Source organism: Ambystoma mexicanum, chromosome 2p (genome assembly GCF_040938575.1).
Source record: "Ambystoma mexicanum isolate Mex_15411 chromosome 2p, UKY_AmexF1_1, whole genome shotgun sequence".
Taxonomy (NCBI): Eukaryota; Metazoa; Chordata; class Amphibia; order Caudata; family Ambystomatidae; genus Ambystoma; species Ambystoma mexicanum.
The window spans coordinates 763,428,261-763,500,349 of record NC_090923.1 but is presented as its reverse complement, the minus strand read 5'-3'; positions in this window follow the sequence as shown (position 1 = coordinate 763,500,349).

The window sequence follows — 72,089 nt, the reverse complement described above, 5'->3', positions numbered from 1 at the left end:
TTCCATTAACTGTGTCTTCGACATGTTATTAAAACTTTAATTTATAACCATCATCACCACCATTCTCTCATTCAAATCAGGCGTATCAAAGCTCATGATATCCTCTGAATATGCAACTCGTTTTGCTTCATCGTCTGCGGCTTCGTTTCTGCGTGAAATAAAATCTGTTCCCTTGGTGTGCGTTGCACACTTAACTATTTCGATGGCTACTGGGAGCTGTAGTGCTTTAATAAGTCTGTCCAATAAGGCGGCATGTTGCACCGTTGTGCCGTCCGCTCAGAGGTAGCCCCTCCTTTTTCCAACGTGCTAACTGTGCATGCACTGTTGACGTAACATAGGCAGAGTCACTGTACACGGTCACTTCCTAGTCTGCATTATTTTCAAGCACGAAAACTCAGCGCCACTATCTCTGCAGCCTGCGCTGAAAAGTGGGACCGTAGTAAAGCACTTATCAATACTTCAAGTTCCCCATTAGGCAAGTGCCTTACCACAGCGGCATCTGTATATCTTTGCCCATTAGTTTGATCGATTTTTGAAGAGACAAACAATAAAGAGAATCTCGCTAGCTGCTAGAGCATTTTCTTTCAGCCTCAGAATCTCGTCATAGAACTCTCATAGTTGGAGCAATCATGTGCCTGTTCGTCATCTGCCAGTGGTTCGGCTACCATCGTGGCAGAATACACTGTTTTACATCTGACTATTTTAATCGCTGGATTCAATATGAACACCTCATAAGCAGAAGCTCTTTGAGACATCAAAGTACCCTTATGTTTTTGCAAAACATCAAATAATGCATGTTCAACAAACATCGTCCTGGAACACCCCAATACTAAACTAGCAGCTTTTTCAATTGCAAATGCGGCGGCTGCCAAAGATTGTTTGCAGGGGAAGTGACTCCTCATTACTGGATCCAAAATCCCACTGTAATATGCTAAAGGCTTATACCCCAATGTAGTTCTTTGCATGAGTACTGCCGTCATAAATGTTCCATTCGTTTGCAAATATTAAAAGAATTTCTCCGAATAATTAGGAATCGCTAAAACTGGAGCCATGCAAATTGCCTTTTTCAATTCGCCAAACCCTTCCTCAATGTCCTCAGTCCATACAATCTTTTCCTGACTTGCTTGAACCTTTTTCAGGGCTTGCAACAATGGCTTTGTGTACAAACTATAATCAAATACCCATGCTGTCACATAATTGCACAGTCCCAAAAAGTGCTGCATGTGCTTTATGGCGTCCGGTTTCGCTGTTTTCAAAATGGCCTCAGCCCTTTCAGGTGTAACTTTCTTTCCTTCATTCGAAATGAACTGTCCTATGTATAACACCTCTTCTTGACAAACTGTTGTTTCTCTTTGTCTACCTTATATCGCTTCTCGGCTAAAATAATCTTTAGCTGAACTGAGTCACATCTACACTCTTCTTCTGATGTGCTGCCGACCAAATATCATCTATTTATTGCAACACAACACTTGGCAAAGAAATGTTGCTTAAGTCCATCTGTAGGACTCTAATAAAAATTGATGGAGATTCACAGTACCCCTGAGGTTATCTCGTGATTTTTAACTTAGTCTGTCTGAACATAAGTTACATCAGATCCTGAAAATCTTTAAGCAACGGGATGGAGAAAAATGCATTTTTCAAATCAATCACAGTGAAATATTGCACCTCAACAGGGAGACTAGATAAGATCATCAGCGGGTTAGGAACTAGAGGAAACTCAGACTCTACAATCTGGTTAATTGGGTGCATGTCTTGCACTAAACGCGATAACCCCCCCTTCGATTTTTCACAGGATACACTGCAGTATTACAAGGTGACTCTGACGTCATTAAAATGCCTTGATCCATCATGGTGGATATTGTCTTAAAAATACCTTCGGCTGCCTCTCGAGACATAGGATACTGTTGTGCTCGAGGTAACATTGCCCTGGCTTCAGTTTAATCTTAACTTCTCCAACCCCCTTTAATAGGCATATGTCAAAAGGGCCTGTAGTCCATAAAGAAACTGGCACTCGCCATGTCTTCATCAGAAAATGCAGGACGCTGTCTCTCTATCATCATCCTTTGTGGAATCTTGCATTTTTCTGCTCTAACCCAATATGTAATGGTCATCTCGAACACTACTTTGTCATAAGATGGGTCATCCTTAAACATGTCCTCACCAGTGACATCAGTTAATGTGTAACCTTCTCCGATATCAATTACTGTGCTCCATGTTCTGCCCTTGTCATCAAATCCTAAAAGCATAGGCAAGACTCGTACTACAGCTGCTTGCAGCTCTAAGGGAAAAATCTGTCCCCCCTCTTTGTCCATGGGAATCTCGGGTCTAAAGAGAAACTCATCAGGTATTCTCATAATATTACCTACTAAACCAGGCAGCCATGTTAACAAAATGCACACCCCATAATGAAACACCTCTGGTTCTAACGGTACCCCTTTTATGGCTATTTGCCCTGTAAATGCCAAAATGAATTCACTAACATTTAAGTAATGTATACCTGGTGTTGAACACACCATGCCTTCATCAGTATGAAAAATGGTCATATTCAACTTTGTCATCAAATCTCTACCCACTATATGAACTGGTTTCTGCCTTGAATACAACAATGGCACAGACATATCATATTCTACTATAGAGACTGGCACTTCTTCAGTAAAAAGAAATGTACTTGTAGCTCCTGTGAAACTGTTGAGGAGAATTTTCATAAATGGTTGATTTCCCTTACCTACTCAGCAGCTTTGCTGGATTTCTAGGATGCATTTTTTTCACCTGGTAAGAGTGTGAGTCTTTTTTCCGACTCTTAAATGTGTTTTGCTATGTGTATTTCTATGTTTTGTGTGATCTTTGTCACTGGAGCCTCACCTACTCCATGGCATCATATTCTTCCATGTGTGTGACACAGCACCTTCAGTGCAGTGACACGGAGTTGTCTTTTAGACTTCCACCAACTCCATTTTCTGGGGTCGACTACTGTCCCCCAGAAAAGATAAAGTTTCCATTAACTTTATTTAGTCACTTTTCCCACAGACCCAGTACACCCCATCTTCCATAGAGTATTGGAAAGGGTTAATTCTTTCCCCCTTTTGTCTGTCACTTGGAGCATTGTTTTGCTCCTTTACATTAAGACTTGGCTGGTGGCATTGGTATCTACCCTAACTTTTCTACCGCAATTATCTTATATAAACGTGGTAATGTTTTAGGCTATTATATTAGCCTCAAACATAAACCCGCTTGACCATATATATTTTATTTTGGCTACAGCTGGGCTTATTCACCATTTCTTTTTGTTAAAGTCTTTCTCGTGTTTTACTCTGCGCACCAAACCAGGTTTGGTCCCTTTGTTCATTGCCTTTTTGCAGGCTTCCACACAGAAGCCCTCCTTTAGGTGCCTGAGAGTCTGGGTAGGCAGGATGTGAGGGAGGGGTTTTAGGACCCCTGCCATGGTTTCCCTTGGTAACCCAAGTCGCACTCCTGTCTGATTGGCTAAGGGGACTGACCTTTCCAGGCCAGCCACCCTGCTGTGTTATTGACAGCCAGGCTGTATGAATAGGGGAAAACTGCATAAAAAGCAGGTCTCTGGGACTGGAAGAGCAGAGTCACCACTGGAACGAAAGAACCAATGAGGAACTGGAAGAAGAGGACCCCTACAACGACTGAACTGCCCAGTGAAGCCCTGCTGCATGTCCAAATCTCCAGAATCCGACAACAGAGAAGATCCTCCAGGAAACTTCTTCTCTTGAGCTGGTGGGACCAACCAGTTCACCCAAACTTCAAGCCAGGACCCCTCCTCTGGTTGAAATCACTGTACAGAGCTACAGTGGGCCGGATAGCCAGGAAGGCCAGACTGTGCTTGGGTTTTAAGGAGCGCACCTTTTATTTGTTGCTTTGCTCTGCTGCTGGTTTCTTCCCTGGGTAGTGCAGGACCCTCTAGTCTTCCTACTTCTGATCAGACCGACAGTTGCTTCAGGAACCATGAGCCTGCAGGAACTACCAGGAACGTCTGCCTCAGCTACAGCTCCCTCTCCGTTTTAAGGTACTGTGCAAATCTGGTAGTGTTTGAAATCTTTCTCCAATCCGAGGGCTTGTCCTTCTCTTCTCTTTAAACTAACTTTTCTACCAATCAATCTCGTCCGGAAACCGTGCCATGAACTTTACTGCAAATTACACTGAGCTGTATTATCTTGAGAAAAAGACTTTTTAACCATTGACTTTGGCCCTAAGCCTTTTCTATCTGATTTTATCATTGCAGCCTCTCTTGTTTGCTTGCCCTGAGTACTTACCTGTTGGGGTGGATTCATGTCTGTTACCTTCTGTCTTTCCCTCCCTTTTAAATTGATGGAGTGCCATTGTGCTCACACTTCATTTTTTGAGCTTAACTTGTCTGGAATTTAAGGGAAGTGGTGTGTGTATTAAGAGTGTGATTTTTAGACTGCTTATAATAGTGTAATGTTATACAACTGAAGAGTGAAATAAATGTAAATTCTTTTACTTGAAAACCTTGAGTCAGTGTTTGCCTGAATCATAATAATTGCTGTCCTTTGTGTAACTATTTGATACTGCAACTTACTCTTGAGATAAGTCTGGCTGCTCTGCTACTGCTACCACTTTAACTGTGTAGTACAGGCTTGTACCACAGGTGGAATTGTACTGTCACTTGTAGTCTTAATTGTGTGTGGTGTTCCCAGAGGGTACTGCATATAATTCTGCCTAACACTTGTGTACAGTGTTGAGGATCAAAGTATAGTAATTGCACTTAGAGTGCTGCTATTACCTTGGATCAACTAACCACAAGGCTAACATCACTAAAAAGCAATATTAATCATGTCTGATATGGAAAGCCGCAGTCAGGAGACCCTTCTGAGTTACACTGCTGATTATTTAAGAAACATGTGTAAAGAAAGGAAACTCTCTGCCAAAGTCAAAAAGTCTGAATTGATTGAAAAATTGTTCAAGAGTCCAAGTCTAGGGAGTGCGTCTGAAATGCTTGACTCCTTAGCAACTGTGGAAAGTATTGAGGATGATAATGTATCTGTTACTGATGAATTGGAAAAAGTATATGTGTCTCCTAATGTAGGTCTCTCTGCTCCCTTATCCACTAAGACCCCCACAGGTCCTACACTCATTCCTGAATTCATTGCTCTAGAGAAAATGAGGCTTGAACTGGAATTCAAACGTTTAAATGCTCAAACTGAACAAAAACATGAAGAACTGAAACTCAGAGAAATGGAGTTGAATTATGAACTATGAACTAGAAATGAAAAGATTGTCTCTTGAAAATGCTTCTGTCCCATAGTCCTCTAGGTCTTCCAGTCCTAAGAGATCCTGTATGCCTAAAGAAAGTATGGATATGTATGAGGTTAAGCTTGATATTTTGGATTGGTTGGCGATGTTTGAATATAACCATAGTATTCAAGGTCTTACAGGGAATCAGTTGCTTCCCTGGCTCTTCTCTAGGCTACCCACTGTTGCATCTGATGTTGCGATGGAGTTGGGGGAGGTGGATAGGATGGATTATGAGTGTGTGAAGCTAGCTTTAATTGCTAGATTTGGGAAGACCCCTTCCCAGTACCTTAAGAGGTTTAGGGCCCTCAAAAAGCATGATGGTACCCATTGGGTTACCTGGTTATGTGACTGTTTGAAAAACTTAGATGGTTGGATTAAAGGTTCCAGAGTAAACACTTATGAAGCAATGAGAAATCTTGTAATGTTGGAGTCTATTTTTGATGTCTGCTCTCCTGAGCTCAGACAGCACTTGACTGATTCTAAGGCGATAGATCCCAAGAAACGAGCTAAGGCTGCCGACTTGTGTGTTGCCAACAGGGTTACTCACAAGGATTCTGGGTCTACTCAGAAAAAGGATGAGGGGAAACAACCAAAGAAAGACAACAAAGAGAATTCTAATACCTCCAATCCAAAGGAGGGCCACAAACAACAACATAAGGGTAAACCACAAGGAAACCAAATCAGGCTTGTACACCATCTGGACCCAAACCAGATGGAGGTCAGAACAAACAGCCATTCATTAAGACATTTGGGAATGTTATGTTTGTGGGTCAACTGACCATCTGAAAGGGGATCACAGATGCAAGGGTAAACCTTCAGGGGTCCACACTGTCTCCTCAGCCTTCTCCCAGAGGAAGAATTCCCTATGGCAAGTGGAAACATTCACCTACTGGCTGATGAACCCATGAGAGTCTCAGCTAGTGTTTCTTTAGTGTCCCTGGGCTTGTGGGAACAACAGAATTTAGATGCCTATAAATCTATCCCAGATAATACTAAAGAGTATTATAAAGATAGGGTTCTTGTAAATGGTCAGGAGACTTGTGCCATCAGAGACACTGAAGCCAGCATAACTGTGGTGGATGAATCGTTTTTCAAGGTGGAGGATGTTGCTTAGGCACCCAAACATCTCACCAAGTTAGCTGGAGGCTCTGGGCAAATGCTTCCCCAGTTACCAGCTATCATCCAGTGTAATGATATGATTGTAAAAATACCTGTTAGTGTGCAGAGTGAAGTACCTGGGAGAGTCCTGTTGGGTAATGACTGGAAAATTCTTAGAGTTGTGTCAAGCACCCCCAGGCCTCCCAGTAAGAGGAGACAGGAGCTCACTAGGTCTGCAAGGGAGAGAACCTTGAGAGGCTCTCCAGAGGAGATGATCGAGGAAACTATCACTCCCACTCCACAGGAGTTGCTCACTGCTATTTCTAGAAATAATGAGGCAAAGGGGAAACCCAAGACCACCAGGAAAAAGACAGACAGCACCTCTGTGCTACCAACAAGGACATCACCGAGATTGTCCAAGATCACACCTGTGATCCCTCCACCTGCTGAGGCAGATTGTGAGATGCAACCTTGTGTGGTTGAGCCAGTTTCTGAAGAGTCAGATCTGGAAGAAGACACTGTCTTAATTGGGGATCTTGACCCTGTTGACCATCCTGAGCTGCAGTCTTTACTGGCAGAAGGTGGACCCAACAGGGCAATCTTCAGTAAAGGACAGAGTGTCCTACTCTTGAAGGTCTTCGACAACAGGCTGCTAACCAACTTGATGGGCAAGAAGTTGGGAAGCACAGGTTAAGCTGGGAAGATGGCCTCTTCTACAGTGAACCAACTGAGTCTACCCCTTGGGACTGCAAATGGCTTGTAGTGCCCCTTGCCAACAGACTCCAGTTCCTACAGTTATCCCACGAGATACTTTTGGCTGGTCACTTGAGTTTTAAGAAGACCAAGGAAAGGCTCTCTCTCTCTCTACTTCTACTGGCCTAAGATGGGTTCAGAAGTTGACAAATTCTGTAGGAGCTGTCACACTTGCCAAATCTCTAGTTACCCACCACTGACACTAGGTGAACAATTGCAGTATGCCGAAAAGTAAACCATCTAGGCTGCTGGTGGCAGGAGAATCTGGGGAGTGAGAGCCTGCTGGGAGCGAAAGTAAAAACAGTTTATTTTGCACTGCGCTCACTATGGAGTATTTTACCCTATATTCCAATGGAAGACAGGGCGGCTATGGTGGGGGCAATGACCAACCCCCACCTGGACTACTGCAACAGTTTGCTAGCAGGAATCCCCAAAAAAGAAATGGACCGACTGCAGAGAGCACAGAATGCAGCAATTAGAGTAATTGGGAATCTTAGAAAAAGGGATCATGTTTCATCACTACGAAGATCCATCCACTGGTTGATGGTGGAGGATAGAGTTAAATTCAAGATGGCATGTCTAGTTTTCAAATGTTTGAAGGGACTAGCACCCGTGTATTTGGCTGATAAGATCACACAATATCATCCCAAAAGGAACCTACATTCAGAGGATAAACTCCTCATTTGTAGTCTACGAACTAAGTTTGTATCTAGAGGAGACAGAAGCTTTGGAACCTTTGGCCCCAGAATTTGGAATTAACTCCCATTGGAAATTAGAATGTGTGAGACTATTGACATCTTTAGGAAGAAATTGAAAATGTTCCTATTCAAATAAAGAAGGAAATTGACTGAATTAGAATTCCAATCTGTTTGTTTCTTTGGCTGTTCAATTCTAAGTCTAGTTGTCATCTGCGCCCGAATATGGTTTACTCCGTCTGGTGCACATTTAAAAATGTATCAAAATCAAAATCCAAATCAAGAGTGGAGCCAAGAATGTGGCACCTCTCCCAGTGGTGGGAGTTCCTTTTGAGGGGGTGGCATTGACATTGCCGGTTCCCTTGACCCTCCCACATCTTCAGGGAACAGGTTTATCCTGGTTGTAGTAGACCATGCTACAAGATGCCCTCAAGCCATACCTATGAGAACTGTTACGGCTCAGACTGTAGCTCAGGCTCTACTTGGTATTTTTACCAGAGTAGGATTTCCTAAGGAAGTGATATCCGACAGGGAATCCAATTTTATGTCCCACTACAATCAAGCCATGTGAAAAAACTGTGGTGTCACTTACACGTTCTCTACAGCCTACCACCCTTAGACAAATGGACTAGTAGAGAGATTTAATCATACTATGACGAGCATGATAGGTGCTTTAGAGGAACCTCTTAAGAAAAAGTGGGACCTTCTACTGCCATGCCTTCTCTTTGCAAATAGAGACGTCCTTCAAGAGGGAGTTGGTTAAAGTCCCTTTGAACTTCTCTATGGCCATCAAGTCAGAGGTCCATTTGCCCTGATCAAGGAGGGATTGGAGAGTGCTCCTTCCCCCAAGCCAGTCAGAGTGACTGAATATGTGATAGGTCTCTGAAGGAGAATGTCACACATGATGGCAGAAGCAAGCAGTAACTTAAAAGCAGGTCAGGCTCTGGTTAAACATTGGCATGACCAGAAGGCCAGCATGGTTGAGTTCTCTCAAGACCAGCTTGTATTAGTTATGGTGCCAACAAGGCAGAGGGCCTTGCAGGACAAATTGATAGGACCCTTCAAGGTTGTGGGCAAACTTGGAGAGGTGAACTATCTGGTTGACTTAGGCAGACCTAAGGAGGCTACCAGAGTCGTTCACACCAACCATTTAAAGGCTTATGTCTTAAGACCAGAAGTAGGAGCTTTGCTTATAGCTTCAGCTCAAGAGTAAGAGGAGAGTGAACCTCTACCTGATCTCCTCAGAGGCCAACCTTTGGATGAAAACATAGAAGGAGTTAATCTCTCTTCTCAGCTGACTTCTGAACAACAGGAGGAGTGCAAAGTTCTGTTAAATCACTTTTCCTCCCTGTTTTCACTATCACCAGACTTAACACCTTGGGGCCAGCATGATATTCTCACTGGTGACTGTTTACCTGTGAAAAGCAGGGGTTACAGAATGTCAGAACATGTGAGATACCACATCAAAGGAGAGGTCAACAAGATGCTTGATCTCGGGGTTATAGAGCCCTCTACAAGTCCATGGTCTAGTCCAGTTGTTCTAGCACCAAAGGCAGGATGCAAGGAGTTGAGATTCTGTGTGGACTATAGAGCTCTAAATGCAGTCACTAAAACTGATGCCCATCCTTTGCAAATGACAGATGGACTGGTGGATAGACTTGGTTCAGCCAAGTACCTCAGTACATTTGACCTAAACTCAGGCTATTGGCAAATAGCCCTGACAGACCATGCCAAGGAGGAAACTGCATTTTCCACCCCAGCAGGCCTCTACCAGTTTAAGGTTATGTCTTTTGGACTAAAAAATGCACCTGCTACATTTCAAAGGATGGTTAATCAAGTTCTGAATGGGATGGAGGACTTCTGCGTGGCATACTTGGATGACATTGCAGTGTTCAGCCCTACATAGAAATAACATATTGACCACCTGGGATACGTTTTGCAGGCTCTTGAGCAGGCCCATCTGACCATATAGACAAGCAAATGTCAAATTGGTCAGAGTAAAGTGGTCTACCTCGTTCATGAGGTAGGAGGAGGTGAGATAAGGCCATTGCCCAGCAAAGTACAAGCTGTGCAAAACTGGGCCACCTCTACTACTCAAACCCAAGTGAGAGCTTTTCTAGGTCTCACTGGGTACTACAGGAATTTCATAGAGAACTATGGGACCATAGCTTCTCCCTTGAATTTAGCATCCTCTCCAAAATTCCCTAAAAAGTTAGATGGAATGAGGAGTGCACTCAAGCCTTTGAAACCCTGAAGAAAGCCCTTTGTCAAGCTCCAGTCCTAAGAGCTCCTGATTACCTCCAACCCTTCATTGTACAGACAGATGCCTCCAATATAGGTATAGGTGCAGTCCTTAGTCAACTGGATGAGAAACGTAGGGAACACCCCATTTGCTTCATCAGTAGGAAATTGAAGGAACCAGAGTCAAGGTGAGCAACCATAGAGTGTGAATGATTTGCCATTGTGTTTGAAGAAGTTTAGACCATACTTGTATGGATCTACTTTTGTGATTCAAACTGGCCACCAACCCTTGAGATGGTTAATGCAAATGAAAGGAGAAAACCCAAAACTTCTAGGATGGTCAATCTGCCTGCAAGGGTTTGATTTTACCATTGAGCACAGAGCAGGATGTCACCACCAAAATGCTGATGGTCTCTCTAGGATGTTTTTAACCGACTAGGGGTAGAGATTTATCCAGGAGTGTATTAAATCTTCCTGTCCCTTAGTCTGGGGGTGGGGGGCAGTATTAGGGAGAATTCTCATAAATGGTTGATTTCCCTTACCTACTGAGTCCCTCAGCAGCTTTGCTGGATTTCTAGGATTTATTTTTTTCACCTGGTAAGAGTGTGAGCCTTTTTTCCCACTCTTACATGTGTTTTGCTATGTGTAATTCTACCTTTTGTGTGATCTTGGGCACTGGAGCCTCACCTACTCCATGGCACCGTATTCTTCCATGTGTGTTACACAGCACCTTCAGTACAGTGACACAGGGTTGTCTTTTAGACTTCCCACCGACTCAATTTTCTGGGGCTGACTACTGTCCCCCAGAAAAGATAAAGTTACCATTAACTTTATTTAGTCACTTTTCCCACAGACCCAGTACACCCCATCTTCCATGGAGTATTGGAAAGGGTTAATTCTTATCCCTTTTTGTCTGTATCTCTTGGAGCATTATTTCGCTCCCTTTACATTAAGACTTGGCTGGTGGCAGTGGTATCTACCCTAACTTTTCTACTGCGATTATCTTATATAAATGTGGTAATGTTTTAGGCTATTATATTAGACTCAAACATAAACCCGCTTGACCATATATATTTTATTTTGGCTCCGGCTGGGTTTATTCACCATTTCTTTTTGTTAAAGTCTTTCTCGTGTTTTACTCTGCGTGCCAAACCAGGTTTGGTACCTTTGTTCATCGCCTTTTCGCGGGCTTCCACACAGAAGCCCTCCTTTAGGTGCCTAAGAGTCTGGGTAGGCAGGATGTGAGGGAGGGGCTTTAGGAACCCTACCATGGGTTCCCTTGGTAACCCCAGTCGCACTCCTGTCTGATTGACTAAGGGGACTGGCCTTGCCGCCCAGCCACCCTGCTGTGTGATTGACAGCCAGGATGTATGAATGGGGGAAAACTGGATAAAAAGCAGGTCTCTGGGACTGGAAGAGCAAAGCCGCCACTGGAACGAAAGAACCAATGTGGAACTGGAAGAAGAGGACACCTCCAATGACTGAACCGCTCGGTGAAGCCCTGCTGCAGGTCTGAGTCTCCAGAATCCAATGACAGAGAAGATCCTCCAGGAAACGTCTTCCTTTGAGCTGGTGGGACCAACCAGTTCACCCAAACTACAAGCCAGGACCCCTCCCATGGTCGAATTCGCTGTACAGAGGTACAGTGTGCCGGATAGCCAGGAAGGTCTGACCCTGCTTGGGTTTTAAGGAGTGCACCTTTTATTTGTTGGTTTGCTCTGCTGCTGGTTTCTTCCCTGGGTAGTGCAGGACCCTCAAGTCTTTCTACTTCTGAACCGTCCGACAGTCGCTTCAGGCACCGTGAGCCTGCAGGAACTACCAGGAACGTCTCAGCTACAGCTCCCTCACCGTTTTAAGGTACTGTGCAAATCCGGTTGTGCGTTTCGTTCAGCCGCGGTGAAAGTGTTTGAAATCTTTCTCTAATCCGAGGGCTTGTCCTTCTCTTCTCTTTAAACTAACTTTTCTACCAACCAACCTGGTCCGGAAACCGTGCCACAAACGTTACAGCAAACTACACCGAACTGTATTATCTTGAGCAAAAGACATTTGAACCATTGACTTTGGCCCTAAGCCTTTTCTGTCTGATTTTATCATAGTAGCCTCTCTTGTTTGCTTGCCCTGAGTACTTACCTGTTGGTATGGATTCATTTCTGTTAACATCTGTCTTTCCCTCCCTTTTAAATTGCTGGAGTGCCATTTTGCTCCCACTTCATTTTGTGGGCTTAACTTGTCTGGAATTTAAGGGAAGTGGTGTGGTTTATTAAGAGTGTGATTTTTAGACTGCCTATAATGGTGTAATGTTATACAACTGAAGAGTGAAATAAATGTATATTCTTTTACTTGAAAACCTTGAGTCAGTGTTTGCCTGAATCATAGTAATTTCTGTCCTTTGTGTAACTATCTGATACTGCTCACTTACTCTTGAGATACGTCTGGCTGCTCTGCTACTGCTACCACTTTAACTGTGTAGTACAGTCTTGTACCAAAGGTGAAATTGTACTGTCACTTGTAGTCTTAATTGTGTGCGGTGTTCCCAAAGGGTATTGCATATAATTCTGCCTAACAGAAACCTTGATCATTCATAGCATTATCCGAGAGTAAACATTTTCCCTCCCGCATACATGAGCGTGTCGGACCCGTGTCTACTAAAAAAGAAAAGGATTTGCTCCTATCTTGATGTCAACCCTTGGTTCCTCTTGAGGATTTGGCATTACGGATAGTACTGAACATATCAAGTCACCCAGTGAGCTGTCCTATGGTGGGTACATGCTTATTCCTGAGCACGAGAAAGGATTTAATTCCTCGATAGTGACACCCCCTATCCTAGGAGTCAGTAACTGTCCCCCGTGTTTGCATTCTGCTGTATTCACATGGGAGCATGCTGTGACTGTCCTTGTGGTGGACTCAATGGTGCTTGCTGTGGTTGCAAGGCCTGTTGTGTTCTCGGCGTTTGTGCTTGATGCACTGCTTGATCTTGAGCAAACCCATCCCTATTTTGTGTGCCATATGCAGGTGAAAAAGCGGCGCCCCCTCATGATAACTTCCCATTCTGTACATACCCTTGACTCCCAGATGCTCACGCTATATGTCCTGTCATTCCACATGTCCAACATACAGGAGGAGGTCTCTGAATCTGCCCTCCCTGCATGCCCTGATTATCACTCTGTATAGGCTGAAACCCACCTTGGTTATTCTGAAAGTTCTCTTGATTATTCTGAAATTCTCCTCTTCCGTTGAAGTTTCCCCTTCCTCATGATGCAAATCCTTTCCCTCCTTGATCGACCTGAATTTGGTTATTCACCTGTGGCATTCGCATTGTCTGCTGTGCTCCCTGCCCTTCTCCACTAGTTAACATCCCCCCTTCTATAGCATACTTTGATAGATTTTTCTGCACCAACTTAGCCTCCTCGAGCTTCCTACCTTCTTCTGTCTTTTGGCTTTTCTCTTGTAACAAACAGCAATGATGCGCTATTTTCAACTGTATCTCTGGCCAAGGTTTTCCCTCCATACCCACCAGCTTCTTGAGCTGTCTCTATACCTTGTCTGGTAGCCCTTGTCATAATATATGATAGAATACAGGTATAGATTTTCCCCACAGCTCGCATGTTTCCAAGCTCCATTGCTTATGGAAATTCTGAATATAAATTGACGGATCCTCTCCTTCCTGCATCTTTTGTGCCATCATAGCTCCCATATCTGACGTATCTGGAGACTGTACTCAAAGTGCTTTACAGACCGCCGCTCTACAATTATTGAATGGTGCTCCATCATGAGCAGTATTCTGAGCAGTGACACCTGCGTATCCTGCTCTTGACCAAATGTCATCAGCTCTTTCCCCAAGTATAGTTGCTAGAAGACCCCAATGTCCCCTACAGCTAATGTGTTTCCTCCTATCATTATCTTGAATTCATAAATCCATTTTCCGGCCCCCGACCTTAAGCTCAGGAGTTTGCACCTTAAATTATCCTTATCCATCTGGGGTCACAGTATATACTGTGGTCTGACCCCTCCTTTCTCTAACAATGGGAATTGCAAAAACCCAAAATCACATTCATCCCCCATAGTTTTCCTTTCCATAACAGGGACAATGTTTCCACAATGTCTTCTTCTCGGTAATGACCTTAGTCTACTCACATAAGGTGGCGAGTCCCCTCTCACACCATGGGATCGTCCTTTAGGCCGATTTAGCCACACCAGAAACTCTGACACCTTAGATTTAGCTAGGTCTAAATCTGACCATCTTACTTCTTTGTCTGTAGGCAACACCCTTCAGAACCATATGTATTGGCATCCTCCTCCCCACGGAAGGTTTGTCTATTTTCTTCTGACATATCCTGTCCCCAGCTTGTGTGACTCTCTTCTTTCTCGTTCCTATTCAGATTCAGCCTGTCCAAACACAAATCTCTATGCTCGAGGCTAACAACTTCCCTCTTTGCCTTGCAAATGCGTACTTTCAAATCGATCATTTCTCCCTTCCCTTTTGATTCATTCTTGGTCTTCATGTCTTGATAAACCTTATTAATTGTATCCCCAATGCTTTTGATAGAGAAATAATCTTCTAGATTACCTCTAGATGGACCCGGTGTTGGCTAATGTGTCAGGAAGAATTCTTCTATGTCTTCCCATGCTACTACTGGATTAGGTTCAATTAATTCTTTCTCTATGCAATCAATCTCGCATGCCCTTTGCCTCCTCTTCCGTTCCATTTCTTCATCGACTTCCCTTAATTTCTTAGATTCTTCTACAACCCTTTCCTGTCTTTTCACCTCTCTTTTCTCGTTTGCTCTATGCATTTCTTCATCTCTTTGTCTTGTCTGTCCTTTCTTTAGCCTCTTCCTCTTTCAATCATTTTTCTCATTCCTTGTCTTTTACATCTTGTTCATCCTGATCTTCTTCTTGCCTAACTTCCCCAATGCTCCTTCCATCAAGTTTGAGCAATATCTGACCGTCCGTCCATTCGTTCTGTATGAGTGCCACCTCGTCAGCTTTATCTTTCTCTCCCTTCCATCTATTTATTTCTCTCTCTCTCTATGTCTAGAGACATGCCTGGTTGGTCACTTCTTTCCTTGTCTCGTGGGACTTTAGGAATCACATTTCTTTCTAGAGTCTTTTTGGGACTCTCGTCGCTGCAACATACAGGTGACTTATACGTTGAATTACTATACCCTGTCTCTGCCTTGAGTTCTCTTAAGGGATATAGTCCTTCATCTTTCACACTATCGCCATTTACTTCAGGCACAGAAAGGGGAGCAGAAGGCTCTTCACCCCCCTTTATACTGGTTAAGCATCCAGTCATCAGGAGGCGGGTCTTCACGTTCCTCCTGCTACATCTTCCAGAGCTCTAAGCTCACTAACCTTTTTTCTAACTTCTTTCCCGTATATGCTGCATGCAAGTATGCTGTCATATGTTGTAGGACTGTTTTAGACAAAGATCCCCCTTGTGGCCATGGCATGAACATTTTATCTGTCGTACCCTTTAACCATTCTACACTATGTTGCTTAAGCTTGGGTACGTGTTTTGGCAGCTGTCTGCACAAATGTATGAGCAGGGTAATATCCTCGATCATGACTTAGTCACAATTGACTATCACCATTATGTCACAAAAATAAATGCTTTCCAGAAAAATAATACAATATGAGCGTGCACCAATCGTCACAGCTTCAAGCATCTGTATCACATTTTCTCCAGTCTACCTACTCATTGAACATTATCAGTTTAACTAATAAAAAAAATCAGATTTCTTCAAATCTCATCACTTCCACCAACAGTCTATTTTTTCCTTATTTCTCAATTTTTCATTTCCTTACCACATATATCTCATGCAACATATAAACAGATAAACAATACTGACAAACTGGCTGGCACACATGTACTTTAGTCCACACTCCTCGTGACTACTTCTGCCCCTAAAAATGACTCCTGTGGAGTATGAGCTGTCCTCCTCAACAACACCTTGGTCTAGGGTAGCCTAGATATCCACTTGGATTTTAGCACAAGCTCCTTCTAAAAGTCCTTGATGTAGGTTAACAGGCTTCCTATACAGATCACTCTTTGTCTATATACCTTATACTGTGATGCTCATCGTCTCACACTTAAGGATGCTCAATGTCTCAAAAAAATAAATAATAAAATACCCCAACCAACCCTCCGTTACTCTATCCTCGTTATCACTCTTCCCCTCTCGATACTCATTCAGTTTGCCACCTCACTCAACCTACTCACCATTCGTGTCTTCGACTTCCAACCCTCGGGATCGTCTCCTCCTCAAACCAGCCGCTTCAGCCTTCAGTCCGCTCAGCTTCCTGTAGGTGTCGGGAGGGAATTCCACCTGAAAACGAGGGACCCGTCCCACCATTAGTTGCAAGATTTTTAAACTAACCGCCGCCATCTACAGGGAGCCTTATGTTCTTCCAGTTAAATGGCGGAGGACATCTGATATTACCGAGGACCCCAAAACTTACTAGATCAATGGGTTTTTAACGATCAGCTCTGCTACCACGTGAACTGGGGCATCTGACCCAGTTCTTTAAGACGAGGTAGCAATACTTATAGATAGATGGAGATGCAGAATATTACTCAAACATCAATAATCAAAACTGACTCAGGAAGTTGGCAAAGTGAGACTGATTTAATATCAATTATCTAAAATAGGGAGTTACAATGAACATCAACGCGTTCACTCGGTCTTCACACTCAATTCAACATATAAAAAAAGCAGGTTATATACTGAAAACTCGTCACTATTGCCATTAATCTACGTTACAAAAACCTATTTGTAATGGTGATAGTCTTACAAGTAACATCTAGGTATACGTTCCATACTGGTCAGGCAAAGTGTTTGGGTCTCTAACATCAGGTGGGGCAACTAAGCCCTCCTCTAGTGCAGGTCACTACGAACATCATCAAATACACAACGTCCCATTGGTTGCACAAACTATAGGGCTCTCTATTACGTGTCCCTCTATAATTGGTTGGTACCCTTGTTCCCCTCTGTATTACTCCACATGCGTAAGCAGCATGCAGGCTGGCATCAAGGTGCCAGTTGGCTGATCACAATCATAGCTTCCCATCAATTAGCCCTGGCATCTATCATCAAACTTGCAGCCTACTAGTCAATTAAGGCTTTGAACTCGGCCTTGGAAATGTTCTCTTTGCTGGAGAATAAGACGGAGTATATCATACTTCTTCTGTCTTCTTGGATTCGATACAGCTTATTATAGTGTCTATTTTCATCTGACCACGTGACTGTAGACCACGATTTCGAGTCTTACTGCATTTAAAATACTACTATTTGATGAACCTCTGACGTCTTCAATGTTCTCGCCCCTCACTAGAGACTAGAGCTCTGTTCTTTCACACAATCTCTAATTGTTTGTATGCACATCCAGGCCCAAGGCAGCCTTGACTTCGTGGTGTTGATCCAACCAAACCTTTCTTTGATCCACCTCCATGGTTGAGTTTTCGATTTCTAACTGCAACATACTAAAAACATTTTTCTGCTCTCGGAATCCAGCTCTGCTAAAGAGCATTTTGGAATCATCCATAATCCTTACATTTCCTATGTATATATGTTGGCGCATCGCTGCAATCTATTCACTACATAGCCAACCTTAAAGAATACTTTGTCTACTTGTGTTGCTGCTTCTGTACAATTGTGAAACGTCTTAATATCTTCTTTTTTTATTCTGTAGCATGAGCAGCTTCATCTCGAGCCCGAAATGTTGCTCATCTTTATGCAAATTTGAATTTAGAGTTTATAGAATATTTATGTTCTCTCGTCTCTGCATCTCTTCTGGGTCCGTTGATTCTGCTTTTCATGACGTTACCAGTCAGCTTTCTCGCGTGCTTTTCCCATTTCCTACGGGATTTCATTCAAATGGCCATCAGATTGTTGTGTATGCATGTACAGCTTTCTCAATGGAAATCTTATTTCCAGGATTCTCTTTGGTATAGGTATTCTAACTGGCAATGCACAGGTTTCACCTTCTGGCTCCCCACATATAGGCATCACGGGGGAGGAGCTGTGGTTGGGGGTACTTGGCTCCACCTCTACAACCACATTACTCAGGTATTTTTGTAAAGGTGGGTCTTTGTTCTGTGAACTTAATGTGTTGTCATGATACAATCTCCTGGGGCTTTTAAACTATCCCAACCCATTTGATCCTGTAAAACACAGGAAATTAGCTTGTAAGAGGTTTCAGTGGAGATCTAACGAAACACGCCTTTACCACATCCATATTAAAAAACCTTTGATTTCTTATGCATTTAAAGAGCAATATATGCCCAATTTTAAAGTTGTGCATGTACAAATCATTGTTTAATCACAATGTGCCTCATTTTCGAGTTCCCCGTAACATGACGGTCGGATCCCGTTTCATGAACACTTTCACGTACATGGGTCCCTGCTTCCAAATTTTCCACATTTGCATGGCAGAGTGCAAAAAGGTGTCTGACATGCCTGTACACCGCCCTTTTGGACTCTGCTGTGCAAATTAAGGAAACACGGCTTGCTGTGTAGACATGGCAAGCAGCGTTTACAATGGATTCAAATGGAGTTCGCCTGCTTTCGCTGGTGCAAAAAGCTGGCAGACTCAATAGGAATCCCCAACATTTGCGTCAGCATGAACATACATTCTGCATTCTGCAAATGCTGCAGTATTTGTTTGGTGGAGAGGAAGGGAGTGGCAGAACGTACGTTACGCCGCTCCCCTCTGCCATAGAAATTAATGGTGTGGCGTGAAATGCATGTCTAAAACCTATGCAACATTTTATGCATGCATTTCACGCTATGCCTTGAGCAAAATGAGCTCCAATATTTTTCTTCAATCATTTATAAAGATATCACTTTTATGTGCCAAATATATATATTCTTGAAGGAATAATGCATGGTTACAATTGATGTTGGAAAACGAAATAGAATGGAACATTTGTGAGACACTTGGGCCTTTTCCCATTTTTACATATGCAGTTCCATGATTTATAGTGAATGATTTCGTTATTGAAGAAATCTGCTGCTCTGCATGCACTTCATCTACATTTCCTGTTTGTAGATTCCGGTAATGTACCTTGTTTCAGTGCAGCAAGAGCACCGTTGTTCATGACTGCAGGCAGTTCCCTTTTGAACTAGGGCTTTCACCATTTCCTAATGTTAATTTAAAGTGTTTAAACTCCAGGCTCTTGCCCTGTTCAAATGAATGTTCCTGGTTTGTGGGAAACTGTGTTCCATGTGTAGGGTGCTGTAGGGTGCTTTTTGTCAGAGGAGCATGTACCTACCTGCATCCCATAGGTGCACCCTTTTTTGGTAGATGGTGTGAAGCACAACTCATGAATTAAGTGATGTGTTATGTTGGCGTTTCTTCACCTGAAATTGAGGCAGTCTCCGTGTCTCATAACTTGTCCTAAAACTCCTCATAAGAAATCACTTAGAACAAGTATGGAAGTCCTGAATCAGCCTTACAGAGCATAGTCCAATGCATTTGGGGCAATGTGAGATACCCCATATCTTCTTCCAGGCATGGCCCTTTTACATTAGAAGAAATGGCAGTAGTAAACTGTGCATCTCACCTTCCTTCACTGGGCCGGGAGGACAGCTCAAGGGCAGCATGATATGATATTTTATTTGTATCACGTTCATTTACAAGTGTTTAAGAGCACAACGAGGCAGGGGAAGGTAACAAGGGAGAACAAAACAATGATCTAACTAGGCCCAGTGGCATTGAGAACACAGAAGTGCAGGGGAGAGGGAAGGGGGAAGTGCAGGGTGAGGGATTGAAAGTGCTGAGCAAAGGATAAAAAACAACAAGTGGTTGTGCAGCAGCCAGCGAGTGGCAAGTGCTAGGTTTAAGGCACAGACAGGGGGTCAGGGGCGTTGCTAGGGGGGTGCTAAGGGGGCTATAGCCCCGGATATTTTGGTTGTAGCCCCGGATAGAATCTCAAGAGCTACAGCCAAAAGACCAGCTAGCCCCCAGTCCCAACAGTTCTGACATCAGCGTAGCCCCGGGTCTTTTCCAGACCTAGCAACTCCCCTGCAGGGGGTGTCTGGTTAGTGCAGAAAAAGGGGGGAGTCTCTAGGGTTACAGATACAGACCCACGTGTAAGAGTTGCCAGGAGGCAGTGCAGGTGTGTGGCAGGGTGGGCAAGTACCTGGGCCTGAAATCAGAGGGTAACTGGTGCATGATACCAAGCAGAACAGATCAGCAGGGGAGAGGAGGAGAGAAGGCAGAAGCAAAAAAGAAGGTCTTGAGGTACTTCCGGAACCAGAGATGGTTCTCCTCAAGTTTCAGAGTGGCAGGGAGGCTGTTCCAGAGGGAGGCCCAGCCGAAGACAGAGATCTACCCCCAGCTTGTTTCTTTGAGAGACGACTGACCCTGAGGGAGTTAGAGGTGGGGGAGCAAAGAGCTAGAGAGAGAAGGTATTTACGGAGGGAGAGTTGAAGGTATTTTGGACCCAGGCACCAGAAAGCCGTGTGGCCAATGCAAAGGGTCTTGAGTTTAATCCTTGCAGCCACTGGGAGCCAATGAAGAGATTCCAGGGCTAGAGAGATATGATCCCAGGGCTTGAGGCCAAAGACAAGTCTTGCAGTCTGTTCTGGATGAGTTGCAAAGGACAGATAGTAGAACAGATAGATTTAGAAGGAGGCTGTTGCAGTAAACCAACCTAGAGAGAACCAGGGCTCTAGAGACAGTGAGCTACTGGGGGAAGGAGAGGAAAGACAGAATAACTCTGAGGAGGTGCAGTTGGAAGTTTATATTTTTAGAAACATCAGAGATGTGGGCATAAAAGGAAAGCGTGGAGTCGAAGATGACTCAGAGGTTCTTAGCCTCGCAGGTGGGGGTCGGAGGAGGGCCAAGGGAGGCCAGCTAGAGAGTGACAGGAAAGGAAGGTGAAGGTGTACTGATGAGGATGAAGAGAAGGTCCCATCACCATCTCTGGGCTTTGGCACCCCTGGAGCAGGAAAGTCATTCTTGAGACCAAGTATGAAAGCAGGCAAAGACTCATGATGGATTTCAAAAGACATCTTTATTCTTCCAGGGTACAGCAAGGCAGGCAGCATACAGCACACAGCAGAAAACTCAGAAACTCCCAACTCCCTCCTGATTTCAGTCCTTTATATAAAGTCTTAAAAAGTGAGGTAATTTTGTATTTAACATAAAACATCCTGATTGCCCTTGGTACTTCAAGACAACCCCTTTTCCAATCCCTGGTTGGTTGCCTTAACTGCCACTCAGAACTAGTCTAAACAGGTTTCACCTAAATCATTCTAGACCTGTGGACTCTTCATGAACTTCTGTGAAAATATTATCCACCAACATCATCATGACTATCAAAAGTCCACCAACTTAGAAATTGCCTGACTATTATCACAAAATGGTGGACCAACCTATTCTTGATCAGAATGTGGTACCTGCTCAGATTTGAATCTAGATTTTTAGTAACTATGGTAAGCATGTGCTACTTGACATACTCTATTGCGCAAGACATTCTGACCCCAAAAAATACACGTCACCTTTAAAATGATTTTCTTGCCCTTTTAGGCTCTACAAGTCTAATTTTTGCACACTCAGAACTATTGATCATCCTGTGAAGTTATCTGCATTCGGTTTGAGGGGGATGGAGTCTATCTCCTATACATTCAGTAAGAGGGGGGATAAGCTCTGTACAAGGATAATCTCTGTCTTGCTGACATTAAGGCAGAGTTCGTTGGTGTCACACCACTCCTGAATAGCAGACAATCCGATATGAGAGAAGGAGAAGAGGTGGCGAGGGAAGCCTGAAAATGAGTTGAGTGTCATCCGCATAGCACTGGAAATTGGAGCAGAGAGCGGCAATGGAATGGGCAAGAGTTGCCAGGTACTGGATGAAGAGCCAGGGTGAGAGGTTAGACCCCTGGGGCACACCACAGTTAGAGAGAGATAGAGGAAAGGAAGGAACCAATTTGGACCAGGGAGGGTCGATCAGAGAGCAAAGAAGTCAGCCAGGCCAGAACCTGATCTGTGATACCCATGTTGTCACATAGATGGTTGAGCATGATGGTATGGTTGACTTTGTCGAAGGCAGAAGAGAGATCGAGTAGGATGAGGACAGAAGGGATGTTAGCTCTAAAGCCCAACTGATGGTCATGGAAACAACCAATAGAATAGGTGTGAGGGTTAAGCTGTGAGATGGCCAGCTTTTCCAGGAGTTTGCCCAGGAAAGGAGTGATGAGATTGGTCGATAGTTAGCTGGGCAAGAAGGGTCAGCTGCGGGTTTCTTGAGAAGAGGGTGCACAAGAGAGTGCTTCAGAGGGGAGAGGAAGGCTCCTGAGGCGAAGGAGAGGTTGCAGACGTCAGCCAGGGCAGGAGCAAGGGTGTCATTGTGGTCCTTGATGGTTTTGGAAGAACAGGGAAGAATCTGTTTTGATGAGACTTTCATAGATTGGACTTGTCTAGAAACCTCGTCAGGGGAGAAAAGAGGAAAGGAAGAGAAAGAGGATGGGGGTGGCTGCAGGACAGCCAGAGTTAAAAGAAGGAGAAGAGGAAGGAGGCACAGGGGACAAGCGGGTGGACAGGATGTCCTGGGTTTTTGAGATGAAGTGAGATGCAAGGGCCGTGCAGATGGCCTGGGAGGCGACAGGTGGGGTAGAGACTGAAGCAGGTATGGCCAGCTCCTTGCAGATTTTGAAGAGTTCGGCCGAGTTGTTAGATGCCGCAGAGACTCAGGCTTGGATGTGGGCTCTTTTCTTCGAATGGTCAAGGAGCCGGTATTGCCTTTAGAGCCAGTTTGTCAGAGGATGAACAAGAATCCCTCCATTTCCTCTCAGCCACCCAGCACTTAAGTTTAAGGGTAGCTAGGTCAGAGTCGTACCAAGAGTTGCACTTGGCTTTGGGCTTCAAGCGGATGCTCATGACAGGGGCAAGAGCATAAAGAGTATCAGAGATAGAATATTAAAGCATGGAAAGGGCTGTGTCAGGATGTGAGTCAGCCCGAGGGGAGGGAGAGGAGAGAAGGTTGCGGCGAAAGCCTCAACTGACACACGCTTCATGGGACGGATGTCCGAGAAGGTAGGTGGCAGTGTTGGGATTGGCTTGGCCTGAGGGGTAGAGAGGGAGAGATGGGAGGAAAGGCAAGGAAAGACATGTTTGTCTTGGAAGCAAGACAACGCATTGCAACACAGGTTCGAATCCTGAGCTCGTTCTTAGAGACCAGCTCCAGTATTAAGTGTGTTATAAAAGAGAAATTATAATTAAATGTATCAGTGCCTGTGTTTGTGTGGTGAGGCCATCGAGTATGTGTGATGCTGTGTTGGAATGCTTTCCTACCATTGTAGAGTTCTATTAGTGACAGTGGGACCATCTACTGAAGAACGAATGTTAATATATGTAACTGGCCAAATAAATACAGTACTTATTCGAGATTTACATGATGGCACCAGCATATTTACTGTGAACCAGGAAACTTCAATTGGTGTTGGTCTCCAAGCGGCCAGGAGACACAGCAGACCAAAAGCAGGGCTGTTGTGGTGGGGGATGGCACAACCCCCTCGGGTACTTAGTTGCCACCAAGGAAACTTTGAGGAGACAAGCCCAGGTAGATGAAATGTGTCTTGCAGCATAGCACTGTGTGGAAGAGCAACTAGAAGTGAAAGCCCAGGAGCACTGAGCTACAGGAGGAACTGGTTGTGAAGGTTGTCGTTTCTTATTAAAAGGACGGTCACAGCCACCACATTCCACGTCGACATTGTCTATTTTCTGACAATAGCCACATAGTATGTGTTTAATTAAATTTAATGGCGTTTATGCTCTTGCATTTATTGTATGTATTTTACTTTCCGTTCATTTGCATAGACCCACTGCGTTGCCCCCAGTTGGGTCTGTCTTTCACCATCTTCGTGACAAGGTGCTTACGGCATGAACAAAGGTCAGATGGGAGAATCTGATATTGCACTATGTATACTTGCATCCCAATGCATTTCAGTATCTATTGCTCTGCGCTGTAAAAAGGTGCATATGGGCCTAGTCGTTACTGCAGCTATGGTAAGAATGTTGATATGAGGTGCAGCATGACAGGATCATGCACAGGACACACTGTAGGTATGCATTCATGGCATGCACTATTCAAGGCTGCCACCTCAAGTCCCCTTGCCTTTATGTAGTTGCCATAGTCATTTCACTGTGTCTTTCCCTAGATACTTGATATACAGGCACAGTGTGCTTTGTGTTTCCATGTATCTTGGCAGGGTGCTGCTTCTTTGCGCCATGTGCTGACCCTGGGAGGCAGGCACTACATTGGGTCACTAGAAGTCTGTATGAAATATGAGCTGACTGTTCATTACGCCGTCTCCACCTTTTGCCTGGTGGGTTTCTTTGGTGCTGGCGATGTGACAGCCTCTGCGGGTCAATATACAGCATCTGGCTCTGGATGTCAAACGGTTCAGCACCTACCGAATGCATGGTGGTTTGGGGAAGGTGTGGCCCTTGTATACTCTTTTGTAGGCAATTAAGTGCTTCTGGGGTTTCATTTTCATCACCTGCAGACTTTTACCTACAGCACTGACTTGGTGGTAACTACACTGTTGTTTGGCGGAAATAGCGGCAGTTTTTGGCAGTATTTCAGTGGTATTTCTAAGTGTAATACTGTGGAATTCCCATGTAGGTATTCTTCAATGGGTTGGTCCTACAGAGGTAGTAGCGCAATTTATTTTGCCATAACTCCTTACAATCTGGAATTACAGAGTGAATTTTTAGACCCACTTTTTCATTTCTCCTAATTTGGCAAGGGGGCAGAAGCGCTGGTTATTCTGTTGACAAAATGTTTTCCTTCTACCCCCAAACTCTATATGTGTGCTGAGAACAGGTGCGAAAAGAGCGAGTCAACTGGAGGATTCTAGCATTCTAAAAATACAAATAGGACCCACATTATGCACACCCCCATAGAAAAATGAGGGTAAACAATTCTACAGTATAGAGCGGCACAGCATAGTACATTGACCTTGGATTGGGCTCCCAGAAGCCCTTCTTTGCGAAACAAACTACCAAAGTAGACCCATCCTTCTCCAAAGGCTACAAGCAATTGCTACCTGCAAAGAAAGAAAACACTGAATCATGGAGTACACATTATTGTGGTTTTGGCAAAAAAGAGGATGTGGCATCACAGGGAGAAGGGCAAGAGAACATGTAGAAAGAACTGTGCACTGAGATTAAGTTCTCTCAGGTGCGGGTTGGTTTAATGGAATATGTAGATCCAGGTAGATTTAGTAAACACACGTTATGATGTATAATAACTAATGTGAATGTGAACATAATAATATATGTGCAAAAATGCAGTAGTGAAATCCGGTGCAGAGCACCGCATTTAAACAACTGGGTACAATATCCACCCACTCCTCTCTGCACACCCTTTTATAGCCCTCCGAAGGACGCAGGATTAGCCAGGCGGGCATTACAAACTTAAGTGCCAGCTTTCATGGCATCAGACACAACCAAATGCAGCAAGAGAAGAGAAGAGGCGCTGTGGAGGTGGGCTGAGAGCTGTAATGCAGCACCATCCAGAAACGCGTGAACAGCAGAAGAGCTGCTAGCAAAGCCCCCTGCATTGCACAGCAGAACTGTTCAAAGTGAGTATAATGTATGACCTATGAAAGGGCTACATGACTAAACTGTCTGGGTCCAAACAGAAGACACTGAGTATCGAATGAAACCATTTGACACCGGTCAATCAAAACATTTTTGTTACTTACAAACATTTAGAAAGGTTTGACTAGCTAGTGAAAGAAGGGTGTTAAGGTGTGCTGCGTTTCCAGGTGGTCTTCCTTGCTTGTCTCTACATGCAGCAGCTCCCATGATCCTCCCCGGCTCATGGGACTACCTCGTTAGAAATGGGATCCTCTGCCAAAGGATTCCATGGCAGCTGTTAAACACAGTGGCCCTCATTACGACCCAGGCGGTAAGGGGTTTACGCCGGCGTAAACTTCGCCGACCCTTACCGCCTGAGTACGAGTTCCCGTAGCGCCATGGTGATTTTTACGCCTGCTTTTTGCAGGCGGTAAAAACCATGGCGCTAAGGGACTTGTTGTTAATTACGCCACCGTGATTTACGGTGGCGTAATTAACGCCTTCCCCACTCCCATTATGCCCTATGGGGCAAACATGGGAATGGGGAAGGGTAAATGGGGATTGGGGACTTACCGCCCCGCCAAGGTCGGAATGGGGCGGTAAGTCCGCCAACCACCATGGCGGAGTTGGCAACTTAGCGCCATGGACCATGGTGCTAATTGCACCATGGTTCTCCGCCAAGGTCGTAATGAGGGCCAGTGAAACAAAGCAGCGCCAGTGGTCAGGCCGGAGGGCTAGAGATCTCGTCTTGACGTCGCAGCTGCCGCCTTCCCTTGCACACACACACAACTGAAGCATGAACGGCTAATATGACAGAAAGGAAGCGCTTGGAAGAGCAACGTAAGCGCCTCTGTTGGAAGATAATATCTACCTGGTTTCGGACAGTAGCAAGCATTGTCATTAAAATTGGGTCTGATTCAGGTGCCGGTTCCAGGACCCACGTCTACAACCAAAGCCCCGGGATGTTGTCGCACCATGAACACAGGACCAGCGACTTTGAAGGACTCCCTCCAGGCAACCCATGAAGAGAAGGGCATGACAGTCGATGCAAGAGTGCATGCATGTGACCCTTTAAGGAAGGTCATGGGGGCTCTGGCGAGTAGAACGAGAAAAACCCCATAAGGAGGAGCAGCTGAAGAGGTTGAAGGCAGGATGCCATTCAGCGGCAGGTATAGTAGCTGCAAGCCACTTGTGTTCCAGCCAGGCAGCAAGGACTTCCTATTCAGGTCCAGCAAGTATCACAGGTCCGGGTAGCTTCGGGGGAGACGCAGAAGGCTGAGGGCCTGGATGCTGCAGCAGCGAATACTGAATAGAAGGTGAGAAAGAGCTTGAAGTAAGATTCCAAAGCACAGAGAGGCAGAGGTCAGGAGGATTAGGAATGTTCAGTTGACTCAATGATCCACAAGGATGCCCCATTGCTCTGCAACATCCAGGAAGGTTTCAGTGTACAAATCTGAAGAATAGACATGGGTCGCCCACGATTTACAGACACAGGGGCAGGGAGTTAAAAATTCCCACCAATCGACAGACATGCACCTTCCAAAGATCTTGTAGAGATCTGATTACGGATTGGCACTTTGAGCGTATCTTGAGGCCCAAACAAAGGAAAGACCACAAAGAATTACAGGAGTGTAGGACTTTCACTATTCTTTACTAGTTACCTGCCACTATCTAGGGACGAGTTTGTACCAATGTGATGAAAAGGCTGCAGAGTGGTAAAACCAAAGGTAAATTCAATATTTATAACCAGTCTATTCCCCAGCACACCTTCCTGGTGGGAGAACTCAACTGGGGACAAAAGGGGATATTCTGGGTGCACCTATTTCCAAGAATCCATATAGAAAGGGTAGCAGTCAAAATATACGTTGCAGCCTTGCACTGACCTTTACAGAAGTCTCTCTGACAGCAAAAAGAAAGCCTAGAAAACGAGAAAAGCTAAAATGAATTTTAGGGGGCTACTCAATTTAGCAATAGTAACCCCATTAAAGGAATTCTCACCAAATAATCTCTTCATCCATTTATTACGAGGATTTACGGGCTCGTTACGAGTATGACGGTGTGGGAAAAAATTAGCAGTAATTGAATTACTGACACTTTTCCTGCACCGCCATACTACTAGCATTATGCTGGAGGTAAATCCTCCTACTGTCCGCTGAAAAATTGGCAAAATCATTGCAATTACTGCAGCGGTAATTCTGCCAAAAAAGCTGCACTCCATTCTATTACTAACTCACTTCTGTCATCTCGTTATGCCAAACATTCCTCTCTCTCCTGATACTTCTACATCTCACTTCAGCCTTTGAAACTGTCAACCATTCTCTTCTACTCGCATCACTTGCTTCTCTTGGTTTAAAAAACTCTGTTCTTTACTGGTTCCAGTCTTATCTCTGTATTGACACCTATCTCTTGGGTTGGAGGCACTTCCTCTTTCTTCCCCCTTCAACGTGGCATACCTCAGGGTTCTGTCTTGGGACCCCTTTTCTTTTCTATGTATGCGTTTCCCCTTGCTTTTATTATCACCTCATTTGGTCTATCCCACGACTTCTACGCTGATGACACACAACTTTTTATTTCTTTTTTGTCTTTCACACCTGCTATTCACAAGACTATCTCATCCTGCCTCCTTGCCATCCAGTCCTGGATGACTAACCATTTCCTGTATCTTAACACTTTGAAAACTGAGGTTCCCTTCTTTCCTGTTTCCTCTGTTCCTCCTTCTCCGCCTCCTAATTTCATCTCTTTCCCTCTGGACTCTCTTCCTATTTCACCATCTGCTCACAATCCTGGTCTATATATTGATTCTTCCCTTACCTTTTCTGCTCACATCTCTACACTTTCTCGTACATGTCGATTTCATCTTTTCAATCTCTAGAAAGATAGAACTTTTACCTCTTTTTTTGCTACAAACCTACTTGTCTCTGCTCTTGTTTTTTCTCCCCTCTTCTACTACTCCATTCTTCTTCTTTGCATCCCAACTTCCCCTTTTGCTCCTCTCACTCCATCTACAACTCTTCCATCTGTCTTCTCTTCTCTCTCCCATCTACAGAATCTATTTGCCCTGCTCTTGCATCACTTCACTGGCTTCCTTTCCACTCTCGCCTGGTCTTTTTGTATTATCTTTAAATTCCTTCACAATCTTGCCCCTCCGTATCTCTCCTCACTCATTCCCTCTCACTCGCTTTGCTCCAAATATCTTTTTCTTTCATTGCGCCTCTCCTTTGGAACATGCTTCCCCTTTCACTCTATTCTCTCTTGTCCTACTCCCTGTTATGCTCTTGCCTCAAAGTTCACCTTCTTTTGTCATAATACTCTTTCTTTTAAGTTTTTTCATTAACATATTTTTGTACCATAATTAGTTTGTGAAACGCTTTGGCATAAAACGCGACATAAATGCAAATTAAATATAAATACAATACAAATACTTAATCCGCCTCTTTCATTAGCACATTAAGAACTCTTTCATATGTGCCTTGCGAAATAGAAATGTGCTCAATCAAGGGCATACAAATGTTTGATTATACTGAGGTCCACTTTCTCAAGCACTATCTCGCTAAACTATTGTTTTTGCGCAGGTTTATCTCATCAGCCAAGGAAAGTTTATTATGCCACTTCAAGATGGCCACCAACATTAGTCATTCTACTTCCTATGGAAACATCAGCATTCTGAGAGAACAGTCTTTTTAACTACTCCGAGTGTATCACTTTGTGTATTTTACACTGAATGAGATACAAACTGCTATTGAATCACAAAAATTAGATAAAACACTGGGGCCAGGTGGGGTGCCAATTGATCTTTTGAGAGGCAAAATTGATGTCTGGAGGTCTTACCTGACAGTTGTTTCATCTCAAGATGTGCCCTGTGAAAAATTCCACTTTTCATGGAAGACATCAGAAATAGTGCCAATTTACAAAAAGGGCAGAACAGAAAAGCCTAGGAATTACCAATATATCTCCCTATTGAATACTATCTGGAACATTTTTGGGAAAGTGACTAGCATGTTTGGAAAATTGGTTAGAAGGAAAATAAAATGATTTCACACTCACTATCGGGATTCCAGAAGGTGTAATCACTGTAGATCAGGGTTTTAGGCTGTTTCTTTTAATACAGAAATAAGTGTTACTAAAAAATACAAACATTTATTTATCTTTTTTGGATTTGAAAACAACCTTTGATGGAGTTCCTGGATCAGAGCTAAAACACACTTTGATTAGGCAAAAACTTTCACAAACCATGATCTTGGCTTTTTTCTATTATCTACTGATAATTTGACCACTGTTTAAGGTCCATAGTTTCCATAGTAAGGTCACCATTGTTACCTTATTAAGTTAATCTAAATGTGCCACCATTCCATATGTATATTACTTTATTAATGTGTATTTTATATTTGCGTATTACTCGTTCACAGATGACTCCAGTTTGTTTTCCAAAGCCATAAGTGGTTTAATAAAACAAATGAACAGATTCATTGAACTCTTTACCCAACACTGTTAGATCTTAACAATGTCAAAACAATGATTTGTGCAATGGACAAAAACAGTAGATATAGGATACATGTGAGTGTGAAGGGTAAACTAATAGAGAAGGCAACTTCTTTTGATTATCTTAGCATTCACTTTTCTTATTCATTGGGGGCTGGCCTCCACAAATAGCAAAATCAAATTATACATTAACTCCCCAATTGTATAAACTGCAAGCCAGATGGGCTGCATAATACTGCGTTGTGGAGTTAATCATTCTGTCTTCTTCAGCAAGTTTATAAAACTGCTCCTTAAGGTGCATTGCTTGTTTACCCAAATCCGCCTCTAACTCAGCTACTCACCTGAAGCTCAACTGGATAAGCATTGATGAGTTATTAAAGTTGAAACTTTTACATTACTGGCTACGTTTGTGCTCACCACCTGAGCTCGTGAAATACAAAGCTACGACAATGTAGGTAGTAAACTTACCAAATGGTCAATCATTACCGTGGGTCAGACACTGTCAAAAACATGCGTCTTTTGCTCGAAGTGGCACATCTGTTGGTCACTCTGCAACTAATTCACTACACTTCAAAAATAATGGTAAAGGGACTATTTGAAAACTGAGCAGTCACCTAGCTTCTTATCTATCCATCCAGGAATCGGTAAGTATGACACGTATCTCGATTGGATTGCTATACTATACACAAGTAGCTGGTTTGTTAAATTTGGACTTGGCATTCTACCTCTGTAAAGGCTAACTGGAGCATGAAAACGTGGACTGTCGGTGATGTGCCCTTTCTGTCGCTGTTTCAAAAAGAGCATTCCACATTTCTTGTTTGACTGCCCTTGATATCTAAATATAAGACACATGTGTTAAGAATCTACGTGCAGCAGAAATCTTCTGTAAAAGTAGAATTCATAAAGATGTCACTTTTGCCATTTTACATTATGTAGGTGAAGCTTGGAGTAGTAGCACAAACTTTTTAAGTGCATCAGTTTTAGGCAGATAGATTATATATAGAGCTGCCTTACGGTTTTTGATTGGATGATACTGACCCAATTGACGGTAGGTTGAACTTTATCACAATGAATTAGTCCATGCTGACTGTGAGCAATCAACTTCCGGGGCACCAGTCATCCAGGGATGAATGTCGGTTTCTAAACCATCAATCAACCCCAGACCTCTAGTACACCAGAATGGGATCCAAACAGATTGGAATACAAGTAAATTATAAGACCTCCTTGTCCAATTTTGGTAACGTGGACGGAAATGCAGGCTTATCTCTTCAAGGTTGTGGATCGTTGGTTAGTGGCAACACAGCGAAAATATAATTATTACCCAATGATGAAAGGGACTGTCCAGTCAAGGTTGTAGAAACATATCTACTTTATCATTACTACAACAGACAGTGCTAGCACAGTACAATTACAACCCACAATGTAAAAGAACACAGAGGACAGACAGTTTCACGAAGGAAAGGGATGCACTCTGGATACTGACAGGAGGGTAGTTGGTAAACTAATCAGTATATTTCAAGATTATTTGGTTTCAACACCCAAGGGGCAAAGGGTTGTAACTGATTCTAGGGCCTTCAGAGAAGGACCAGGGGGGCCAAAGCACAAAGTACCTGGTGCTGAAGACGTTCTTGGTGCTCGACAGTGTTGAGGTGTTTCCAGGGCGCTTTGCAGCCCGTGAGACAGAGTAAGTGGTGGGAGACAGTCTGGAAAGCGATACTGGATGGACGACTTCAGGCTGTCCAGAGTGGCGGCTCGGGCCAAGAATCGTTGTGTCTGTGCTGGTTGGTAGATCTGGAATGCTGGTCGAGGCGTCTCGGATGGCTCTGGCGACTGCAGCACGACGACCGGCAGTGGTGCACCCTGATGCAGTTCGAGGACTCGACTGTCTCAAAATTGTCCTTAAAGGATAGATGCTGGATGATGCTTGTTTGGCACTCCTCTTCGCTTCTTCGGAGATCTCGTGTCCTTTCGTACGGGCCAAAACTCAGGAGGGTGTTAGCAGACAATGGCCTTGTCCTTTGACCAGAGACTATGCAGCACTTCCCACCTAGGAAGCTTGCTGTCAGAACCTACCAGGGCACATTGTGTGCTGGCTGGCTACTGGTTCTGGAGCTGCTGGACGAGTCTGGTATCTCCCTCTGTTCCCTGGGAGTTGTTTAGGGGAGGGATCTTGCTTGCCTCTTGGAACTCCTGGCCTTCCTTCACTGGAAGAAGATGTAAGGTAAACTGTAGCTTCAGCTCAGGTCCAACTGAGTCCGTCTTACTGCTAGCAAAGTCTTCAGATAATCTGCTAAGTGAGTGGTTCAGCCCTCTTTTAAAGCCAAATGGGCCACAGTGATTGGTGTAGGCTAAGCCCACCTTAATGAACCAATCCTGGGTCCCCACCAACATTCTTCAGTGATGCTACAGGTCAGAGCCAGGGCACTTGGCAACAGACAGGGGAAGGATGACAACATATACTTTTAAACTTTAGTGCAGTGCAAGACATACATCCACGGAAACACATGTACACAACAGTATATTACCATCAACTTTGAGCATAATTGTATACATATATTCAGACCTTGTTAGGCTTAACATATATTGGGCCTCATTACGACCCAGGCGGTAACCATGGCGTTAGTAGAGCCATGGTTGCCGCCGGTATTTTACCAACTCCGCCATGGTGAATGGCGGAATTACCACCCCATTCCAAGGTTGGCGGGGCGGTAATTCCCCATTCACCATCGGCCCTTCCCCATTCCCATTTTTGCCCCCATAGGACTCAATGGAAATGGGGAATGCGGTAGTTACGGTACCACAAATTGCGGTATCGTAATTACCTCGAAGGTCCCTTTGCGGGTCCAATCCTTAACGGCTGGTAAAACCAGCCGTTAAGGTAGGGACCTGCAAAGGGACCTTGTAATTAGGCGGCAAGGGTTTAATGGCGCCGACACCTTTTACTGCGCCGTTAACCCCTTACCGCCTGGGTCGTAATGAGGCGCATTGTTTTTAACATCAAGTCATGACCCTGTACTGTGCTGATCTCTGCTGACATCATATAATTCTAAGTCCCACCCATCTTCTTGTCTGCTGTACATCAAGGTGTCTCCCTAATTAACTGAACCCTCTGCAGCGCTTGACCACAACATGGCCCTCCTTTGAAGTAGGGCGTTGCAGGCAGACTTTCGTCTCCTTCAATACACATGCTTCTCTGCTCTGAAAGGGGTGTTAGTACCAAGTTGACACATTGCATTACAAATACGTGTCTGGTCTCCATGGTCACTTCCTGCACCCAGGCCTTCCCTGAGGCCTGCTAATTAACATTCTTTAGTATTTGCCACCACCAGCAAGGTGTAACAATGGAGATGCACATCCATGGGGCCTTGAAATTCTAATAAGGCTGCCCATGGCCAAAGGGTTTTGATGTACCCACTGCTGTCAGGTGTCGCCTACACATGACAGGGGAGGGCGGCACTGGTAAGCGCTGTCCTCCCAGAGTACATGACTATTTTTCTGCTGTGTAGTGAGTGTGGAAAATGTGCACAGGAATGGTTCCATCATTCATTCTTTTTAAAATAAACAAAATAAGTCCCGATGAGTGCACTTTTCCCATGCGGATGGTCGAATTCCTCACACTAACCCTTCTAGAATCAGTGGTGCAGCGAAAGATTAAATTGTTCTCTTGCATGGTTATGGTCCTGCAGCAAGGTAAGGTGATGGGGGTGAATTGGTGTGATCACGTAGGTTTGGGGGCTCGATGGACCGGTATGGGATGTTGAGGATGCATGTTTGGCAAGGGGGTACTTAAAATAGATATGGGGTTGAACCACAGGCTTGGTAGAGGACTAAAGAAAGGACTGAGGTAGAGTGAAGATGGGCACACTGGACCCAATGTTCACTTCATCAGATTAAAACAAGTACATATTTACCAGACCTCCCACAGTATATCTTCCTGAGAATAGTGGAGTGGGCCTATGGCTTTAAATTCACAAGCTTTGGGGAAGTGCTTTTTTTCCAGCTGATCTTTTTCCTGATCCAGGGTGTGTCAGTGACTTTGGGGTAGTGGTGCAGGGTTTGGAATAGTGGATGGGTGAGGGGCTGGGCCAGGGTGGAATGTGGGGGAATGGAGTGTGGGTTTTGCAGTGATGGGGCTGGTACATGGTCTGCTTGATGAAGGGGATGACTGCTGTGGCGTTCATTGACTGCAGCAGGAGTACAGAAGCTAGCTAGGATATCTATTGAGGAAAACGTCTTCCATTTTGGTTCATTGCTTGATGGTATATGCATGCAAATCAAGAACACAACCTTCACTTGTAGTTCGTACAGCAGCGTCTGCAGTGAACTCATCCTTCAACCAAAGAGGTCTGTCGGTAGACATGTGGGGTAGATTGCAGTTCACTTTGTCCACAAATGTTGCAGCAGCACAGTGGGGGCAAGGCCCTTTCCTGCCTCGCCAGCCCCTGCAGATGCAAGTAGCTACTTTGCATGTTGCTGCTTTACGAATGTACAGCTTGGAAAGTTCCCACTTCCCAGACTCCGACAGTTGCAGATCCTTCTGTGATACTAAACATTCAGGGAAGACGCAGGTCCAGCTTGTAGAAGTGGGGCTGGCACTTTGAATTGATATTTCCTGCAAGAGTTGCAAATGTGAGAAGCGTGCGAGGTGGAGGCTCTGCCAGTTGCCACTCTGTAAGGTTGCAATTTGTGCAGGCCCTTCAAAACGTTTGCGAGTAAATGAAGGCAAAGGCGGCTGCAGGCAGATCAGGACGAGCTGTGGTGGAATGGGAACATCAAAGAGCTACTGCTAAGGGGCATGGTGGCGCAAGGTTATCAATTTATGGTGTATACGGTTACGGCTGTAGATGGGTCGTCGGGGCTGGGCTTGGTCAGGGCAGGGGCAGCCTGGGCTGTGCCAGGCCCTGGCTAGGGAAGGCTGAAGCCCTCTCACTTTGAGGCAGAAGTCAGCACTCTGCTAAGCACCCACCCCAGGCTCCTATAACAAACGCCGTGACAGCAGCAGCCTGTCAAATTTCTCTGCGTGGAGCATTTATTTAAGTTTAGACATTAATGTGGCAGCAGCAAAAGTACCAAGGCAGAGGACAAAATCCTGCCCAGGCCACATCAGTATATCCACTGTGATGAAGCCAAGGGCTTAACTGTTGGACTCAGCTTTTAGATGGGCCACACCTGCAATGATTAGCAAAGCTTTGTGAAAATGAATAGCCAATGAATTGGGATTCAAGATGCATCTATTGGACTAAAGGAAGGAGTAATAGCTATTCAACCTCCTGGAGTCATAAAAGTCACCCACCCCCTCAACATTTTGAGGCTGGCTCCAACCCTGGTGGGCAGGGCTGTGATGCTATCACAGGAGCCCAGGACAGATCTTCTGGGACTTTGTGGGGTATATATAGGGGAATCCCTAACTGATTTGTCATCCCCTACATACATTGTGTAACAAAAGAGTGTATGTACCTGCACAGCAGCTGCACTGCCTAGGCATTCCTTTGATGGGAGATGGGGCACTTTCAGTGGTTTACTGAGTGGGGGGCAATGTGGTGGGTGGCATGACCCCTAGTGGCTCTTTTAAGAGCCAGACTGGGACAATGAGGGTGCCGAGCAGGAGCACAGTGTTCCTGCTCAGCACCCTCATTGTTCTGGCAGTAGGACACCTTTCCCATTTGACAGTTCGAACTTCGGGCAGCAGGGCAGCTCCCAGAGGGAACTGCCACGCTGCGGTGTGTCAACAGAGCATTATAATGGGAGCCATTAGGCACAGATGGGTGGGGGGGACAATTTTTAACAGGGACTTTTGTCCCTCCAGAAATGTGAATTGGGGTGATCAGAATTGAAAAGGGTGCATAATGCTACATGCTTTTTTTTTTAAAATAATGACTATGGCTTTAAAACCCAAGGGTTAGTCTCACATTAATCTGCATGATACTATTATGCCCTTGCATGCAGGATGGTGAGAATAAAACTAAAGCCATAGTCGTATTGCTCAACATATTTCTATGACAATGTGTACAGTGCATAGTTTATTATGAAAGGCTAGTTTATTATGTAATGTGTAGTAGGGATTGGGTTCTAGAACCTGAATGCTCCTGTGCTGGGCTCTGCATAGTCATAGTTCTGTCTCTGGTATCTCTTTGCAAGGTCACAGGGAGGAAGGGGCAAACCCAATGCCCCTTGTGGAAATTTCATACAAAAAGGTCCTGGTTACCTTGCAGTAAATCAAGATATATTCGACCCTTGTAAATAAAAGGATCTCACGCAGGTTGCTTTGTCTTCACATGTGGTTTCTTATTGTCTCAAATGTGGACATGTGGTAAAGGATAAGTGATCAGCCGGCACGTGTTTCAACCCCAACAGGTCTTTATCAAGGCAATTGTAGTATGTCTGGGGGAGTTTGTCCCAGGTTGTTCAGGCTGCCGGTTGGCAAAGTTTCTGCTCAATCTTGCATAATCCGTAAGGCTGTTGCCGATTGAAGTGCGGGTCGCTTCTTCTGTTATTATGTAATGTGGATTGCTTCCAAGACATTGCAACAAATAAAGTATTAAGCATACAAAATGCTAAGCAAACCTTCATATACATCTTTCAACTCAACCTGTGAAGATGTTTTCAGTTGCTTAAATTGTCCACATCCAGATTTCATCATTTAGCCAAAATGTTTAATCCCGGGCAAATCATTTAATGGCACTTTGTCTTATCTGCAGCTCGATAAGTGATTCACTTCATAGCGTATGTTATATCCTGATATTATAAAAATAGACTAATGACTATAGAGTCGCTCCATATAACATAATAATGTAATTTAGGTATTGTGCACCACAAAGTTATTTGCCACTTGGCTTGCTTATGGCAACTTATTCTAAAGTCACTTCCATGGTGCCTCCAAGTATCAAAGACTGATGATGCTCCTTGCAATGTCCTTTTCTGTGAAGTCACTTCTGTAGGTGCAATCCATATGCAAATAAGGAGGTTTGAATGTATGGTATGTGTTATTACTTGTCTACACTGGCATTTGGGGGCAGGCAGTCTAACCCTTTCTTACTTTGGCATGCCTCTTTTTCTTGGCATCCTGTCCGGGACAGCAGTGTTTCTGTGTTCATGATTGGCATGGCTCCCTGTAGAGCAGTGCATGAACAGCAGTGTGGCCATATGCTCCTGCTCTGCAACCTCCATGCACAAAGGGGGGGCATAGCAGGAACACATGCTGTGTACCACTCCAGACCGTTGACTGCACTCCAGGCCCAATTTATTTTAATTTTATTTTATTGGATATTTATCAGGTGCCTATACAACAGAACAGTGTTTCAAGGAGCCACAATGCAAAAGGGAAGGGAATAAGGGGTAAAGTAAAACAATGATTACGACAATGAAAAAATGTAGAAGCTTTCGTGACATTCGGATCGTGCAAGTGCAGTGAAAGTGGTGGGGGGGTGGATGGTGGGGATAAGTGCTGGAGGGGTCCCCCGGGTGGAGGAAGTGCGAGAGGTGCCTATGGGGGAGGCAACAGGTAAGTGCAAGGGTGGAGATGTCCCACGAGGAGGGGGCTTTGCCACCCGGCAGGTAAGTGCAAGGGCAGGGATGATCGAAAGTGGCGGATGCCTACCGCTCGGCAGTCAGGTGTCGGCCCAGTGGGCCGTGCAGGATGTGGTGCTGGTGGTGACTGTGCAGATGGCCTGGACCCTGTTGGATGCAGGAGGGGCCAGTCCGCCAGTCTCAGTGGGAGTGAGGGGAATTAACAAGGGAGGGAGAGAGGGAAGGAGTTGGAGCAAAGAAAGGTCTTGAGTTATTTGCGGTACTTCAGGTGGTCTGGTTCAAGACAGAGAGAGGAAGGGAGACTATTCCAGATGAGGGATTCAGCTGAAGAGAGAGATCTGCTTCCAGCTCTCTGCGTGGAGAAACATTTTATCAGAAGAGAGTTGGAGCTAGCAGATTGAAGGGATCTGTAAGGAGAGTATTTAGCGAGAGAAAGCTGCAGATAGCGTGGTCCCAGGTCGCAGAAACCCTTGTGGATGATGCAGAGTGTCTTTAGTTTGATCCTTGCAACTACCAGGAGCCAGTGGAGAGATTTTAGAGCTGGAGAGATATGGACCCTGAGCTTGAGGCCATGGATAAGCAGTAGTCCAGCCTGGAGAGGATCAGAGCTCTAGAGGGAGAATGCCTCTTAGGCGGTGAAGTTGAAAGTGGGCCCTCTTGGCGAGATCCAAGATGTGAGGAGTAAAGGAGAGAGAGGAGTCAAAGATGGCCCAAAAGTTTATGGCCTCAGTGGAAGGAGAAGGAGGAGAGCCCATTGAGAGTGGCCAGAGTGCTGGAGGGAAGCGGGGAGTAGGTGTCCTGATATCCTGATAGGAAGAATCTCTGTCTTATTGCAATTAAGACACAGATGATTAGAAGCACACCAATACTGAATAGCAGACAGATAGTTGGGGATGATGGAGGAGGAAGAGGAAGAGTGAAGCTTGAAGACGAGTTGTGCGTCATCCGCGTAACACTGGAAATGGGGAGAGAAGGCGGAGATCAGGTGAGCGAGAGGTACAAGGTAGAAGTTGAAAAGCCAAGGCGAGAGTATAGAACCCTGGGGTGCACCACATGTAGAGAGAGTGGTGGGGGGGTGAGAAGGAATCCAGGTGCACCCAGGAAGGATGGTCAGTGAGGAAGGAGGTCAGCCAATCCAGTGCCCGATCAGAGATACCAAGGGTGTCTTCGAGTCATTTTAAGAAGATAGAGTGGTTGACTGTGTCAAAGGCAGAAGAGAGGTCAAGGAGAATGAGAACAGCAGGAGAGCTGGAATGGAGATTTGCAAACAATTCTTCATGGGTGTTCAGGAGAGCAGTTCCTGTGCTTCTGGATGCTCAAAATCCAGATTGATGTTCATGAAGACAACCAAAGAGTTCAGTGTGATGGGTCAGTTGGGGGAAGAGCAACTTCTCCAATATTTTCCTCAGAAAGGGGGTATTACAGATAGGGCGCTAGTTGGCCAGACAGGAGGGGTCGGCTGAAGGCTGTTTTAGGAGGGGGTGCACAAGGAAGTGCTTGAGAGAGGGAGGGAATGAGCAAGAGGCTAAGGAGTTGTTAGAGAAATCAGCTACCGGTGGAGCGAGAGAGGAGATGTTGTCCTTAATGGTTCTGGAAGAACAAGGAGAGACATGTTTGGGTGAGACCTTCATAGAGCGGTCCACTATCGTGACCTCATCTGATGTGATAGGTGAAAAGGAGGAGAGAGTGGGTGGAGGAGGAAGAGAAGACAAGGGAGTCTGGGGGGAGGGAGTGGAATGGAGGAGGGGGAAGAAGAGAGAGAGGTCAAGATGGCCTGATTTTTAGAGGTGAAATGATATGATATCATATGGCATTTATAATGCACCTATACACAAGTGTCTCAATGGGTAGCCAGTGCAGTGCAGAGGGCCTGAGAAGGAAGAGGCAAGGTAGAGACTTCAGAAGGATTGGCTAGATCCTTGCAGATTTTCAAAAGTTTGGCAGTGTTGCTAGTGGCTCCAGAGATGCGGGCATGGATATGGGCCCTCTTCTTGTAGCAGATAGAGAGATGTTATAGATGGTATTGCCTTTGGCACAGGCGACAGGCCAGTTTATCAGAGGATGAGCCTGAGATCTGCCTCTTCCCTTCAGCGACTCTGCACTTGCATTTTAGAGAGGCTAGATCGGAGTCATGCCAGCTGTTACGCTTGAAGGCCACTTTCAGGCGGATCCTCATGACAGGGGCAAGAATGTCACGAGTGTTGGAGATAGCAAGGTGAAGGTTGGCAAGGACAGTCAGGGGGAGAGTCAACAAGGGGCTAGGAGGGGAAATGAAGGTGGAGGCAAAGGCCGCAATTGACACTCATTTCATCGGCCGGATGACCACAAAGGCAGTTGGCAGTGCTTGGGGTGGCTCAGTCAGAGGCCTGAAAGGTCCCAGGTTGGAGGAGAGGAGGGAGTGGTCAGACCAGGAGAGAGCTGAGAGGGTTGGAGATAGGCAGATCACAGGCGATGAAGGCGTCAAGAGTGTGTCTGGCAGAGGGGGTAAGGTCGGAAGGGAAAATAGTGAGGGAAAGAGTCGTATAGAGATCACAGAAGAGTGAGGAAGTGGAGATAGTGGAGTCAAGGTGGATGTTGAAGTCTCCAAGGAGGATCAGTAATCAGGAGAGAGGAGGTGAAATCAGCCATTCCGAGAGGAAGAGAGGGGCGGGCCAGGTGGCCTGTAAATAGTGGCAAGGGTGAGAGAGAGAGAGTAGGAGAGCCACCAAGTTTGCAGACAAGTCTTTCGAAGGAGGAATAGGGTTAAGTGGGTATGATAGAAGCAGGGACCCACTCAGGAAAGATCACGGCTACTCCACCACCAGATCAGTTTGGCCGACGTTTGGAGAGGATATTGTAGCCATCAGGGAGTCAAAAGCAGTGACAGAGCTGGCATTGTACCACATCTCAGTAAGAGTGTGGACGTCTGGCTCTGACCCAATAAGAGGCAGAGCCAGATGAACAGCAGGAGCATACATATCCATGTCCCACTCTTGCCTGAAAGTTGTAAGGAAAGGGTATGGAGTCAAGTCATCATATGGGTGGCAGTAACGATTGTGTGTCGGTTTAGCATTCATTTTCCAAGGTGCATTTGAGGGGGAAAGTAGCAGGACTTTTTTGTGGCTCGCTCCCACTCTTGTAACTCTGTATACTCCCCTGCACACTTTGTCAGACCTGTATCATGCTAGTTCTACTAGATATGGTATTATTGGGAGTGGTTTAAGAGGGCAGACCATCAGTCCTACATTAACTTAATAAAGGACAGCGTAGCTTCCCAACTCTCAAGATGGCTACAGCACTAGCACTTAGAAACAAGGCTGAAATAATTGTTGTGTTGCACTTCCATGGTTAACACCTGCCTGATCCTTTTGCTCTGTCCCAGGGCTCAGCTCTTCCAGCCGTCTCCACAGGCCACTGCAGATATTCTAGCAAACCCTACTGAAAGGTCACGCTTTGTTAAATGCACACATAGTTAGACACCAATAAAACTCGCACTGCAATAAACCACCTATAGTAACTGGCGCAACGTTCAACAGACAATGTCAGAACTGGCATTTCCGTTCCTCAGCAAACATTAATCAGAAATTCTTCAGCCATGACTTTCAGAGCCTAGGTGAGAATCCGACATGTGTTGCTCCTAGCGATGCATGGGCGCTGACAGCCAATGATAACGACCTTTGGTCACATCTAAAAAGACACGAAAAGCAGTTTGTACGCAAAGTAGCTAGCATTCGACATTCAGTGCACCCACATTATTCGCCACCTAGCTCTGTCTCTCAACTTTGCTCACACCACTCTAGCAATTCGTGAGGTTGAGGGAGAGGGGTTTGAGTTGCCCTATTAAAATCTGTCACGTTCCAATACAGCTAATAAAAGTTAGACCTTTCACAATGTATTTATTGTTTATTTATTGTTCACTTGTTATACGCTTATACAGGAAGCAAAAACTGTTTCAAAGTGCCCACAGGGCAACAGGGAGGGGACATGGGACAATGTAATTACAACAATGTTAAACAAATTAAATACAACAAAAAGAAGAGACAATGGGGAGGGGAAGACGAACCTACTATCTCTTGTGAGTGTTCAGAAAGTGCAAGTGCAGACCAGACAATAAGGGAAATACTGGTAAATACCGAATTTGCAAGTTCGCCCTCTTGGCAGCTCTGATTCCCTGCCAAGTGGGTGGTTACAGGTGACTTCTTCGAATCTGAATTAGGTATAGTTTGCATTTTTAATCGATTTGCGAGGAATCCTGACGCTGCCACAGGTCCATGACGTTGCGGTGATGGTACTGCTATTATGACACCCAGGCAAGTCCGCCCATCATTGGCTGCATGCTTTGCTGTTACCTACTCTTGTTTGCCAAAGGACTGGAGTAGACAGTGGCATTTAATATGGAGCATTAAGAATCGTATGAGTTGGGCCATTGTCAGGAAACAGTGTTAGGATTCGTACTAATGGCTGGGAAATGTGGTGGGGGCTGCTGCTTTTACTGCCACCTGGAGACAAAGGGCCTCTTTACACGGACGGCGGTGGTCCAAGGTGCTATGCCGGTAAAATCCCGGCACCGCCTTGGTGGAAAAGGGAATTACCGCCCTATTCCAAGGTTGGTGGGGCGGTAATTCCCCCTTCCCCCATTGCCCTTCCCCATTTCCATTTTTGCCCCATAGGGCATAATGGGAATGGGGAAGTTGCTAATTACGGCACCGCAAATTGCGGTACCGTAATTAGCTCCCTGGTCCCTTTGAGGGTTGGTTTTTAACGCCTGCAAAAAGCAGGCGTTAAATTCTCCAACCCGCAAAGGGACCTCGTAGTAAGGCGGTAAGGGTTTACCGGTACCGGTAAAATACCGGTACCGGTAAACCCTTACAGCCTACCATGTAATGAGGCCCAAAGTCATTGGGCCTATCTGGGGACCCTGAATAGAAGGGCACCTCTGCAACACAGGCCCTACAAGGCTCCGTTCGCTGACAGGTCCCCACTATGGGAGCGAATATGTGTGACTCGGTGGTGTCAAGTACGTGTGCATTATGGTTCATCGTGTGCTGCAGTGATGTGGCAGAGCTGTAGACAATTATATGTTTGCGTCAACCACTTGGGGTTGTGTTGGCATGTTTAAGCAATAGGAACTTAGCAAATAGCTTTTGCCAAACCCGCATCTCAACCTCAAAGTGATTGCAAATAACGGCGTTACATAATTGCGAATAATTGCATTTTTAAGAAATAGTTACATGCAAAAGAGAACAGTTTTACAACACAATGACACAACACTGAACCAGTCATTTTCAAAGTCCAACATTTTTAAGTGGTTATACATTTTTGGGGGAATAGACAATGATGTTCTGACTACAAAAAAAATGAGCACTGGCAAAGTCAACATTTTAGTTATTGTGTAAGTGTGGTGTATATATTTTCCTGGGGCGTGCCATAATGGTGCTACCATCCATAAGACGGCAACAGCTGGCAAATGGTGTTATTAATTGATCATAATATGGCACAGCCTAGAAAATGGCTCTCTAATGCCTTGAAGCTGCAAGTGAAGGAGGAGGAGGCCGACGATGAGGATCGCTGCAGGTAAGAGCGCTTTCTTCACTTTGGCCCTAGGCTTGGAAAGTCAGGCAACTATTTCGAATTGTGCTGCTGTTTAAAATAAATGCGCACACATGTTTTTAATGAGGTTTGGCTTCAGCAGACACATTCATTTGTGTTCTTTTTAAGAATGATGTTATGCTGGAAAGAGCCCCAACCCTACAACAATCATTAGCACTATTGGGCATTGATTTTGGGAAAGCCGTCGACTCGGTCCACTGGGAAGCACTATGGATAATCATGAGGAAAATGGGCTTTGGGGAACATTTCACACAATGGGTTCAACTACTGTATAATGCCCTCATAGCAGAAGTGAGGGTGAATGGCTGGCCCTCCCGCAACATCCAACTGGGCAAAGGTACCAGACAAGGTTACCCACTATCGGCTATGCTATTCGCACTGATCGTTGAACCCCTGGCATTACTTCTGAGAAACACACTGACGTGGCCTGGTTTCCGATGGAATCCAGCATGGGAAGACAGGGTCTCTCTCTATGCGGATGTCCTACTGATTTATCTGGGGAACCCGGCCTTCTTTTGTCCAATAGTTACACAAATACTGATACAATATGGTGCCTTCAGTGGCCTGAGAGTGAACTGGAGTAAGTCAATACTCTTCCCGGTCAAAGGAATAGACTGCATATCTCCAGAGGGCTACCCATGTAAAATCGAACTGGAACAATGCCGATACTTGGGCATCCTTATTTCGAGCAGACTGGAAGACTATGTGACCCAGAACTTATACCCAATTATGAAGTGCTTTGCACAAGATGTAGGCCATTGCGTGACACTACCACTGACCCTACCAGGAAGAGCGGCACTCTTCAAAATGCTGGCTCTACCCCGCTTTTTATATGTACTACACAATGCCCCTCTACACATCCCCACTGCAGAATTTCGTAGGATAGACAAAACACTACGGAAACTATTATGGGGAGGGAAACACCCAAGGATAGCATTGAGTACCCTCCAATGCTCTGGGTGGGAGGGAGGGATCGGGCTTCCACACATCCAAACATACTACTGGGTGAGTCAGATGGTGGTCGTAAATGATATACTACACGGTAACCCAGAATGACCACATATACGAGCAGAAAAGGCGGCAAGACACGTCATACCCCCAATTGAGAGTCTTTACAACCTGGTGGGACGCCCTCCTGCCCGTACGATAGTAGCCCACACGACTCAAATATGGATGGAAATGCACAGACATATAGGGAGGGGAAATAAAATCACACCCGTACAACCCCTCTGGAACAACACCGAACTCCCAGAACTTCACAAACTACCTAAATGGCCAAACTGGGAAAAGGCCAGAATATCAATAATTCATTAAGTGTTTCAAGATGGCAAAATCATACCCTTTGTTGAACTGTCGCCCACTCATGGTCTCCCACCCACTGAAAACTACCATCACACACAACTGTCCCACGCACTCACCAAAATATGACAAACTTCACGGACCTGCCAGAATGCACGCCGATAGAGAGGAACATTGTCTTAGATAGCGTGAATGCTAAGATCACGTCTGTCATGTATAATGCAATCTCTTACTTTGCCACGAGAGAACTATGCAGTCTGAAAGCAAAATGGGAGAGGGATGTGGGCCTGCTGCTACCTGAGGAATGGATGTCAACCTTAATGTACCCCAGAGAGTCAGCAATATCCGCTAGAATCTGACTTATACAATTAAAAGTCCTACACAGAATATACTACCCCTGGGTTGCATTATACCGCTGGGGAAAGACCACAGATTCCAACTGCCTATGCTGCAAAATGGAAGAGGGTACCTTTTACCACATCCTATGGCAATGTGCACGTATACAGCGCTTTTGTCAAAAATGCTTTGACAGACTGTCAAGGGTCATTGGCCGACCAATCGCAAACAAACCAAAACTCCTTCTAATAGGGATTGAAGAAGAGGGAGAAATGTCCCGCTTCGAAAGACTATTGCTTTCAACGACAATAGGGCTAGCTAAGAGGAATATTGCACAACTATGGGGAGCAGAGACCACCCTTCAATATGACCAATGGGTAACTGACGTGGACGCTTGCATAATAATGGAGCGCCGAGTCCATCAATCCAGAGGCTGCCCTAAGAAAGCCGACAAGATATGGCAGAAATGGGAGCAGACTATGTAATATACAAGCAAAACTATGTGACTCTGATATGCAACAACCACACAATAAGGAAATGATTTAGTCGGGATACTGTTATGCTATGTGCTACTGTAACCAAATTAAGAATGATCCCTAACCGCAATGTCTTAGCGAATGTATGTATGTTATGTTTGTTTATTGTATGTTGTTGGTTTTGGAGTAACAAAATACAATAAAATGTGTTATAAAAAAAAATAAAAGAATAATGTTATGTGCAGGGTGTTTCCTCATTACCTTAATTGCTGCGTATAGATTGCAACCCTTTAAGACACTAGTTATAGGTACAGAAGGGTCATGCCAGATGCCACTGGGCCGCTCAGAATCAGCTCGTGGCCCCAGGGACGTTTAAAGGTCCGGGCTGCAGAGACTTTTCCTCTTTGCAGGTACAGACTAAAACAAGAAGTAGCATCAGGACAGCATCAGGACTCATCGGAGGACAGGCCTCTCCAACCTGGCATCGAATGACAGGAACCACTATGGAGAGCCGGTCGCTTCGGGTTAAGTTGGCATAGGAGATTGGCTCTGCATTTTCGGGTAAGAATGAGCGTCGGTGCCAGTGGGATAGGCAGGCCACAGAGTGCTCATGGGTGCAGAAGATGGTGGTTTCCACATAAGGGAGCGGGAATGGTGGCAGCATATGATGACAGGTTGTTAATTGGCAGCGTACATTTGGTGGGCCGAGTGGATTTAAGCATTGGCATACTGAGTTGTTTTAAGCAGGATGAGCTAGGCCCGAAGACGGTTGGTGTTTTAAATTTGGCTGACTGAGTTGATGTAATGGCAACAGGGCCCGATGACGGGTTGTGATTTGAATTTGAATTTGTTGGGTGGAGTGGATAAAAGCAGTATGAGCCATCCACGCCACACTCACTGGTATAAGGGTGGATGCTTTTACTTTTGGGTGCACGGATGGCAGCAGTGTCTGATTACATTGTGGCATATGAAATATAACCAGTTTTTCTCATGGGTCGATTTACAAAGATTAAGGACAATCAACTTTAGACATTTTTAAGTGCATGTAGGAGGTATGACCAGCTGTTTTAGCGATGTGAACATGATGGATGAATGTGCTAGAGTGGAGGAAGAGACTGTGAGGGATATAGGAAGGTTAGATGCAAGGGAAAAATGTTAGCTAGAAGGCAGATGAGAGGTCGATTAAGATGGTAACTCAGAGGTGAGGAGGTAGGCTTTCAGTTTTGTTTTGAATAAATCAATGTTGACTGTTTTTTGAATCTCTGAGGGAAGAGAATTCCATGCAAGTGGAGCAAGAAGTGAGAGAGGAAGCTAGATGAAGCACAGGGTGGGAGAGGTGCCACACGGGTCGTCGTGGAGGCATATCAGAGATTACAAGAAGGCTTGTTGAGTTTGATGTAGGAGGGTAGATACAATTGTGCCTTACTGTGGATAGATTTGTGATCCAGGAGAAAACAGTTAAATCTGGCCCTTTTCTGCATTGTCAGCCATCCAGTCTGGTCAGTGTATGAGGAAGTAGGTTTGAAGTGAGGGAATTCAAAGAAAGTCCTGGTAGTGAAGTTTATGATCTTGTCGAGAGGACAGAAAGAGCTCAAAGATGATGCTGGCACAGTAGTATAGTTTAGAGAAAACACGAGTGGTTAAGAGATGCTTGAAGGTGCTGGAAGGAAGGAGGTATCTGATTTTACTAATATTAAGAAGGTTGCGGTTAGCCACCTTTGCAGCTTTGGAGATGAAAGTATGGAAGGTGTAAGAAGGGTCATAGATGTTGTCAAGGTTTCTAGCTGAAAACTATCAGGGGGATTGTCATGTGTGAGCTGGATAGACAGGGGAAGAGATGAGAGAGAATATATGGCAGGCAAAATACATTCATGAAAGCACTTTACGTGAAGATGGTTCAACACAAGCCTTTTGAGTACTTTAGAGTAATGTGGAAGGAGAGAACAGGATGAAAGTTGGCTGGTAGGTACGGGTCAACCCCTTGCTTTTTTAGGAGATGAATGACCATGGCCATTTTGAAAATAGAGGTAAAGCAAGTAGAGTCAAAGGCCAGGTTGAAGAGTTCAGTGAGGTGAGAGGCCATTAAAAGGGCAATAGGCTTGACTATCTGAAGAGCAATGGGGTCTGATAGGGCATAAGAGGATTATGCTTTGTTAATAGAGATAGGACATCTTCAGTATTAGTGTGTGGAAAATGGGAGATAGAAGCAGAGTATGATAGAGTAGGCATAGTGTAGAAGGTACGAGGAGGGAGTGTGAGGAAGGTCGGGCGAGAGAATCTAAGTTTGGAAATGTTTGTAGCAAAGTATTCAGCAAGAACGTTAGCTATGAGAGGTGAGTTGGCAGAGGTTTAGAAGGCGTGAGGAGTGAGTTTAGGATCACCTACACCTCTCTTTCCTACTCAGGTAAGAGTGAACAGCACACCATATATTGCTTTAATCGTTGAACCTGACCCGAGCAAGAGCACTCACGAGTCACCCATATGACTGATTCTTTGCTAATCCCAATATTTTCATATTTTGGCACCAACCAGGTGCATTGTATAGGCAAGGCTGCAAAAGATTCAGACCCCCTTATTCATTCTAGGTGTCCAAAGCATAATTTCCTTTTTTTCTGCTGAAGAAAAACATAAGCCTGAAACAATTCATCTGCTAGTGTTTTTTAAATTACTATAATGTCAAAATACAAAACAATTCTCAATTCTTTTTGTGTCTGTTTCCTTACTGCTTTCGCAGGGATGATAACTGCATAGCTTTTCACGTTTCTTCTTACTTCTACACACACACGAAATACGAGTAGGCAGAGTGGGGTGTTTTGTTACAATTTCACACTTGGTACATAATATTAATTGAGTTAGATTTAACTTATATTTGTAATTTTTATTTTTGTTATACTTTATTTAACCTGAGGGTTTTTAAAATATTTTCTGTTACATTCCTTCATGTATTCAGTCTGTTTGGTTACTTTTCTTTGTCAGAGGTTAGAAGGATTGCATCTAAGATTTTCGCTGTAGCTGTGACCTAGGTTGTACGGCCGCCTCCAATTAGTCCCGACCACCAAATCTCCTCGTCAAAGGTGTGAGCTGTAGCTAACACCACCTTCAGATAGGGTATTATTATAGCCTCCACTCTTGAGCATGCTAGAAGCAGATGTCTTGTTGTTTCAACTGCAGACAGATCTTTACAAAATCTGCATTTGTTTGATGGGGCCAAGCCTCGTATCTTCAAGATTTCATTGGTGTGAAGTAGATTGAGGCGGGCTCTTAAAAAAGTGCTCCTCAGCTTGCGATTTGGATATTTTTTCACAAACGGTTGTAGCTCATGTAGCTTATAGGTCGTGAAAGGCAGATGCGACACCAGTTTGTAAGAAGCGGCCTGACCCAAGGTATTAATCCAATCAAGTTCGTTTAATTTTTTGTGGATTTTCATGGGATTCTCCATAAGCTCTTTTTTGGAGCATTGAATTAGGTCCAGTTTCAGTTCTTGTTCTTTGTACCATTGGTTCAGGACCGCAGATCAACCTCCTATTGTCTCGTTGTTTATAGCTTCAAGTAGCTCCGGGCGATTCTCCAGCAGTAGCCTCCTGAACAGCATCAAGGTGTTCCTTTCCACTATCGAGGCAAGAGAAAGCTGGCTCATTTCACGTCTTATCAGGATCATTGGTGTGGAGCTTGGTAAATAAAAATCTTCCCTCCAGTATTGGCTTTCAATTTTAATCCAGATTTTTTTAGGTAGCCCTGGCATCGCTTCAGCACTGTAGACGAGTGTGGGGACGACCTTTGCTTTGTAAAGGTCCACAGTTGGTATGAGGGAGAAGAAACCAAATTTCTTATCTATCGCTTTTGCCTGGAAAGTTAAGCTCTTTATTTTTGCCAACAGCTGTTTTTGTATTGCATTTTCCTGTGGCGAATTGTCCACCATAATACCTAGGTATTTGAATTCTGTGACCTTCTCAATGCACTCTCCCTCCATGGACCATGTGAAGGTATCGCTTTTTTGTCTCCCCTTTCCAAAGAATAGAATTTTGGTTTTTGGCTTAGTTATTTCGAGGCCGTTTGCAGAGAAATATTCCGCAAAATTAGTGAGTTGTCTCTGCAGCCCTATTGCTGTTTGGTCTGCAAGGATGATATCATCCTCATACAGAATTCTCTAAATTTTCGTATTTCCAATTTGAGGCAGGAATGATCTAACCTTATACTCTGTTTCTTTATAGTCACCTATAAAGCTCAAGAAGAGCGCCGGGGCCAATGGGCAACCTTGCTTAACCCCCTGATTTGTCGGGATCACTTTTGATAGCGAGCCTTGATGATCGAGCCTCACTTGAATTCTTGTAGCCGTATGAAGTGCTATAATAGGATGTAGTATAGCCGCTGGGCACTTCCAAGACCTTAGTTTTTCCCAAAGCCTCGTTCTGTTGACTTGATCGAAAGCTTGGCTCAAATCGATGAAAGCCATATAGGTTCGCGGTCCACCAGCCAGCGTCTTGCTTTTTAAAATGTTAACCGTTAAGATGTTATTAGTTGTTCCCACATTTTTTTTAAACCAGATTGAAACGGGTCAATACAAGGAGCCTCATTTGCCCAGCTTTGGAAGTGTCGAAGAAGTAGTGAGCCATAGACCTTACTGATCACATTTAACAGGGCGATCGGCCGAAAAAATGATTTGGATCATCTCTCGTCCCTCTTTTGTAGATGGGTACCACCACAGCACTGGTCCAGGATTCTGGTAATGCTTTCGCTGTTGTAACTCTTCGGAAAACTTCACTAATGAACCCTGCCCAGGCCTCTGGGTGCTCTTTCAAATGCATGTTAGTCAGGCCATCTGGGCCAGGGGCCCTTGAGTTTTTCAAAGTTTTCAAGATATCCAATATATCTTCATAGTCATGGAGCTCAACCCAGGGCGATGTGCTTAGGTCCTGTGTGGATGTAGTGGCCGCAGCGGGATCATAGAAGAGATTTTCAAAATGAGATATCCATTTGTCCTCGGCAATACCATTGATTAGTGAATCAGAATTGGTCCGTTCGGTTGCGCATCAGGGCCAAAATTTGTGGTGATTTTTGCTACAAATGCATCTCAACATATCCTCTGAGTCTTTTTGATACAAGGCATGGCGATGTTCTATTGGCCATGACTTATACTTCCTTGACTCGAGGATCAGTGCCTGTTTGTTGGTTTTGGATCTGTCTCTCGCAAATCTTCTCTTTAGTTTCCTGAGTATACGTCTTCTGATAACCAGAGTTTGGTCGTAGGTGTGGACTGATTTGTTAGTGGGTGTTTTGGTTTTCAGTCTAGGTCTCTTGAAGATATTCAGCAAAGCGCTATAATCAGGTGGTATAAAAGCATCATCTGATGACCCCAGCTGGGCATAGTTAGTTGTAAGGGAGATAACATTGTTTCGGCTCAGTGCAAGGCGGTTGCCTTTCAAGTTGACTTCTAACTTCGGGGTGAATGATGTTTTTCCAGCTAAAGTGATAGGCCAGGTTAAGCATAGCAAGTTGTGGTCGTTCGCCTTGGTTTTGATAATGTAAAGATGCGATGAGTATCAGTAAAGCAGATGAGACATAGATATAGTCTATTGTTGCCGAAGAGCTGCGCCCTTCCCATGTTGGAAGCTGATCTGTGCTTGGAAGTAACAAGTCCACATTGACGAGGTTTTTGGATTTCATCACCAGAGTCAATTTCCCCCCCGAAGTTCCGCCTTAGTTCCAGCCGTCCCTGAAAGTTTCTTCGCACATACCGCGTTCAAATCTCCACAGACATACAGATGGAGTTCAGAATATTCGATGTATGCCTTGTCAATTTCTTTTTCCAACATGTCCAGGAACTCTTTGGTTGAAATAGCGTCAGGATTCCAATAAACATTTATGATTATCGCTGTTGTTGACGCTGATTTGTTCAGTTCTATATTCCAGTAGTTCCATTTCATTTGTACTGAAATCATGAAGAGAGATATTGTCAAGATTTTAGTCAGTTTCATCCCTTTTCCATTTCTGATTGCAATTAGCCCGCCCGAAGAAGGTGTCCCTTTCGGCCCTTTTTTAGCCGGTGCAAAAGCAATTTCGAAACCGTCCAGGATAGGCTTGGGGGTAAGCCATGTCTCCTGGAGACAAAGGATGCCGAAGGAGGCCACATTGACATCACCCGGAACTGTGAGATGCATAAACCCGCGGGTGTTCCAGGAGCCTAGCTTGGCGTGGTAGTTGTTTGGGCGCCGTGTAGAATCTTCGCAAGAATTTTGAACAGACTTGAATTGCTATTTTTTTTTTGTGGGGCCAAGGCTTTCGGAAGCCATGCCCAAAGATTTTGTAAAGGGTTGGATTTTTCCTTGTCTTCATTTTGTTTTTGCGCCGTTGTAACCATCTGCGTGCAAGTTCTTTTGATGGGTGTTGAAGGCCCACATGGATTTCTTTCATATTTCGTCACTGCCTCCTCTAGTCTTTCTTTATGAATTTCTGAGGTAGGTCGAGGTAATTCTGATTTTCTTGTTGTTGCTGAATAAGTTCTTGTCTTCTGCAAAGGACTTGGCATTTCTGTCACTGATGCTGAAGACTTTGCGTTGTTCCGCTGCTCTGAGGGGTGACTTTGCATCGTCTCATAAGGAGGTCTGGTAGCCTTGGTGGGTTCTTTCCTTTTCCTTGAAATGGGATAATTAGGGCTAGACTTTGAACATTCCTCATATTGCTCACGTCCCGCAGCTTCGATTTCTCTTAAATCATAACCCAGTTTCAAGAGATGTTTCAGGGAGTCACGCAGCTTCTGTTTAACTGATCTAGAGGTGATAAATAGGTAAGAGGTAGCTTAACGGCCTTCATGGATCGGCTCCACTATTTGCAGGTCGCTTGATTCAACATATCTTAATTTGGGAATACTGTGTAGCAGTTCCATCACCGTTCTTCTATTAAGAATATCGTAGTCTCGGTTATTGCCTATTTGTTCAAGTTCGAAGGTGGGGGGACCAGTCTTCATCAGATTGGATTGATTTTTAGGTGAGGCACCTCTTCCTCATGGTTCTCTTTCATGTCTGTTTGATCCTCTGTTCTTTTTGCCATCTTCTCTCCAAGAGACTTTCCTGTATCGTTCATGAGCCTGCTCCCCTTTTTCTTTAATGTTGTGTGAGTTTCTCCCTGGACTGCAATTGGTGGAGTTTATGGCTTTTGTATGGTAGTGCTTTTGGGATCCTTCATTGGGTTTGTTACTTCTCTTCTCATACTGTTTCTCTATACCCCAGTTAGCAATGCGGGTTATCTTCTTGCATCGGTCCTCCAATGATAGAAATGATCTCCTACGTCTTTTGTTTCTGACTCTGTTTGGGGTTCAGGTTTTTGTTCACCTGTTTTCCCTTTTCGCGTAGGGCCCTCAGTGGTAACTGAGGGAATTTGCTTGCAAGATTGGGGCTCAGATTATCTGGAACTTCTTCCATCAAGCGGTCTTCGGTAGATTTTGAAGTGTTAGAAGGTTTAGATGTCTCCATTGAGCAATTTGAGTTTGTGGTTGCCATTTGTCCACCCTTATGGTTTAACTTCCTGTTCATTTTTAAAATAAAGCTCTTTTCCTCAACCGGAAGGCAAAATACCAGTTGTTTCTCGGTATTAGGGGCTGGTACATTTGTAGTTTCGGCAGTCTGCGAAGATAGAAAAGTCTTTTCTTGTCGTTGGCTCACTACCCTTTCTTGGGGGGTTCTCAGGGTCAAAGGGCACTATTCTGTCTTTGTTTTCGCATGCACAGTTTTGGAACTTCTTCGCTTGCTGGAGGCTACTAGCACTGCATTTCTTTTCTGGGTTGCTCAGCGGCGTATTGATAGTCTTAGACTTTTTAACTGCCGGTTGAGGTGTAGAACTTGGCTTGATTGGGGGCCTGTCTACGCCCTCCGTTGGTCTCAGCGGCAGTTGGTTTTTGCTGGGCTCCATGTGCAGGGTTTGAGACCCCCTCTCGGTGGTTACAATTGAAGAGGCCGATTTAGTTTTGTCTGTAGATGTCAATTGGTACCGGGGTCTATATGTCCTTGTTTTTTCTTTTTCCACAGCTACAATATAGCCTTCCAAGTATCGTAGCTTTGAATGCATTGTTGCCGATAAGGAGCTGTGATCTTTTAATGAGTCATTTATGGCCTCGTATAGTTTGGTAAAAGGTAACTGCTGACATAATCGTTAAGATGTCCAATTTATTTTCAGGTGATTTCTCAGGCGAAGATTCTGACCGAAGACTTTGTCCACTTTCCTTGAGTGGAGTGGTAATTATACGTATGTATGTATCTTGCTCAGCTGGGCTTGTCGCCTCGGGTATCGTGGTCAAGGCAGCAGCCTCATCCTTTTTTGTGGGGTCTTTGTTTCTTGCTTCATCTGTGTCTTGATCCTTTTGTCTTTTGTCTCTTTCAGGTTGGGAAGTTTACGAACTGTCCGGCCAACTCACATTCTCTGATGTCGTTGGTAGAGTTGCGTCTGGAAATTGGTCATCTGTATTGTTGCGGATAGTCTGAGGTTCCTCTGTCTCTTCAAGTGGGCTAGCCGATGGGATTCGTGACAGATCCTTTTGGCCATCTGAACTAGGCACAATAGTGTCCATTGTTTTGCTGGGTTTTCCTGTCAGCAAGTCCTCTGAACTGTAGACCACTTCCAACATCTCACTGTCGCTTATTTCGCATATATTTTCAAATTTTCTTTTACAGCGTTTCTCAAAGAAATCTGACAGGGTTTGGGGTGAGAAGATGTTGTTTTCTGGTTGTCTTTTGTTGTTCTTAGTTTTCAAAATTCAACTTATTGTACGTTTGGCTCTCTGTTTTTCCCCCATTTTAGGTTCATCTCCTTTCAACTTGGCAACTTGCCTGGGTGAGCAGGTTGAGTGGGAGAATGCACTGATGGCGTTTTTTTTTGTTTTTTTTTGCATATATTTTCAGTTTTTTAGAGCATGGGCCTTCGTCTGTTTGTATGCCCGGCGCTCTTGTTGGAGAGCGCTTTGTAAATGGGCTCGGTTCACCCTGCCTCTCGCCATCTTCGGTTTCGTCTGTTTCAATTATCCTGGCTGCAGTCGGGGTCTTTATTGTGGAAGGCAGCGGGTGGATTTCCACGTCCACCCTTAACGGTGTACCTCCAGGTTGGCCTCCTGTGTACGAGGCTCCGTGCGGGCTTGAAGCCTGTTCTTTTTCTGGCTGTGCTTCAGCCGGCTCAGCCACCAGGGGGCCCTCCAGGGCATCCACCACGGGTAATCCGGCGTCATCCTCCACTGTTCCCTGCCATTGCGACCCCACCAGAGTGCGCACAGCTGCGGCTTCTGGGTTACTCTTCAGGTCCTTCTCCCGTTCCCTGGCCCGCTCCCACAGGATGGCCCCCCCAACTCCGCAGAAATAGACGCCGTCCGTCTTCCGACGGGCGGCCGGGAGTTCGCGGCCGATGAGGCGTGGCCTGACATGAGGGAGACGCTGCCGGGTACATCCAGCAAGGCGGAGCTTTCCACTGGTGAATCAAAATTTGTTGAAGCCGTTTTTGAACGCGTGGACAGTGTGCAGGCATTAGCCTCACACCGATTGTCCTCCGAGTTGGGGTTCGGCAATATCACCAGGGCTCTCCGTGCTGTAAGTGTTGTTTTGGCAGCCGCCTGCCCCTTAGTCCAGATCGTCTTGGGGCAAGAGCCACCACAGCTCCCGGGGGCCACTATTGCGTGGTCTTGAATCAGTCGTTCCCCTGCACCATTTGTCTGTCAGATTGTTTGGTTTGGGGTACAATGAGTTCTTCTCGGTGCCTAGGGGCTGTTTCCTCCCAACTTCAGCTCGAGTACGGGAGCGTGAGCTCCGCTGCTGAGAGTCTTTATCTCGGTCCGCTGGATTAGGCGGGGTAGCGTCCTCGGCGTCCATGGCTGCCATAGACTGCCTGAGACTGCTACTCTGCCGCTACTCCGCGGCCGCTCCGGGGTGTCAAGGAGCTTTTGACTGGTCACCACAAAAAAAAAGCAGACACTGTAGAAATACTGGAAAGAGTAGCCTACAGTCACTTCCTGAGACTGCTACTCTGCCGCTACTCCGCGGCCGTTCCGCGGTATCAAGGAGCTTTTGACTGGTCACCACAAAAAAACAAGCAGACACTGTAAAAAGACTGGAAAGAGTAGCCTGCAGTCACTGCCTGAGACTGCTACTCTGCCGCTACTCTTGCCGATACTAATACAATTTTGTCTAGAAGTTTGTCCAAGGTTTTGTTTCCTTCCAGAGGAAATGTGCAGTTTTCATAATTTGTAACTCTTTCTTTTGGAAAACAAGCCATATTGTGTTGTAAAATGACAAGGAATAAATTCAAATAACTTTCAGCGCAAAACCTTTTGTTGTACCGGTTTGTCAGTAAAGCCAGTATTTTTATGAACATGGTAAAAAGTCACGTTATGTCTCAAGATCCTCAAAAAATTGCAAATTAAATGCTTTAGGAATTCTGAAATGCCCCAAATGTCTGTGTTTGCTAAAAGTATAAAAGGGGATTTCAATGACAGTATATATATATATATATATATATATATATATATATATATATATATATATATATATATATATATATTATAGGGCAGGAGTCACACCCTATAGTTAAATTGAGCCGCACCATCCCCCAAAACTGCAAAGTTTGTTAAAGATTTGTTGCAAAATATAAACGTTTTCAAGAAGAAAGTTATTTATTTCCTAAATACAGATTCTGATGCTGTTCATATTGCACTGTTCAATTTATGGTAACAAATAATTCCTTTATTCGCAGATTGATGTAATTCATGGTAACCAATGGCCTAGGATAACTAAACCATTTCTGGATGCATCACATTATCTTGCAATTGTCTAATTCTATTGGAATTATTCAGGTTTTCCTATGTGCATTACGGTGAAACTGTTTAACTAACTATTCTATTCAGTTATTTCAGTATATATCCTATTTTATTTTATTTTACTTTTTTACGATCTTATTAAATCCTGTGTTGTTTTTTTATACCTTTTTAACTTCTAAATATTCCACCACTGTTTGTGCATAGATAAATCAATTGATTGAATGATTGACCTATTTTCTTTCTTTAAATCCTTTAATCTTGTAACATATGGTATCATATTGTGTAAATATATCTATTGTATATCTGTTTGTAAAAGTTCATTTCTGAGCTAAAAACAAATAAAGATTATTATTAAGAAGAAAGAAAAAAGGTTGCACTCTGGCAGCCTACTTCAATTTTTCCATATACAAAAATGGTCAATTTCTGCCAGACTGCACAGTCCAGACCGTTGGATAGAATTGGACCAGGTCCAAAACAACTTGGGCAGGAACTGTTGACATAAGGCCTTTTTGTGGTAATGGGGTTATTCTGTCGAGTAGATATTTCATATTTTATGGAGAATGGGGTATGTTGCTGTGAAATTCATCAGTGTTAGATTGCCCTCTGCTGTCCAGATGACAAAGTGCACCTCTGTCTGCCCTTTCACTTCAACAACAGTTATCATTTTAAAAAGCAGAATGAGCATGATGTATGTGGTCAACATCACCTTCCACTATAGCAAACATTCAGACTCATTTCAAGTTACTTCTTTACCCCCCCCCCCACTTCTCTTCACACAGGGCACAGCGGTTTCAGTGTCATTAAACAGTTAATCATGTACTTAACGTTGCAGTCTCTAAAGAGTAAAACATTGTAGAATGAATGCCTCCTCACAAGCTAAAACTGAAAGTAGGTGCTGAAATAATGCTGCTACGCAATCTTATGCCATCACGGGGACTCTACAATAGAACAAGGTTGACAATTACGAGTCTACAAAGACACATCATAGAAGCCTGTGTTCTCAGTGGAACTTAGATACTGTTTTTATACCTCGCTTTCCTCTCTTTTATCTGAGGCAAATATGCCTTTCAAATTCAAAAGAAGATTGTTACCTATACGTTTAGTCTTTTCAATTACCATTACTAAGTCACAAGGACCTACTCCCCATTCCTAGAAGCGATCAGTGATAAAGCCGATATTTAAGAAGGGAGACAGAAGTGACCCTATGAATTATCGACCAGTATTGACCTTTAAGATCTGCTAGAACAGCCTATGTTATGTCATGAAGGGCTAGTAGTTATATATAGCCAATGGGGCATTTCAGCATGGTTTGCAGAAATGAAAACGTTGACTTCCTTTTTTTCTCTATGCGAGAGATTGTCGCAGCTATAGCCGAGGGTAATGGAAAATGAAATGCAGGAAAAAAGTCATTTGCAGGTCATAAAACATGCAAATGCCACCAGTATAGAGGTAGGGGGGAAGTAAGAGGACACCAAGCGAATTTTGGGAGTTGGATGGGGTCTAGGGACTGAGTTTGCAACACAAAATGTTTCTGTAACCTCGGCTATGGACTGAATAGCCATTAATAGAGGACATTTCGAAGCAAACTGCATCAAGGAATCAGTGTGTGTTTATGGAGGAATGGGTGAGGGCAGGGGAGGTGAGAGGGCCATCATGGGTATGTGGAAAGCAGACACAGAGGAGGGGGACACTTGGTGAGGGCCTGGGGGGTCAGGAAAATATTTGTTTCCGGTACTTTTTCTGATATTGACTGCTATAAAAAAAAAACTACAGATAACCGTGGTCATTTTTAACGCACAGCCTTGTGCCATTACACAGCCTAGTTGGGTCGGGATTGCAAATAAGCATGATGGGTGACCCAACTTTCAGTCAAAGGTGATGTGGTGGCATTCACAGGGGGGTCGAGTGAGTTGAGGAATTCTGTTGGATTGTTTATGGCTTCGTCGGCATCCACCACCGTGTTGATTGTGTTGTGTTCAGTAAGTGTGCCCGGAAGCATATCCAGAATCTGATCGTTAATTTAATTGACAGAATCATTTTTAGAAGCAAGGATGGCCAGTTTACACAGCCACTTACAAAATAACACTTTAGCACTTAAGCACTATTCATAAGAGAGTAACAGAAATGCCTGGCATACCTCTTTATATAGCAACACTTTGGAAACTTCTAGAATGCTACCTGCCTTCACCTTCGCCTATGAGGTCCATTCACTTCCCATATGCCTCACCTTCGCCTTTGCCTTTTGCCTCTCATATGCCTTTCCCTCCTATATGCCAACACTTCACCAAGCCACAAACCCACAAACAAATTTTGACTTTTACATATATAAATAGATATATTACACGGCCTGCAGTAGCAGCCGTGTAGTTATGGTTAAGATGCTCAACTCATGGGATGAGCACTTTTTGGGTGGCTTATAACCTAGAAACCGCTTGACAAATCCTCACCAAACTTTGGAGAACACCTGTGAATGATTACGCAAAGTTTGGTGTGGTTTTGTCTAGAGGGCGCAAAGTTATAGTGGGTCCCAAAACCTTTGAAATCCTCATAGACATAATGAAAATAATGTCTTGCTCACACCTGCAGCCCAATCTGCTGGGTGGATTTGCACTCAACTTGCGGGGGGAGCGGCAGCTTCCTCATGAAAGTGTGCTTTTGCGAAAAAATGTTTTAAATGGACAAAAAGTAGGCCAAAAGAAATGTGTGATATCTGCGTCCGGTCAGCGCACTCTCTTCCTGATTCAGTGTCCCGAGACACCTCTGGACCAATCAGAGAGCTGCGTGATATTCGTGGATATCATACGTGCTTGCTGATTGCTGAATTAAAAACGTGAGGTGCGTCAAAACTTTTGAAATGATCTCCATATTGGATTTGCGGACTGCACCCGTCATTTGTGATGTCATCTTTGATGTGCTCGGTGTTAGTGTTAGCAGTGCATGGCAGTGGCACAAGATATGGTTGCATAACTTACCATAACTGGTGAATTTCTTGGGTATTTTCATTTTACTTGTAACCATAACGTCCCTTTCACAACATTTTTTCCCTGAATTTGACAGGTTTTTATTAGTGCAACTTAACCATAATGTCCCTTTAACAACGTTTTTCCAGTGAATATATATATATATTTGAAAATTGAAAAGCGAATGAACCGCCATTCCTTCGAGTAGCACTCCTTCCAACGTGGATTACAACTTCTTTCCAGTAATGTAGAAAATCCTGGAATAACCGACACGAATACTGCAAAGGTCATGAATTATGTCAACCTTTATTCAATTTGTGCAATTTAAAAAGCAGTGGCTCCCCAGTAATATGAATCCCAGAGAGGCAGCCTGACCTGTTTCACCACTTTCTTGTGGCTTGTTCACAGTGGCTCCTCCTTAGAGAGGAAGCCTATTTCACCACACCACAATAGTAAACAGTGATAAGGTGACTATACTGGCATATTGCAACTCAGTTGGGCATTTTAGAAAGGGCTTGAAACAGAATACAATGTTCAATCATTATCTCTTTCATATTGATCCACCTAAAACAGTTTATGTTCAAATAATGTGTGCCCAACTATATGTCTTCATTCTATTGGAGCATTGTTTGCATACCTACTAGCAGCTACTTACTCCTTCATGATTGCGTAGTGCACTTCAGTAACCAATACAGATTGCATAGGCTCGGGGGTTCAGACACTTGCAATACTTATTATAATGCATGGTGTCATCTAATGTGGATAAATCTAAAACTCTTTGAGTCATATAATGTGTTATGGTAAATCTGTTTAACACACATTTGAGGGTTACAATGTGGCGTTGACTACGATATGTAATTTTGCTAAACATTAAAACAATGCTCCAAATTTGATATACCTATATCCACATATTCTTAGAATTATGCTAATCTATATAAACAGTATCAGCCGCATGTATAGGCGTGTGTCTCCCATGTGACTGTAGTTGGGCATAGATCCTTGTTTAAGAAAGTGCATAGTGCTTTCCCCTGGGATTAAATCCATACATAACTTTTTTAAGAATGCATGAATTACATTGAGTATTCCTATTCTGTTTAAACAATCTGCAATTGTTGAAAGTGCAAAATTCACCTTCAATATGAAAATATGAAGACACTTCCATTCAACATTGCAAATGTGAGCATATCTTATAATAAAGTGCAAATGCATTGTACAGATATGTGGATACTTCCAGCCAACATCGCAGCTGTAAAGATATCTTATACTAAAGTGCTAATGCTTTTGAATATTCTTATTGGATTTTAACCACTTACAATTTTGAAAGTGCATAGTGCACCTTCAATGTGCAAGAAATGGGGACACGTCCATCCAACATTGTAATTGTGAACATGTCTTATAATAAAGTGCAAATGCATTGTGCGAATATGTTGTCACTTCCATCACAACATTGCAATTGTAAACACTTATAATAAAGTGCAAATGCATCTATAAAATCAATATTACATACGCTTCATCAAATTTCAAGTCCTTATTCTTAGTAAAAAGCAATGTGATCTAGTCTTCTTCCATATTCTATTTCCTCAGATGACATGAAGCCAACATAAGATATTATTGTGCAAAAATTCCAAAAGTCAGTAAAAAGTGTAACAAACAGATGCGCTAAAAAGTTTAAAAGCGTAAACTGGAAAACCAAGAAACAGCAAGGTTAAACACGAAATCCAAGTTTTTAACATAATAGTCATAGTGTACTAAACCCCTAAAAAAGTATATAATTCTTCATGAATATTATGGCCAACAGGGTTTTTACTCTCAAAGTAAATAATGTATTTTGTTTCATCCTGTCATAATAGTTTTTCACTGTCACCTCCTCTGAGGCCATGTTAAAGTTTTGGGGTCACCATTATGTAATTCTGTAAAATGTTTGGCCATGGGATACGTGCAGTCCTTATTAATGATGGCTCTTATGTGTTGTATGACTCGTACCTTTAATTTACACTTTGTTCTGCTCACATACCATTTCAGGCATGGGCAGGTCAGGACGTACACAACTAATTCAGACTCACATGAGATTTTACCTTTAATCTGAATTGGTACCTTTAAAATTGGATGGGTATAACTGCTACAATTGAGTGCATATTTGCAGATTTTGCATCTGCTGCACTTAAAGAAGCCATCACCCCCACCTGAAAGCCAATTTCTTCCTGCAGTACTGTTATCTGGAACCATGTAACTATTTACTGCTAGATCTTTAATAGAAATGCTTTTGCAAAAAGATATGTCAGGGCGTTCATTTAATAATGTACCTAAATCTTTACCTCCTTTAAGACTTTCCAATATTTATTTACAACATTTGTAATGATTTGCGAATGGCTTTCAAATGTTAAAATCAATATTGTAGTGTCCTCTTCTATTGTGTTTTGTGAATCAAATTTTGATGTTGTCAACAATTTCTGTCTGTCCATGTCTCGAACTTTTCTGTACGATCTTTCAATAACTTTCTTTGGATAGTGTTGCCATAGAAAGTTTTGGGCTCTGATTTAGCTAGCTAGGCCGAAATCTTTAATACAACTGCAGTTTTGTCTGATGCGGATAAATTCACCATATGGGATGCTCCACAAAAGATTCTTGGGATGGGCACTATTGGCATGTAAGGGAACATTCGCACCTGTAATTTTTCCATGTAGCTCCCGAATTGTTTGTTAACGTTCACATCCAAGAATACAATAGATCGTTCGCTGAGATGTTCTGTGAATTTTAATTTTAAGTTGTTCATGTTCAACAATTTTACAAATTCACACCAAGATTGTGCACTACCATTCCAAATAATAAAGAGATTGTCTATAAAGCGTAGCCATAATATTATTTTTTCAGTGTGTATCTCATTTTCTTCTGCCCACACAACAGATTTTTCCCCATTGCCCATCATTAGATTTGCGTACGATGGTGCAAATGTTGTGCCCATGGCTGTGCCCTGGATTTGACGGAATATCTCATTGTTGAAGATAAAAATATTATTCTCCAAACAAGGTTTGATCCTTTCAAGTATCATATTTGAATGTTCTAAATAATTGACCGATTGTGTGCTCAAAAATGTTTGACATGCTTTCATACCATCATTGTGTTAGATAGACGTGTATAACGACACCATATCCATGGTCGCTAACATACATGTCGATTCCAATGGAAGATCGTCTATCTTTGATAGAAAATCAGTAGTGTCTCTTGCATCTGAGGGTAAAGTAGATACGAAGGTACAGAGCACTTCGTCCACAAATTTAGACATGTTTTCGAGGAGTGATCCACAAAGAGTAACAATCGGATTCCCAGGTGGTTTAGTGTGGTTCTTATGAACCTTTGGGAGAAAGTGTATGGTGGGAATCACAGAGTGTTCTGTAAACAGAAATGTAACCATACCTTCCTCCAAGATGCCTGCGCTTTGCCATTTTAGTAAGAAATCCCAGACTTTATTTTACAATGGTTTAATGGGGTTGGCAGTAAGTCTCTCATAGCATTTCACATTGTTAAGTTGTCTATATGCTTCTTTACCATAACCTTGCTTATTCATTAGGACAATGTTGCAGCCCTTATCCGCTGGTTTTATTATGTATTTGTCCAATTTACAAATATCAGATAAAACCTTTCTTTGTTTCGTGCATAGGTTGGCTTAGGTATGCCTTTCAGTTTTTCTTCTTTATTTTTTTAGGTCATCAATAACCACATTGGAAAAAACCTCAATATGGCTATTCTGTGCAGTTAGTGGATTAAATTTGGATTTGCATTTTCATTTGCTCTTTTATGGCCATCCTGTACATATGCCCAATGTATATAAAATTCCCCAATATAGGTTAAAGATCTTCTATGTTCCCAGTGCTCTCGGATAGCTTTGAGAGACCATTTCCTTGCCTTTTGCTGAATTCCATTATGGTATTTGTAGTCTCTTAGTCAAGATGAGGGGAATAATGCCAGACTTGTACACCTAACATAGTTCTATAAGGATTTATATCTTTGTGTTACACTATGGTATGTGTACTTTTAAATTTATCTTTATAAAGCAGAATATTGTTGAAAGCCAGACATGGGTGTGAGGAGGGGAAATGATGAGAGGGCAAGTAAGTCATGAGTGTTTGCCCAGGATGTGGCAATATACAGTGTAATCCTGACACTGGTGCAGTTAGTTCCCCCTGATTGTGGCTGCTTTTCATGGCACAAGTAAATGGCACTTGTGGGTGGACAGCCTAACTTTTTTTCAGAGGGCAGAACCAACCCCCTGCTTTTTTGAGGTTGACAAGCTTGTTCAAGTATGTGGCTACCAGGAATGTACTCAGGTTGTCATGTTCCTAGTGCAGAAGCTTACCCACAAGACCACACGCAATTGTCTCATATTGGGATTTTGTTTTCGAGGGAATATCTAACTACAGATTGCTGAGTTTAAAAGGTGAGCACCTTTTATACTTTGCCAGCATATTTATTGGAACATTTCCTCTCACAGGTTATTTTTCTTGTGTTCATTACATTTTTTTAGAGTCCAATGCTGTTTTGCCTTGCGCACTTTCTTCTTTGGCAAAATCAGACTGTGATTGATGAACGCCTTTGAGCGATGGCTTGCAAGTGTTTTAAAATATAGAATGGGCACGGCCAAAGGCCATGGCTAGTGGTCTAGTTGTGTTTTAATATGGACATTGGGCAGAGCCAAAAGCCAGGCCTACTGGGGTGGTCTGTCAGTGTTTGAAAAAGGATAGTTTTCAAAGCCTGCCATCTTTTATAAATAACAATACGACTGTCAAAACAGGTCAAAATCATTCTGAGATTGATGAACATCTTTGAGCAATGGGTTGCAAGTGGTTTAAAATATGGAGTGGGCATGAACGAAGGCTTTGCCAACTGGCCATGGCCATAGTCTGGTAGTGTTTAAAATGGACAGTGGGTATGGCTGAAGACCATGGCTAGTGGTCTGGGAGTGATTTAAAAAATAAAGTGGGCATGGCCGGATGCCATGGCCAGTGGTATGGAAAATAACGATGGTATAACAAAACCTTTAAAATTCAAGGGAAAAACCTTAGTTCCTGGGACTTTAAGGTGAGCAATACATTGTAAATAAAATCTTTGAAACTCAAGGAAAAACTTTAGTTGCAGGGACATTAAGGTGAGAACTTAAATGCAACAAAACCCATGAAATTCAGTTAAAGCCACCTTAACTTTGCGTCCCCTGTTGCACAGCCTAGGTTCTGCTCTGGCTGACTTCTGCAACCACTCCTTTGCCACTGGAGTCTTCCCTTGCCCCCTGAAGCACTCGCTTGTGCACGCTCTTCTTAAGAAACCATTTGCCGACATGTCCTGGCCAGGTAACTATCACCCAATTTCCATCACATCTTTCCTGGGCAAACTCCTGGAAAAGCTGGCCATCTCCCAGCTTAATCTTCATACCGAATCTGTTGGTTGTCTCCATGACCATCAGTCTGGCTTCAGAGCTGCCAAAAGCATGGAAACTGCTCTCCTGAACATCCATGAAGACCTGCTCTTTAACCTTAATTCCAACACCCCCTAATCTTACTCGATCTCTCTTCTGCCTTTGACACAGCCAACCATGCCATCCTGCCCATGATAACCTGGGTATCACCAATCAGGCCCTGGATTGGCTGACCTCTTTCCTCTCTGATCGACTCTCCCAGGTCCTTGCTCTTCTCTATCTCTAACTCTACCTGTGGTGTTCCCCAAGGGTCTAACCTCTCTCCCTGGCTGTTCAACCAATACCTGGCAATTCTTGCACACCGCATTGCCGCTCTCTGCCCCAGTGCTATGTGGATGACAGTCAGCTCATTTTCAGGCTCCCTTCAGCCACCTCCTCTGCTTCTGTCATCTCTGACTGTCTGTCTGCTATCCAGGCGTGGTGCGCCATCAATGATCTCTGCGTCAATGCCAGTAAGACTGAGATTCTCCTCATCAGCACACCCACTCCCTCCTTTCCTGTCACTCTCTGGCCGGCCTCTCTTGGTCCTCTCACTGCTCCCACCTACGGGGCCAAAAACCTTGGGGTCATCTTTGACTCTACACTCTCCTTCTTTCTGCACATCTCTGACGTCTCTAAGAAGTCACACTACCAGCTGCACCTCCTCAGAGGTATTATTCCTTTCCTCTCCTTCCCCTAGAAGCTCACTGCCACTGTCTCCAGAGCTCTGGTTCTCTCTAGGTGTGATTCCCTCAACAGCCTCTTTCTAAATCTGCCTGCCTCTACTCTCCGCCCTCTGCAACTCATCCAAAACAGGGCTGCAAGACGTGTCCTTGGCCTCAAGCCCAGGGACCGTATCTCTCCAGGACTGAAATCTCTTCACTTGCTCCCAGGGCATTCTGGGGCCTGGGATCTCAATACCTTCAACTCCCTCTTCCTAAATATCTTCTTTCTCAAGCTCTTGGCTCATCCACCTTCAACTCCCTCGGGGTCAGTTGCTTCTCCAAGCAACGAGTTGGTGGTAGGTCTCTTTCTTCGGCTGAGGCCTCCCTCTGGAACAGCCTCCCTGCCTCTCTGAAAATGGAGGAGAACCATCCCCGGTTCCAGAAGCACCTCAAGACCTTCCTCTTTGCTTGTGCTTTCTCTCCTCCTCTCCCCTGCTGAACTCCTGGCTGAATTTGAAACTGCACTGGTCACCTGGCTACCCTCTGTTCTTGGGCACAGGTCCCGTCCCCGCCAGTTGCACACCTGCACTGCCCCCCTGGCATCCCTTGCACTCTGGGGCTGTTTCTGTATCCCTACAGCCCCTACCAGCACCTGACAGCTGATGTCTGCACTTACCCTTGCACCTGCCACAGGCGGGCCGCACTTCTTATTTATTGTTCTTATTCATTGTTATTAACTATTTACTGTTATCCTATGTACTGCACTTCCCCTACCCCTTTTTATCTGTCCACCACTCCATTGCACTTGCTCTATCTCAATGCTCCAGGCCTACTAAGATCGTTGTCTCTGTCTTCCCTCTGCCCCCCCTTACCTCGTCGCGTCTTGAAACAGTTGTGTATAGGCGCCTTATAAATGCCATATCATATCATATCATAGCATCACATATCTGGACCACTTGTTTTTGTTTACTGCCATGATTAGGCTAGTTTTTGGTTTTTACTGACAAAAAAAAAGTTGTATATATCGACACATTAACCTTTTTTATATTCTAAAAGTACTTTCCTTAGAGTTAAATCTGAGCTCATAGTGCACATACACAGGGCAATAAGCACGCCTCAAACACACAAAATAAATTTGTGTACATGATTATTACCTCTAATGTTATTGTCATTTTTTAGTGCTGTTGTTTCCTTTTTCCTTACTTTAGTTTCCCTGTATGTGCCTCCAATTTGTATGCATTGCATGTTTTTATATGTATCTATTCTTCTAACACAAGTGTGTGTCAAGTTTTCAATTGTTACCTAATTATTCCATGTTTAACATTACTCAAAACTCTCGTAAGGTAGCAATTATTATTTTACTATTGGAAATTACCAGATTTAAAATGTACTTCTATGGTGCATTCTGCAACCATTGCCTATATGTATGCATGATTAGGTTCCTCTACTAACAACAACACTAGAATATAATGATTTCTTTACATGAGTACATACTTTAATACATTAACTGTTCATGATAGTTCTCCCAATCACCCCTAATATCTTGTTTCCAATATTATAAACTCAACCCCTTGTAGTGACTGTTTATTAAAATGAATGTAATATGTGATGTCATCAGTGATGTCATCAATACCATTGGTGATGTCATCTTTCATGTCCTGGGAGTTAGTCTTAGCAGTGTACTGTGGTGGCGTGAGTATGGTTACTAATATCATATTCACCCCAATATAGCAACATATTTGTCCAATTTACAAAGTTTCACCTTAAAACTCTGCCGTTTCCACCTTCTAGCATCATTTTTAACACATCTATACAGTTTTTACAACTTTTTCCACAGTTTTTGTATTTGTCGACATCCGCGAACATCTGACGTCATTGTGGAATTTCCAGACAGAGTCACATGACCTTGTGCACCATGATGATGTGTCCGTGAATGCGCCCACACTTCACAATTAGGTCTGTGCTTCGTGAACAGTTCGGAACTGCATTTTCTGCTGATCTAGCAACTTTCAAGCTTAAAATTGACCCATACACCTATTCTCACTCATTATCCATTAACAATCTTCTACATACTTCGAAGAATATTAGCAAAACTGCTATTTATCTTAAAAATGGCATCAGCTATTGGCATACCTCCTCCCCCAGAGCCACCACCATCACCAGGTGAAGAACCTGCACAACAAAAGAAGTGTGATACTTCAAAGGACAATGAAGAGGACCAAGAAGATGAGGGAGGCAGAGGAAGTTCCTACCTTTAGCACCCAGAGAGAATCATGGGTGTGGCAGTTCTTTACCACTGTTGGAAATGTACCAAAGGCTAAAGCTACCAAAGTGAAATGCACTGAGTGCAACGTTGTACTCAGTCGCAGACTACCTGGACAGTTCTCCTACTGGACCACCTCTGTGCGCTGCCACACCAAATTCAACCACAGCAATGCTCTCAGAAAGGTTGTCTTCCTTCACCTCATCTTCCTCAACCAATACTGTAACCACACAGCCGCCTTCTGTGGTACACACAATCCCACCAGCTACCTTGCAAGCAATAAAAGAGGCTGTTGATCCATATCTTTTGAAGACAACAGTACTCTGTGTATACTGCAACACACCACTCTGTAGGGGGGAGCAATTTCAAAGTGCTTTTGAAGCTGTAATCAAGGAGCATGAGAAACACTGTCCCCTACCTTAGATGTAACACGCACGCAACATCTTTTCCTATCCATCTGCCTACCTGCCCCTACGTATTACTGCTTGGTGCCTCTTTCCTCATTTCCCACGCCACCTTACTTTCTGACCTATCCTACAACAAGAAAATAAAAATAAAAGCTCCTTCAGGAACCACCTTTCAAAGTTAAAAATTAGAACTAAAAAAAATAATCTTATACACTCCATCTACTTTACATTTCTCAGTAAAGTAGATAGACTCAATAGGATTTTCCAACATTTCCATTAGCTTTTTGTTTTATTGTAATAGAAATAATATAGCATTTATCCCCCATTCCAGGAGCTGGAAGAGGGGATAACGGCCCGGCAGCCAACATTATCTGCCCATGCGAAGTGAGCGATAAGCCCCATTCCAACCCCTGCAATGGGGGATGGAGGCCATTACCAGCCCAGGTTGCCAAAGCCGTAAACCCGGGGTGCTAAATAAAAAGGATTTTCCAAGATGGCCACGATGGCAAGGGAAGGCAGGGCTTTATATGGAGCCCCTCTTCCCTTTCCATGGCAGCCTGCGGGAGGCAAAGAGAAGGACCGAAGCAAAGTAAGTACGGGGTGAACCAAAAAAGAAAACTGGACGTAGGATGGGGAGGAAGATGGCAGTAGGGATGACCGGCCGTCAGGTGGCTTGGAACACAGGCCTGTATCAGCGGTTCAAGCCTGTGTTCCTACCCACCTGATTGGCTGGCTCCCCCACCCAGAGTGCTTATGTACAATTGTACATTATAGAAAAAATATAAAATGACAGAAACTATTTTCTACCCCAAACACTTTTCTCTAGCATACAATAAGGACTGTAACCGATAAACCTTTATAACTATCCACGGTTTCGGCAGCCCCCTTTCCATGCAATGGATCATTAAAAGATCTCGATGGCACATGCTCACCATTACACAGGTCAGCCCTTCTACCCTTTTTAATTTAATATTTTTAACACTCCCTCAATGCATCTTTCAAAGTCATGCATCCATCCACCAATCACTTCCAAATACTGAACATATAACCCTATGACCATATTAAGCTTCCAAACACCATCTGCCACTCAACAATCTTTTACATATCTTTTGAATCTACATTTCCCCTACTTACAAAAGATAATTCTACACAATACTCCTACTCCTATAAATGCATATATGCATTGTGCAGTGAGAGAATTGCATAATTAGAATGGGCATTATGGATGGGCAAATGCTCATGAGAACCGAAGATGGAAATGTCAAGGTGGGACACCACTGGGTAACTACTGGAGCAGAGGAGTCCCAAGGGTGGGATGCATCTTAACCATAACATCCCTTTATCAAAGTTTCTGTCAAATTGATAGGTTTCTATAGGTGAAAATGTTTCATGCTGTTACAGCACTATATATATAAGTAATTAATAATTCCTCTTTTCATATATATGAAAGAACAATAAACCTCCTTTAAGAAACATATTTTTTGCAACACACAATTATGTCTGTGGTTATCAGCAGCGCATGCTGGGGATGGAAATCATTGTTCAATTGCGTATGGCATAAGGCTCCACCATGACCCCACCCGAAACAAACCACCCATATTTTTCACTGCACCTACCCTACATCCTAGCTCAGTGTCCACTATAGCATAATAATGTAATTATTTATTAATTTGCATTTCTAAAGCACATAAACCCAGAGGCATTAAGGCGTTGTTACAAACCAGTTACATGGTACATATATATAGAACATTGAGCATTTACATATACGTAGAATATTTAACATTTAACATTTGGGAAGAAAAGAGTAAAAGGAGGGCATGAAGTGGACAACTTGAGGGGTGCATCATTTCTGAAGTCAGAAGTCTGTCATGACAAAGTTAGGCAAAGAGGCACGTTTTTAATGTTTTTCTGAATGCCCAGTGATCATTTTCAGCTATTAGCGAGGGCGCAAGGGCGTTCCATTAGGATGCCGCCATGGAAGGGAAGCTCGCCCCGCCTCGCCACTCCTCCTCTAGCAAGCTTGTATTTCGGTGTGTTGATCCGATGGGTCTGGGGGGCTCTAACCGGTCTGGTAGCATTAGCTTTAAAAGTGTTTTGAGCTAGGTATCCAGGTGCTGTGTTTAGAAGGCATTTGAGAGTGATGGTAAGGAGTTTGAACAATGCATCCAATGAACAGTGCTCATGGCTTGCAAACATGGCCGGTCTCGGCCATGCCGCATTTGCCAATAAGCAAAACAGAGTACATATTTGTGTTTTCTGAGGACCATGCCCACTACTCAGACACCAAATGTATATCACCAGTTTTTCTACTTACATTCTTACACTTTCAAAAAATAAAACACAAGACATATTTCCAAAAGCATGCTGCCAGGTCCTTGCTTATACTCATCTTGCATGTTTGTTGTAGTCTAGTCCACCACTACAGGCTGCAACCGCAAGCAGAATATTTTTTCCAATTCAAACCTACCGCTTCGGTCATGCCACATGCCCCAATAAGCAAATTACGGAAGATATTTCTCCTTGCTGATGGCCAGGCACATTGCACAGACACAAATGTTATATCACTGTGTTGTGTACTTACATTTTTCACTTTAAAAAAAGAAAAACACAACACATATTTGCAAAGCCATACTTTCCAGTTCTTGCTGACCCTTCTTGTGCATATTTGCTGCAATCCCATCCAGCACTTCAACATGTACCCACAAGCACATTTTTTTCCTTCCCTTTCAAACCTATCCCAACATAGCCGGTCCCTGTTTGCCGTGCCCACTTTAACCCCAATGCTGGTCCCTCATAGTCACGACCGGTAGCTAGATTGACCAGGTCATGGCCTTAGGCATGACCCAGACAATCTGGACACTACCTATGGCCACAGGCTGTACCTCAGTCACCAAAGGTATATTACCATTTTTTGTACCAACATAATGACATTTTTCAAAAAATAAAACACGTACACATTTGCAAAACCATGCTTTAAGGTCCTTGCCAATGCTCCTTACATGAGTTTGCTGCAAATCTAACCATGTTTTATTTTTTCAAAAGTGTCAACATGTACATGCATACAACCGTCATATAATTTAGCCCCCACTTGACAAAGTCCATTCAGACTTTGCACAAACATTCAAGGTTGGGTCTATAATCTTTCTGAAAACCTTTCTCCACATTCGTCAAATGGCAACAAAGTTATAAGCCAGCTAATAATGTTGAGACCCTGCTCTAAATTTGCCTCTCTTGACAAAATCCCACCAAACCTGGCAAAACCATTCATATATACAGCTAAAATCTTTTTGCAAACTTTTGTGCAGATTCGTCAAATGGCACTACATGTATAAGCCTTTACAATATTTTGGGACACCCCTCTAATTTTGTTCTCTCTTGACAAAACAGCACCACTCTTTGCAAAACCATTCAAAATGAGGTCTAAAATAAAATTCCAAAATGTCATAGCAGTTTCATTAAGTGGCGTAAAGTTAAAGGCCATCCAAAAACTGCTTTTCACCAACCCTGCAATGTAGAAATAAGCATAGATGTCCGCAAACACCACAGGACTGCTCTGGACTGTTCACAGACATCGGAGAAGGAAATGCCCATTCTTTGGCTACTTATGGCCATATCCCATCCCATCCTTATCACTCTTCAACTCCCCACAGATTGTTTCATCAGTTTGTCAAGTGCAATGTTGTGTTTTTAGATATGGTTTTACTGCGATGTTCGTGGACAACGGCAGCTGTCCATGAATCCAACATGGTGGGTGTTTCCAAAAAATAAGATGCACCTCACGCTTTTTAATCATCTAATAAGCGGACGCTGTCACGTCGCCCTCCGGACCAATGGGAGGCCCGTCCCCGGACCAAACAGGGAAGTGAGACTGCGGACCGAACCCAGATATCACACAATTATGTTTACCTAGTTTTTGGTCGTTTAAAAAAATCTACTGGACAGATTAACACCAAATTTACAAAAGCACACTTTCGGGGCCAAGCCACCGCTCCTGCCGCAAAATTGTTGAGCAACCATCCAGGGTTAATCATGATCAAAATAATGTTTCCATTGCATCTATGGGAATAACTACACATTTTGGGACCCCCTACAACTCCCCCCCCCTGCATGAAACCTCACCAAACATTGCATAATCAATGTGATGGGGCCATATACTTTATTTGCAAAGTTTTGTGAGGATTCGTCAAGGGGG